The sequence below is a fragment of the Marmota marmota genome, unplaced genomic scaffold, assembly GCF_001458135.2.
Source record: "Marmota marmota marmota unplaced genomic scaffold, marMar, whole genome shotgun sequence".
NCBI lineage: Eukaryota > Metazoa > Chordata > Mammalia > Rodentia > Sciuridae > Marmota > Marmota marmota.
Genome location: NW_026000037.1, coordinates 14345889 through 14417977, shown reverse-complemented (window position 1 = coordinate 14417977; position 72089 = coordinate 14345889). Strand labels below are relative to the sequence as shown.

Sequence of the window (72089 nt, the reverse complement as noted above, 5' to 3'; positions counted from 1 at the left end):
GTCCAAATGCCTGAAATCTTCTTACCTACCAGTAAGGTCGGTTAATCACACTTGCTATCAATATTTGTCTGGGAAATGTCTTGAGATATGTTTAACAGTTAAATTAGTTTTATTTGTGATAACTCTGTTGTTTTTCTGAATGCATATCAGACTTTACTGAGAAGATCAAACTATGTCAATGAATGAAATCAACAAACAAAATGGAGATTATGAACACAAATTTCTTTAAATTTAGGAGTAGGAGAGAAGGCAAATTTCCCTCTCTCTTTCTCTCCCCATTCTTTCTTCTTTCTTTCCTGATTTTCTAAAACTGTATTTTGAAATAACTCCAGACTTATGGACAAATTGCAGGAATAGTATAAAGAATTATTTTATAGGGCTGGGGTTTTAGCTCAGCGGTAGAGCACTTGCCTAGCACGTGTGAGGCACTGGGTTCGATCCTCAGCACCACATAAAAATGAATAAATCAAATAAGGGCATTGTGTCTCTCTACAACTAAAAAAAAATGAAAAAAGAGAATTCTTTTATAACCCCCACCAAAATTGCCCTAATGTTAACCACATTGCTTTCTCTTTGTGTGTATCTATATTTATAATTTTCTTTTCTGACTCAAATATATCAATAAATAGCCTAAGCATTAGGATTTCTCTTATATAACGAAGTACTCATCAAAATCAGTAAATTAAATTAAGGATGCCATTAAGTCTCTAGAGTTTTGCCAATTCTTTTTTCAAGTGTCTTAATAATGTCCTTTATATCAAAAGAAAAAATATCTTTTCTGATCCGGGACCCAGTCCAGGCTTGTGCATTGTGTACGATGTCTTTGTCTCCTTAACCTGTCCATCAGCCGAGTCTTTCTGTCTTTGGCTAAGAGAGTAAAGTCTTGACCTTAAGAGATTTTGTGGAAGTGGAATGGACAAATGTTATTTTATTTTAACAAGCAACCATGAAAGTCAGAGAGGAAGTCCCAGGTTTGAGTTTGGAAAATATTAAAGTTGTTTTTTAAAGCCATAAAACAAGACAAGTATAAAAAAATACAGAAATGAATGAAGTAAAAATGAAAGTCCTTCCTCCAATTGCAGTTTTAATTGAGTGTTAAACATTTTTGTTTATTGTTGCAGATATGCTCATAAAATAAATACATTTAGAATGTGTGCTTTTTAAAAAACAAAAGCGGGACCATACTGTACATTTTGTTCTACAACTTTCTTTTTTTAAAAAAGTTAGTGCTTTGGCACCTTTCCCCACCGGCTCATGCAGGTGGGTAGGAGTGGGGACGCCGTATCTTGATCTCAGTGTCTTCCATCTTGTTTTGCTGCTAGCTTTGATTGACTGATAGCATGGGAAGAGACCTCCTGTGCTAGGAGAGAACGCTCCCTGTTCATAGCTTGTTGTGCAAGTACACAGGAGATTTTGGGGTGCAAAGTTCTTCTCTGGATTATTGACCCTTTCTGCCCTCTCATTCATGGTGCATATAGATCCCTCGGTTAATTTAGGTCCCTTCTTGGAAAGTCTCCCAAGGGTGACTGAAGCCTGAGAAGGCCCGATCAGGGCTATATTGTATAGTTTTGGTGCTGACCCATGGCAAGGGTGAAAACCACATATGAAAAAAATATTCAACACGCTCATTCATTAAAGTCTGTCTCCTCTGTATTGCAACTAGAGTCCACGATGGCACACATACATTGGTTTTGCAAAGTTTCTGTGATCACGTATCTGAGAACCGTCTCCACGGGTGTTAATTTCTAGCTGTTTGGATAGTCTTTTATCTGTATGCCAGATTAGAAGTGCAGCTGTTCCTCTCCAGGCTTAGACACACTTGCTTGATCTTGAAGTGACTTTATAGGGTTTCTTGCAACTGTTTTGCTGAGATCTTTAAGGAAGTCGGTCTTAAAGATTGGTTTAGGCTGGTTTTCCTGTGGTTCTTGTCTGGATTTCCTCTGGACCTTTCTGACCTTTAGCTTTATTCATTCTTTGCTCACCCTGACCTTGTGGTTCCTTTAAACCCAAGGGGGTACGAGGCAGTGATGATCCGAAGTTATTTATGCGTTTGATGGCTGTATTAGCGGGTTTTCGCTTTTCTGCGGCAGCCTTTAGCCCTAAAAGCTCTTTGAAACAGGATCTGTTTTCCTCTAACTGTCTTCTTGTACTTGTTGGGCAAAATCGGAGCTGTGATTGAGTCCTCTACACCCCTTACGACACTGTGGAGTAATAACATTTATCACACTTCTTGTTTAAGCCCTTTAGAGAATGACATTTCACAGTGTAATTTTGCCTCACAGATTTTTCCCTTGTGAGTTTGAATGTTCAGGGTAGAATTCTCTCTTACGGCCTCACCTTTTCCCTATTTTGTGTATCTGTGAAAAGTTCCACAAATAAAGCATAGTAAATGGAATCGGGTCATGCTCCCCAGCACGCTCCACCTCAACATTCCTGATTGTTTCTTCCTTATTTGTCGTGAGCAGCCCCCAATTACCTCACCTCTAGCTGCCCTTTCCACTTTATGATACAAGCAGCTAAGAGGCACCAGCTCTAAAAATTCCCGGATGACCCACATTTTGCTCTTTTTATTATCCTTTAAGAAATGTCTCCATAATTGAAATCTAGAGTAGCAGAGTTTTGTGATCTTGTCACTTACCATTTTATTTATGTTTGGTTTATTTATATTGTGTCTTTAAACCCCAGAGCGGCCAAAGTCTGCCTGCAGGACCTACCCGACAGAAACCAAGAATATCAACATTAATTCAAAGGCGAGAAGCTAAACAGGGGCCTTAGCACCCACACTTATTTGGGTCAGAAGGAGGAGAGCGAGGAGAACTCTGGAACATTTTAGTAGGTAGCAGCAGGAGAGGCGAGACATCTGAGCCCAGATTTATATGGCATGATGCACTTTTTTTTTAATTTATGGGGACATGGGTACCTGCTTTTTCCCCTCTACAGCTATGTATCTGTGAGTTCATCCTGATTTAGTAGCACGTGGCAGACACCCGCTGCTAATTCCCCTTGATTTCATATATTTCTTTTACCTGAACTCATAAAGCTTGAGCACGGATACTTCCTTTTCCATCCATCGGTATTTCATTGCCAGTCCGAGTCGTTTTGATCTACAGCACCAACCCTCCATTCCCCACCTCTTTGTCCTCTTCACAGATTGCATTCCTCGGTATTGACATTTCAGTCATTTGATTTATCCCAACGGGTTCCCTGAAGCCAACCAGATCATCATTCCCTTTCTGGTAGAATCACTTCCAGACCTTCCTGGTTATTTCCCCTGGCTCCTAGTATTTGTGGATCCGTGCCTAAGAGATTTACTGATGATTTGTCTCCTCCTTTAGTTTCCTGTTCACTGAGATTCAAACCACTGGTGGTGAGTTGGGAGGCCCGAGGATATTTGGAATTGTGTGAGATGTGAGCTTTGTTCTGCTTGGTAGGGAGTGCTGGAAAGTTCTACCTCAAGCCTGGGAGCAGAAGGCCCATCTCTGGACTTGCTTCAAACAAAGAATCTGCCCATATGTACTGTAGCGTGCCGCAGCCCGGCTGGCTGGGCAAAATAAGCGGAGGGTGACGAATAACTTGTGTACGTTGATACAGCAGGAGTGGGAGCCCTTTATTGCAGGACAGGAGCAGTATTTATACATTCCACACAGCTTATCTAATTAGCATAAACTAGATACATCAGTCAACCAATCAGGAATCTCTACACCTAATGGCTCGGTTTTGTTACTTCTCAAACCACTCCCTCTGACATTTTGCCAGGCACCATCCAGACTTGTTTACGAACTTTAACATTCCCCTGGCAAAATGCCAGGTGTTATTTTGACTTGTTTACAGACTCTAACAGTAGCGGGCTTTGCAGGCGCCACCTACCAAATTCCCCTGAGAACTTCTAGAAGGCTAGAGATGGATGACCAGTTTTCAAAGTGAATTCTATTAAAAAGGGAACCTATCTATAAGAAAATCATCTGAAATTTTGATGAGAAGAGAATGATTCTTTTCCTGTGCCACTTATTTATTTTTATTGGTACAGTATTTGTGCGACCTGAGCACATAACACATGCATAGGCAGGCTCATACAGACACAGAGCAGACACAGGAGAGCAGAGGGGGAAAAAAATCTCCCCTTCCTGAATTCTCACGATGTTGGCATTGAAATACTGAACGCTTCATTATCGCGAGACCTTCAGTTGTCCTGATTTGCATTAGTGACATCTATTTCTCATGTCAGACAAAAGAGAGCAGAAGCGATTTTTTTCAGTCCTTTTAGCTTTCTTTAAACAGGGCTTGTGACTCCACACGGAGAGAGCTTCTGTGACTTATGTATGATGTAGTGGAAATTGGTTATATTATGAAAGTAGCCTTCTTGCCTTGTCCTTAAATTGAGTGTAACCTAGGATCTTAACCTGTTATTTAAAATCATGCTGGCATGAAAGACACTCATAATTCTCCATTCTGTTGCTCTACTTTGTAAGGCCCCTGGGGCTGGGGTCTCTCTGACTTGTTCTAGCTGGGGGCTTTGAAATTGATCCCGGTTCCCCTCCTGAGGGGGGATAAAAGATCTGACAGCTGAGGAAAGCCTGTCAAGAGGACATCTCCGCCTCCTTCATGGCTGAGGAAACATGGGTGATAAGGACATCCTGGCGCTTGGTTTTACCACAGTGCCCTTATTTGTAGAATGAAAGAGGCCAGTGAGTCTCCCTGTTCTATGATCAAATTTTAAAATGGACTTTGGTTGCAGAGGGAGGGATTTGGGTGGCCAGGAGGAAGAATTTCCTGACTCCGATGGTTGCATAATCACATTCTCAACAGCCCTTTAAAAAATGGTCTCATTTCTTTCAGACACATTAAGGTGGGGGTGAGAACCCTTTGCCTTCCTGGTGCCAGGTCAGTTTCCTGGCGGGGACGACCACGGCAGGGGATACCAGTCTGCATTTTCTGAGATGGATACATGGATTTCTGCCTAATGTTAATGTTTGACTGATTCAAATGCCCCCTGGATCCTGTGAAATGAGTCCAGGCTTATAGGTAGGATGGCCAAGTAAACAATAGCAGAGCAGTGTCCAGAGACATCGAGAGGAAAAAAGCATAGGAAAAGCCTAACAAAGAACATTTGTTTAACATCAGAGAGAATCAAAGTCCAATCAGTTTACTTTTTTTTTTTTTTTTAATCTCCAAATTGTAAAATACAGTAGTATCAAACTCCATCTTTGAATGGGTCACCATGATGTCTCGGTTTGAGGGCACAAAGGAGAAAAATAGTATTGGTATTAGTTTTGAAGATATCAGCAGATGACGTCACCAGGGCTACAGGACCTGTGGGTCCTGAAGGTCTGCAGTGCTCAGCTGGCACCAGGGTTGAGAGTAAAGCACATTTACCTATTAGAACGTCCAGGAAGCAGAGCGCCGTACAGAGACGGTATTTGTCACTGATCTCCCACATTACAATCATTTTTATAGATTCAACTAATCCTTACCAATTGAATTTATGGAGTATAGTAAAGAATTTAATTATCCTATTATAATAGCATGTACTCTCTGAAATTAGGAACACGCTGCGGGCGTTGGCTAACGGGCACCGGCTGATGGCTTTGAGCAGGAATGGAACACGAGATTTAAACTAAAACAGACTCCTAAGCCTTGAGCTATGGCTTCTCTTCAAACGGCTTCTCCCAGATTTTTTCTTTCTTTTTTTTTAAAGCTGAGAGAGAAGTAACTGATTTACCATTTATATAAGGGGCATAATTTATCTGCACTGATTAAAATGATCAAGTACGCAGTGACAGCTCTTTAGATTCCAGGTAAATGCTTCCTTTGTGCTTCTCAGAGGAGAATTTCTGACACTTTGAGGGGAAAGCTGAACGAGTCAGTCTTTAGGGTGTGTTTTTATCCAGGAGGCTGCTTGAGATGGATTAATGGCAAATCACAATAAATTATTTATCAGATAATAAGTGTGATAATTGTTCTTATTTATCATTAGTATAACTTGCCTTGTTCTTCTGTCATGCCGTCCATCAAATCGTCCCCCAAGATTTGCTGGTTAAAACCTACAGCCAAAAGGTCATTCCAACAATTTTTACTCATAATGGCACACTGATTATCTCCTAATTGAAAAATGTAAACGAGGGGCTCTGTAAGCAGCGTGTGTGACCCCTGCATTTCTAACACAATGAGGAGAGTCACTCTGTACCTCATTCATCCTGCCACGGGGAACAGCACAATTTCCAGTAATTTTGATGGTCTCCTAAATTAATTGAAAATAACTTTTTTTTTTTTTTGTTTTTCATCAAGGAGAGGGAAAAAGAACCCCATATGCCTGAATTTGCTAAAAAAGTAGAGATGTAAAATACCATTCACCATCTACTGTCCTGCTGGCAGCTAATCCATTGAAGCTTAATTGTAATTATCCACCAGGTCCGGGCCTGGAGAGGAATACTGATTACCGTACGTGCGTTTCCACGGGCAAGACTGTGTATTGAGCCTGTTGCAAAGTTTCAAGTAAATTTATTTCTAACAGCAGCTGTAATGGATCATTGGTTGTGGGCTATTTCTGGACTTGGTGCAATGGGAGAAAATAATTCCAACTTATGGTGAAGAATTCTTTAAAAGAGAGCTGGTGTGCAAAAGCAGACGGACAGACACGTACGCACCCCACACTGTGCGAAGCACCCATGGTGCCAAGGATCCTGGGTTATTATTATTTTTTTTTCTGGTCTCTTTTTCACCCAGAAGTCCGTCCTCAGCTGGACCACCATGTTTCCCCAACTTCCTTAAAAGGAATAGGAGTGCTTAGGTTTGGATTTGAAATTTCTCCCAAAGGCCCATGTGTCAAAGACTTAGTCCCCAGGGGGGCACTGTTGGAGATGGTGGAAGCTTTAAGAGGCGAGGCCTGATCAGAGGTTGTGAGGTTATTGGGGGTGTGTCCTTGAAGGGGATTGTGAGATCCTGGTCTCCTTCCTCTACTCTTTGCTCCCTGGTTGACCATGAGGTGTGACTTTACTCATGCACGTGCTCCCACCATGATGTACTACCTCGTCACAGACTCAAAGTGACAGGGTCAATCCATCACAGACTTAAACCTGAAAAGCTATGAGCACAAACAAAACCTTTTCCCTTATAAGTTAATTATCTCAGGTGTTTTGTCATAGTGATGAACACATTAGTCACCATAAAAAAAAGAAGCCCACATAGTGTTCTGGGTCTCATCCCTCCCTATTCCTTCATCCCTCCTTTCTTCTTACCTGCTTTACCTGTGTTGGGATCATGGAGTTCACAGCTCAGACAGGACCTTCTCGTCGTGTTCCATTTCCTAACTCTGTGTATTCTGTCATTTGGTTACAGCTTCTTCCCAGCCTGCTGCTCCATGTGGCTGTGAACTACTGAGTGGTACTTAGTCCTTCCGGCTCAGTGCCCTTTCCTGTGAGACCAGGGGATTTCTCATACACCTGGGTTGGGTCACCCTCTTTCCAAAGTTGCTCATCCCTCATCATTGTTTGGCTATGAGGTGTCCCCCTCCAGCTCCTGTGTTAATGCAGGAATATTCAGAGGTGACATAGTTATGACAGCTGTCACCTAATCACTCCACCTGGGTGGTAACTATAGGCCTCTGGGGCGTGGCTGGAGGAGGTGGGTCCCTGGGGATGTGACCTGGAGGGTTCATCTTCCCCTTGGCCCCTTCCGCTCCCTCTCTCTGCTTCCTAGCCACATGGGGTGAGCAGCTTTCCCCATGATGTGCTGCCTCCCTTGGGCCCAGAGCAAAGGAATTGCTGGGCATGGACTGAGCCTGGAGACTGTGAGCCAAAATAAGTGTTTCATCCTCTAACTTGTTCTTGTCACGTTCTTTTGGTTACAGTGACAAAAAGCTGACTACCGCAGCCCCCTTCTGAGCCCCATTGTACAGGGCTACTCGTGCTCGGGGGCACGGCCTCCTAGACCTACCTATTTTCTTCTTGTTCCCTCAATCACCAGCTCCTTTGTTTCCTACCATGTTCACATGTTTCTGCAGGGTTCTCCTTAGACCCTTTGTATTGTTTCCCTTTTTCCCAATTTTGCCTTCATCCTTGGACACTGTTCAATTTCCTCCTTTCTAATGTTCCACATGGCAGAGCTGGATTCACTTCAACTTGGTTAGTGTAAGCGCCTTGATCCTTCTGCTTTACCCCACAGCAGAAATTAGACACTATCAATGTCAATTTATGCAGTAGATATTACTTTCTGATACTCAGTAGTTTGGTTGGTGGGCCTATTTCCCAAAGGTCTTGGGTAATTATCTCCATGTTTTTATCGGTTTCTTTGGATGTTGGCTTGCTCTTGGCAAGAGATAGGAGTATTTGGAAATTTGGTGATTGTAGTAGATTCTCAAAGAGTATCATACAGATGTTTCCTGGAAACTCTTTTGGTCCTGGTATTGATTGAGATTCAGCTCTATTCTTGAATTCATGGAAAGGAGACGCCCCCATAAGCAAATGTTTTAGACTTCCAAATTAGGACACGTGAATGAACTACAAGACAGAATATTTGAAATCCCACAAAATCTAGATATTGTACTAATTATCTCTTGCCATGTAACAAATGAGCATGCATATACTTTAAAACATCAGATATTGATTATCTTGTAATGTTTATTGGGAGTATTTGTGGGTGATACTGGCTCAGGGTCTTTTGTGGAGTTGCAATCACTGGCTGGGGCTGCAGTTGTCTGAGGACTTGACTTGGTGTCCAAGAAGACTCACTGATATGACTATGGGCAGAAGGACTCTGTTGGTCATTACAGGGCTGCTTGAGTGGTCCCACAACATGGCCACTGACCTTCTCCAGGAAAAGCAATCCTGAACATCAAGGTCAAAGCAGTAATGTGTCTCATAACCTAGTCTTGGCAGTCACACATCTTCGTTTCCACAACATCCTACTGGGTACAAGTTAGCTCTACTTATTGTCAAAGGCTGGAGTGGGAGGAGGCAGGGATCACTGGGAACCATCTGGGAAGATGGCTACCATTTTTTTCTGTACATCTGTTCCTTCTTATCTTTCCTACCAGCCTAGAGGGTGGTGGGGAGGATTATGCCTTGCTTAGCTCAACTGGGAGAAATGATAGTCACATTATGTCCTTATAGCATCTGAATCAGGAAATGAAGGACTCCCCAAATTATCAGAATTAAGACAAACTGGAAGTTTAATTAATTCTCTCTTTTGTTCTCTTTTACCAACCTTGGTGTTTCCCTGTGTGTATTTCCCAGAGAACTAGTCTGGCAAAGTCCTCTACTAAAAAAATGCTTTGTAGACAAACTCAGAGATTCACAATTTTTATGAGCCAATTGATGGTTCTGAAAATTCTTGCAGTAGAGATATTTTTTTTCTCTTTGTTTAACATAGCAATTCTCAAACTTACACATCCACAATTTTTAAAAAAAAAAAAAAACATATTCTTTTTAATATTTTTTAGTTGTTGATGGACCTTTTTTTCTTTTTTATTTGTATGTGGTACTAAGAATTGAACCCACTGCCTCACACGTGCTAGGAAAGCATTCTTCCATTGAGCTACCACCCAGCCCACAATTAAAAAAAAAAAACAACAACTTTGTCATACCTAAAATCATTCTCCAAACCCTGTGCTCTTTAAAATATACATTTTGAAACACTGGCCTAGATTGTTATATGTCTTTAACCAATATTATTCTAGAATGGGTTTGAGATGGTCGTGATATTAACAGCAACACCCTGAGCCTCTCTGGAATATGGAGTTGGTGACACTAGACTGAAGCCCTTGAAGGGCAATCTTAAACCACAGTAACTAACTCAGTACCTAAAACTGTTTGTTTTCTGGGGAACCCTCGCTCTACCAGCCCCTTTACTCCTCTGTAAGAGCATGCACTTGGGTGTCTCTCTAGCCCTGTATGAAAACTCTATTGGAAACTGGCCCTCAAAGTCTTTCAAAGAGCATTAACCTTCTTGCCCCAGAAGGAGGAAATTTTCTCCACCTACGTATAAACTCCAAGAAGCATTGCTCTGCTGAGATTAAGCATCTCTTAGCTGGTGTATTTTATGGCTGAATTGTTTGTCTTGGTATGTAAGCCTCTGGGGCATAACCATTTCTCCTTATGAGCCTGGTAGAGCTCTCAGCACACTGTCAGCACTCAACCCAAAATAAATCATCATAATAATAGTCGTAAACATAAATCAAGGGGGCACAATTCAACTTATTTATAGCTTTACAGGAGAGGCACAATAGAAAAAGTGCAGTTATTTTCCATCATATTATCCTATATCATTTCCAAGCAAAATGTCATATTGTCCACTAGTGTGTAACCAGGTAATGAAGGATTCTGGAGTGACCTGCAAATTTTGCAGGGCCAGAGGTGAAAGATGTGAGGCTGGAACTCACATTTCCTATGTTTCCGTAATTAAAAAATCTAAGTTTCTAGGGCTTATTAAGATAATATTTAACATATAATTATCTTGACATTTTAAAAAGGAAAAGTGTTTATGACAAATTATGTAGTAATATTTAATCGCAAAAATCTACTAGCTTGGCTCATTTCCTCTATGGTCTGCTCTCTGATTTCCAAAATAAAAACTTACAGCTAAATGAAGATTTTAACCCAATGCTTCATCAAATGGATAATAGTGGATTAGTTGGTGGGTTATTCCTCCCATAGAGCATTTCTGTATACATAGTGTATTTTACCACTTAGAAATCTGGGATACTCCGAAAAGTTGGGTCTGAAATTTCTTATGATCGAGTATCAAACTATAGTAACCACTTTTCCTATTTAACTTCAGGAATTTGGTGAATACACCCATACCCACAAATATGGGATTATAGGAAAATAACTTCAGATATAGTCACCATCCATGATAAAGCATTGGAATATTTTTTAAAGTTTTTGTTTGGGAGCTAGGGATTGAACCTGGGGCCATATGCATGCTAAGCTTACATTCTACCATGGAGCAACACCCCAATAATCCACTTGAGCATTTTGGTAAACTTGTTTATAGATATTTTTTCTAAGTATATAATTTAGTTACAATTTCAAAAAATATATTTTCTTTTTTTGTAACTGACAGACAAAATTGTATGTATTTATTGTATACAACACGGTGTTTTGAAGTATATTTACCTTGTGGAATGGTCAAATCTACATAATTAACCTTTCCATCAACTCTCATGACTTTGTGGTGACTTAATGTTAACTTAGCACCCACTCTTTTGGCATTTTTCAAGAATACAATGTATAATCATCATTATAGTCACCAGGCTGTACACTAAATGTGTACTTTAAAAAAATACCCAAGTAACATGTGGCTGTACATTCCCTTTAAAAAAAATTAAAATATTTCAGTAAGAGTAGAAGTCCTCATTAACTCCATTTAAATCTTGCAGTCCTGCCACCCTACTTTTTAGTAGTACTTATGAGTTTGGTTTATATTCTCCCGGATGATTGATTTTTGGGGGGCTAATATGCATATGTATGCATTTTATGATATGTATTGTTTTGTGACAAGAAAAGCATTATATTATATTTCATGTATTTTTTAATGCAAATTAGAACAAAATCATCTGATATGCATATGCATTCATCCATTTTATCTGCCATGTAACATTCTTGAATACACCATTTAACAATCTCCCTATTTTATATTACAAATTATATTGCAATGGACATATTTGCATATGATAGAGTTTTTTTTTTAAATTAGTAGGTATTTAGAGGTATAGAAGATCTGGTCCATAGATATGGACATTTTTTTTTTTTGTTTTAAACAGGCAGTAAGAAGTAAATGTTCTGATTTACATGGCCATCCCTGATTAATAGTACCTTCTTTCTGCAAAACATCACCAATGCATGGGATTTTTCAAAAGTTAACTTCTTCATATTTGATGAAAAATACTATTAGTGGTTTAATTTGTATTTCTCTGGTTATCAGTGAGGGTGAGCTTATTTTCAGATTTTTTTAAAATTTGTATTTCCTTTTCAGTGAATTGCCTTTTTGTATCTTTGGCTTATTTTTTTTTTTAATTAGACTGTCTTTTCTTATTGATTTTTGGGGATTTCTTTATAGATTTTTGATACAAACTTTTTTTTTGCATATTTATTTCAAATATCTTTCACAGTCTGGTTCTTGACTTTGAACTTTGTTTGGGTGTCTTTTGTTGAAAAGCATTTTACAGTTTTCTGGTAACCAAACTTACTTATGTTTTCTTTTCTTTTAACTTTAGAAAATCAAATCTAGTTCTTCTACTTCCTCTAGTTTGTAATTAATAAGGTAAGTATAATCCCGGAACTTAACTTGATCAGATGTGAAATCAATGTAGCGTGGAAACTCAATTGGTCAATAACTAGTCCTAATGGACTTAATCAATGGGGAATCACGGAAAATATATTGTACCCTGTTTTAATATATCGAAGGTGCTATTTTCCTTTTAATCAATGGATTTATGCCTAAGCATATTATATTTAGCGGTTGAATTTGCCTCTTTGATTTTCAGCATCGTCTAGTTAGACATCGGTCATTTCTATTGAATGGCTCCCTCATCCTGATACTCAAATGTCCACAGCAGTTGTTAAGTGAGACGTCAGGAAGCTGTGTTCGCCAGGATGTGTTCCAAGCACAAGGGACACAGACTTCAGAACGGAATCAATGTGGCTGTGTCGTGAGTCTTTCCCCTACTTTTCTGCTTGCCATGTCCCTGGCCACTTGTGGGTGTACAGTAGATCTCCTGTGTCCCCCAAATATCCTATTAACTTTGCCTTTTCTGCTTTATTAGTATGTGTTCAGAGAAAGACACCAAGCTGTGAGGAGTTAGAAGTTGACAGTATCTGAAGTAACTGCTGCTGGCAATGGAGATGGCATACAGATCCTCGTGAGAAAGAGGCCCCCAGAGTGCCACTGTGCCACGGGTCAGCCTCGTTTGGGTGGAGAGGAACTCTGATAGTTTTAGGATTATTTTTGGATCTCTTTGGATTGATAGGGTGACATTGAAAAAATATTTTTGGAGGAATTTTTAAATATAATCATATGGCTAATATTATGTAGGGTAGTCTTATTTAATAAAGAGCTTTCATATGCCTTCCATGGTTTTATCCTTTCAAAAAACTTGATGGGCTTTTTTTTTTTTTAAAGTACTAGCTTTCCTGAGATGTAATGTACATAACATTTGACTTACCTATTTGAAGTGTTTAATTCAGTGGTCACCTTGAACTCCCGTAACAAGTACTACAGATTGGGTGTCAAAAGCAGAGGACATTTGTTCCTCACATTTCCAGAGATGGAAAAGTCCAAGTTCAAGGTGCTGGTAGATCCTGTTCTTGGGGAGGGCCCACATCCCATCTTGAAGAAGGCAACCTTCTTGTTCTATCCTTACATGGCAGAAAAAGTGAGCTCTGCTCTCCTCCTTTTCTCAAAGGACAGTGATTTCATCAGAGGGCACCATCCTCATGATCTTGTCTGGAACTCATCATTTCTGCAAATTCTTATCTCCAAATTCCATCATACTAGGGCTTGGGACTCCAAAATACAAATTTTGGTGGGGGGAGCACAAACATTCCATCCATAACAAGTGGATTCTAAGCTATTCATGGAGTTACAAAATCATTACCACAACTGAGTTTTGTCTATTTTCATCATCCTGCCAAAATAACCCCTACTCATTAGCTGTCACTCACCACCTCTCCACAACCCCTCTTAGCCATCAGCTCTGGACACCCTGAATATACATTCTGTTCATACAGATTTTCTGAGCTGTTAATACAATGGAACCATTTAATGTACAGTCTATTGTGATTGGCTTCTTTTACTTAGTTCAATGTTTTCAAGATTCTACTATATTATATAATATATTAGTAATTTTTTTTTTGATGCCGGGGATTGAATTTAGGGGTACTTGACACTGAGTCATATTCCCAGCCCTATTTTGTATTTTATTTAGAGACAACATCTTACTGAGTTGCTTAGCGCCTCTCTTTTGCTGAGGCTGGTTTTGAACTCGTGATCCTCCTGCCTCAGCCTCCCAAGCCGCTGGGATTACAGGCATGTGCCACTGCGTCTAGCTCATACATTAGTGCTTTATTCATGGTGAATAATAAACCATGGTGTAACTATAACACATTTTGTTTCTTTCATTTATCAGGTGATGGAAATGGGTGTTATCTCCACTCTGATAGGTATTACTACCTTTATTTGATAAATGTGAAAATGGTATCAAAGAACCCCAGCCATCTATCAAAAAACTCCCAGCTAGTCAGCTGTAGAATTACAGATGTTAATCCAGTGCACATTTCACACCTCAAGGATGTATCCTTTCATATATTATTTAATCTTTTCCTCATTTCCTCTTAAAATTAAGAACATCCCAAAATCTATGTTCAGAAATATTGCCATTAACTTGATTCTTCTGATGCTAAGTCATTTTCTGCAGTGCCCCACAGGGTAGAGACTCTTAGGCACCATGAGCATAATGAGATTTAGACATATCTAAAAACTCAATACAGAAATTCTCCAACCCCACAGACTTCAGAAACCCATGCACTGTCTTTGTGCTAGCCTGTTTTGATAGTTGATGACGGTGAACAAATTCCTGGCCGATGTGTTAGTTATGATTTGAAAGAATGGAGGAGTAAGACGTCTTGAAATCTCTCCTGGTTCCAAATTTACAGGGACTGCGATTGCTCTGTTCTCCCGTTCAAAGTGTTATATGTGGAAGACTGTCTCAACTGTGAAAACAAGCTTGGTGGTAATGGTGAGTAATAAAGTTTGTGATTCCATAACTTATTTTAAGATTGCTTCAAATCTGGTATCGAACACAGTTATGATGGCATTTTTGGAATTGAATCTGGACAATGTAACAAAAATCTCTACTATGTGGAAGAGAACACCAATTAATTTAAATGACTTTCCTTGGGGCTCACTGATCATCTGCTGTGCCAAGTACATTATTAATGTTCAGATGAATTGGCCAAAACATTCTATATTCAGCAATTCATTACTGGAAACTAATGATTTCCATTATCTGGTTGTACCATATCTTAGTCTGTTTTATGCAGCTATAACAGAATATGTGAGACTGGATAAATGATGAAGGACAGACGTTGGTTTCTCACTGTTCCTGAGACCGGGATATTCAAGGTCAAGTTACTAGCAGGATTGGTGTGTCTGGTGAGAGTCAAGATTTCATTTCCAAGATGGTGCCTAGAATGTTCTATTCGTCACAGGGAAAGGACAAGAGAGAGAGAAAAGGGGGTTGAACTTGTTCTTTTATAAGATCATCAATCCCACCTCTGAGGGCAGAATCCTCATGGCCCGATCACCACTTCTTTTCCCATATTTTTAAATTGATGCATTATAATTACACATAATAGTGAGCTTCATTGTTACTTATTTGTACATGCACATGATATAACAATAAAATCTGGCCCAGCGTCTACCCTTTTTCTGCCTAATCACCTCTTAAATCCCATCTCTTGATATTGTTAAAATGGCAGTTAAATTTCAACATGGGTTTTGGAGGGGTTGGGCACTTAAATCATAGCATAGGGACATTGGGACATTGGAAGGGACATTGGGAAGGACATTGCTTGTTGGCTAAATTTCGAGCATCTTATTTATAGTTGGGGAACTTGAGTCCTAAGAAGTTATTGTCTTATTTAAGGTCACAATGTGAAGCTCTGTCTCCTCAGATTTCACTTGACATGTGACAGTTGTTAAACTGCCCCTAAGATCCTGCAGCGCCTCTGGCAGGACACACTCCTGACCTCCTTCTTCAATGCTCCTATGATTTCCCCAAATTTCCAAGGATCTCATCATGATGTGTTCTGTGAATTTGGCTGGATTTGAGCTTGACAGTGGTGTGCTTCTCCGTGTGTTCCCAGGGGCTGGCACAACTCCACGCACACAATGGATGCTCTATAAATATCTGTTGAATGAATTAAGCTGCGTTCCTTTGATGCGCTAGCCAACATTCTTTCATGCTTTTCTGTCTCATGGGCTGGCTGGAGGTTGTCTTAACTCTATTTTTAGTAACGGGACAGTTTCCTCCCCAGAAACATCTTACAGAAAACTTCAGTGCATCAGAAAGAGAGGCAGGATTCAGGGAGCCAGGAGGTCTAACTCCCTTTGGGGGCTGAGGGAGAAGGGGCACCTCAGAGCAGTGCCAAGACTCCAAGGAACAGAGAACCAGAATTAAGATCCTAAATAGGAATGGGCTGTTGCCTATTCCTCAGTCCGTGTCCTGTTTGAGAAAGGTAATCATCTCTTAGCTAATGTAGGAGGCTGAATCTTGCAGGAAGCTATGTATCCATTCGGTTCTCTCAACAATCATGCAATGAGCACCTGCCTTGTATTAGGCTTGGTTTTAATAACTAAGAGCACAGAACAAAGTGAGCAAAATGGACCAACATATTTTCCTTCATGGAGCTTATATTTTAGTAGGAGAAATAAAAATCACATACTGTGTCTGATGGTAATAAGTGCTATGGAGAAAATTAAAGTGTAACAGAGGTACAGGATGTGCGGGGGCCAAGCACACGTGTTTGTGGAGGTACAGGGTGTTGCAGTTTTGAATGGGATAATCATGGAAGCCCATGTTCGCAATAGCTCTGAAAGAGGTTAGGGAATGAGTCACGAGCTATTTGGGAACAGTAAGTTAAAACTGGGTTTCTCTGTTCAATCTTCTTTACATGAAATTCCTTATGTTATAGGGAGCTGTAGAATAATTCCGATCAAGGAAATTATTTGGTTGAGTTGTCTTAGTTCAGATGTCATAAATAGTGTTATCCCCACCACCAGCCTGGTTCTGAAAAGCCCCGTAACACGCTTCCACGATGGGGAAAGCACTTTTGTTATGGATGAACTGGGAAGAGATGACCTGATATCATGGAACGCAATTTTGTTTGGCCGATTATGTGATCCACATATGTGTTAATCTGAGATGTAAATGAATTGCGTTCCCATCTCTCTCTTTATTCCAGTGCAGAAGGGAAGACTTAAAACCTCCTTTTTTTCTTTTTTTTAAGAGGTCTTTAAAAATTGGCTAGAGTCTCATCTGGGGTAGTTTAGGACAGGTCTTGCCTGAAGGTGGATAAATCTCTTAAGTCTCATTACTGCCCAGTCTCTGCAACAAGACTGAGCCTCTCTGGGTGATCCCAAGTTCTCTTTATTAACCAGGAGAATGTTCTCTGGCACTGTCATCCTTCCAGTTTCCCCTGAATCAGATGCACAGAAAATACTGGGCATGTCATACCTGGGAGGGTGCAGGAGACCTGTTCTCCATCATTTAGACCAAAGTAGCATCGTTAGAGGGATGCCAAAGGAAACGAGCCCTGAGAGGTTGCTGTGAGTCCTCTGACCACATTTGCTGCAGACCCTATTTTCTGAAATGCCTCACTTGCTTCTTTCAAGGGAGGTTGTTATCTGCTTCCCTAAACAACTTGCTCTGTAGCCAAGTCACTTGTGGCGAAGACAAGTTATGGGGCTTTTCAGAACCAGGCTGGTGATGGGAATAACAGAATTGAGACCAAGGGCCTTTAAGTGCTGTTTGCACGTTAGGTTTTCTTTGGAGCCCCGTCCCAGCCCTATGGAGTATAGTGTTTATGTTTTATTTAATGACTGCCTGACACTGAAAAATGGTTGCTATATAGCTTTGTAGTGGGAGGCTGGGGAGAGAGAGTGAGAACAATAGTGCAGAGGGGAGTTTGGAGTGAGGAGATGTGCCCTGTCCTATCATTACCAAGTTCATACTCTTCACTTGTTTTTACCTGTTTAAGTACCATGTCCTGTGGCTCCTCTGAGGATCAGCCCTCACTTCATATGTGGTAAAGGCTTGGCTATTATCGTGGAGTTGTTGGTAAGTGGTCTTGGTAGGGGGGGTGGATGGGGGGGAGACAGGCAGGGAAGCAGAATTTTTTTTTTTAATTTTTTTATTGTTGGTTGTTCAAAACATTACATAGTTCTTGATATATCATATTTCACACTTTGATTCAAGTGGGTTATGAGCTCCCATTTTTACCCCATATACTGATTGCAGAATCACATCAGTTAAACATCCATTGATTTACATATTGCCATACTAGTGTCTGTTGTGTTCTGCTGCCTTTCCTATCCTCTACTATCACCCCTCCCCTCCCCTCCCCTCCCCTCTTCTCTCTCTGCCCCCTCTACTGTCATTCATTTGTCCCCCTTGTATTATTTTTCCCTTTCCCCTCACTTCCTCTTGTATGTACTTTTGTATAACTCTGAGGGTCTCCTTCCATTTCCATGCNAAAAAAAAAAAAAAAAAAGACCTGTGTTTTGTAGATCTTTCTCTTTAGTGCACACACGCCAGACATCATGCAACAGGTGATTCCTTTCGTTTTTAAAGGTGTTCCAGATGAACTTTTGAATAAAGGAAGCTAATAACAAATTATTTGCACAGCAGAGTTTCTTTCTAATTATGAAGATCATTTATAAAATTGGATCTTTGTAGTGTAGACTTCATGAAAACAGCCACGTGGGTAGAATACCGTGGTAGGCCCTGTAGGGCCTAGCTTAGGGGTGTTAGAAGCGCCCAGCTCTAGCTATCAGAGATCAGGGTTTGAATCTTGCATCCAGCATTTGCAAGTTCTCTGACTGTGGATAAATCACTTAACTTGTGTGTTTCCAGGTGATTCATGTGCAGAAATGGAGGTAATGCTTCTTCCTTCAGTAGATTGTTGTGACATAAAGTCTCCAGCACATGAAAGAAGCTCAGCAAATGCTATTTCCTTCCATTCCTTCTCCCTCCTCAGTGCATTAGCTCACCAATTTAGGCTGAACTGAAAGCATCATCTTGGTTTATCAGAGAAAATGGCCAGTTATGAAGAAGAAGCCATCCCTCAAACTGTGTTAGTGTTTTCCCTGGGCTTTGATGGCTCATCCTCAGGTCTGAAGGCACCTGTGATGATTTCCTGGCTTTGTCCCCTGCAGTGGCCTCAAGGACTTCCCCATGTGGGCCCTGCTCATCCCTCGGTGCCGTTAGAAGAGATGCCATTTTTGTAACTCATTACATTTACCAATATGTCTACTTGTCATATTGAATTCTGGGTTTCCTCGGAGTGCCCAATTCAACATTTTATGCTAATTTCCTTCTTATTTTGGAAAAAGCTTCAGGAAACCAAATGATCTTATAGAAGCTGGCAAATAAGAGAAAAGAAAAATTTTCCCAAGGTTTATGAAAAGCTATAGTTATTTCCCATAGTCCATGTAAAAATGCCATATTTTTATGGCTTTGGAGTTGACCACCTCTAAGGAACGCCAACAAACAGCAGAGGCTCATAATAAGACCCAGGAAACTGGCCCAGACATCACAAAACAACATGGAATTTGTCATTCTGACACTCTTTGAGGTTGAGATGGGTCCGTTCGATCTCTCCTTGTGGAGGAGATGTGCCCATCTACTGATCTATCCTGGGACTGTTTCTTACATAAAGAAAGAATGAGTTGCCTGTGGAAAGATGGTTATTCATTTAAAATATTGAAGTTTCTCTGTTCTCTGAAAGTATTCTTGCTCTCTTGTGGAATATCTGAGGGAAGGCAGTGGATTTCAGCATTTGCCAAGTAGTGGCATTATCAATTTCCCTAGGACCACCTTGGCCAATAGCACAAAGCCTGTGGCTGACTATGGAACAGAAGCCTGTGTGAAACATCTGAGAATATACTGTTTTCATAGTTCTTTATCAGGGCAAATGGCAGCACAAGGATTTCATTATTTTTCAGGAGCAACAATGATCTGACAGGTAGCATCTCCACCACACTTGCTTTCAAGGTTTCTAGGGTGGGTTCTTCCTTGGTCTGTGCAATCAGGTTGGTGCATTGCTCAGTATCCTGTGTAGAGAACTGCAGTGGGGGACCAATTCTCCTGCTCCAGTAACAATCTAAGTGCATTTTGTATGAACCACGACGGATTACTGACCCACTGTTCTTGAACTTGTGTCTCCAAATTAATACTGTTCTTCCAAAAAGTTACCTGGGAAGTTTAAATGCTAACTTTAGTGGTATCACCTACACTGGTGTATGATTGTTTAAATCATTTCGGGGACCACCTTCAGAGGCAAAGCGTAATGCCACAGTAGTCTGCTGAGCGGGTTCAGTTCAAAAGTAGTCGGCTGAAATCGGAGACTTTAAGATCTGAGAAGCACAGCATCGCTCTCTTTGAAAATCAACACTGTTTGAATACCTAAGAGGCTTCATTACTTTATGGTCAGAGCTGACAGGATGGAGAGAGAGTAATTATGACAACATCCTAAGCATAGCTCCTGTGGACAGCTTGTGCTAGGAAAGACACCCCAAATTTCCGCTTTTCCTTGATCATAAGCAATCTGTCCTTTTCTAGTCATTGTGACACTCATGGGTACTTGTTTCATTTCCTTCTTTTTTTTTTCTATTAAGGCTTTCTTTTATGATCCCTGATCTGGCAATCTCACTTGTGGTAGGGAAGTGTTTATATTCCCAGTTCCAGGATAATTCTTTGTTGTTCTCTATTTTCTTTCCTAAGCCATGTTTGATTCTCCTCCCCAAGGACACTGCCAGCCACTCATGGCCTTCTCCTGATATTCGCCTAGTTTGTCCCAGCTCTGCTGTGGTGTTGCATTGGAGTCTCATAGTGAGGAAGGGCTCCTCTAACAGGGGTTTTTTTTTTTTTTTTTTAGTAGCCTTTCGCGTGTCACATTGGGTACATACGTGTGTATCTCCTCTTTTCTGGGTTCTTGTCTTTTTACCATATGTTCCGCCAGGCAAGTTTCTACTAATTACCAAGTCTATATAAAACTTCCTCTTAGAGGGAAAATATTTTTATACAGCAGCATTTTAGGAGTTTGGTAGCATGCAGAATTTGGGGGAAAAAAAAAGAAACTCAAAGTCGGGAAGACTGATAAGTGACCCAGTTGACCCGAGTCCCTGGGCACCACACTTACTTTTTTGCTTCAATAAAGTCTGCTTCAAAGCAATCTCAATCCTTCATCAAAGAGATTTCCAGCACACTCCCAATGGGTTAACATAAATCTTACTGTTCTCACTCTTTTTCCCCCTTCCAAGTTGCTTTTCAAAAAAAAAAAAAAATCAGTCCTTGTGTCTCCATTTCTTTAAATCTTTTATCCTCAGGCTGCTACCACTGGCTGTATGGATTACATATCAGCAGTTAAGAATATTCCACAAAGTCCTGGCTTGTTCTCACCCTGCCGTGCTTACAGTCGCCGATCGCGATGAAAGGCATTTGAAAAGCACAGCCAGGCAATCCTGAACCCGCTCAGCACATTCCCTCTCTGCAGCTTATCTCACCGTGGATGTTCTTTTGACCAGCCATCAATCATGTTAGAAAGTTTCCCGTGATTCCTGAGATAGGGACCTCTTTGATGCCAGTTAACAATACAGCACATGCGGCATGGGCTCAGGAAAATACTTTTGAATTTGAGTTCAAGAAACGCTTTGTTCCAGCTCAGATTTTTACACTTTCTTAGGGTCTCATTTCTCTTGGGCAGCTTCAGTGGCTCCCTATCATGTAAGCCAAGTTCAAGAACCCACGGATGCTTAAGTGGCTGCCATAACCAGAAAAGAAAGGGCCTGCAGGGAGACTGAGAGGCACAGAGAGGAACAGAGAAAGAGATGGAGCAGAGAGAGGAGGGAGAGAATAAGCACTCAAGATTCGCACATCGAGTTGAAGACAGGAGCAACTGGGAAGGCACCATGTGTCCAAGGAGCCATAGGGCAGGTAAGACTCAGTGTCGGAGGAGAAGGGCTTCTAGCAACAGGAACTTCCGTGCTCCAAAACATCCGTGTGCTTTACAATTAACAAATGATCCGTTCTGGAAAATGTTCTTGGGAGCTGAAAGTTTAATCATTACTCTATCCCACCAGATGTGATTTTTTTTTTTTTTTAAACTTAGGTAGAGCTTGCTTGAATCGTTTTCCATTTTTATGCTTCGTCCAGGACACCATGGCAGATAGCTGTTTGGCTGATGGGAGTTGGGCTTTGAGCTCAGGGGGTTAATATTTAAACATCTCCAAAGCCAAGGAGTCCTCCTGCAATCAGGCAGACTTCATTTGCAGTTACTTTTAGCAGAAAGGGAAGAGGGAAGCTGTCTGCCAAATTATGGGGCCCTGTACCCTCATATCATCGTGCATTATTGTGAGTGGACAGGCCATTGATCGCTCTGTGCTAGGGGAAAGCTGTTCATTAACCGAACCACATAACAAACAAGTGCCACCCACATTCCTGTATTGAGGACTGGAGATTGGAATTAAAATGTCACCCTTTCTTTTATCATCAGCTGCAATTTGGAGGCACTTCCCTGGAGTCTTGGCCTGTCCCTTCTTTCACGGGTTTAGAATAATTCCATTAAAAGCATTTGCTTACTAAAGTAAAACACCCTATCAAGTGAGTGGCATTTAGCAAACTTGCTCTTCTCTTCTTGATTACTCTGGTCTATTGATCTAGGTCTCTGGAGAAATTCTGGAAACTTCTATGAAGTCTTTTGGAGTGTAAAATATTATCTCCCCCATGATTAACTTGAATCAGAGGCTAATAAGATGAATTTTTTTCCTTGCATTGGTGGTCCTGGTTCTTCCTGCCTGCCCATCAATCTTCCTGCTCTCAGAGAACTTCCACATGAGGAAGTACACATGTCACCAGTGGCTAGGAAGGCCATGGAACCATTCCGATTTGCCAGTCAGAAATACATGCCTTCTCAGGAAAAATAGAAGGCACACAGTTGGTTGCTGGAAATTGGAAATAAAGAATCTTATATGGAAATAGTGGAAGGAGAGACCTCATTCTGTTAGAAACCACAGGATTCTATTTCTGTTTCTGGTGCATTCCCTGAGGTCTGGATTCCAAGTAATCTTCTACTGGGGATAAGGAAAAAAAATTAAATTGCAAGGTGTTTCCTTCTGCTTTAATTTGGAGGCACTGTGGATGGCTTTTGAATTCCTGGAGCACATGTGGGAAGAACACCAGTAAGCTTCTAGGGTCTACTTTCTCCTGCAGGGAAGATAACAGAAGAATGAACGATGGGCTCCTTCTAATTTATAACGATGGCTTCATCTCTCTCAGATATTACTTTAGTTCTTGGATGATCGGTTCTTCCCACCTGAATCCTGATTGCTTTTTAAAGAGGAAAAAGATCAGAGAGCCTGGAGAGTCTGTTTATAGTCATTACACGTTTGAGACTTACGTACCACTTTTGATCCTAGTTTTGAATTACCAGAATAAGAGAAGTTCCAGTTTATTTTTAATTTGTTCTTTTTGTTTTGTTTTGTTTGCTCCATAGCTCGGATCACAAAAAACACCTATAAACAAAGCTGACTGGTTTTGTCTGTTTGTATGTGCTGAAGTGCAGACTTCAGATCTCCTCGCAAAGTTATTTTGAAAGTAACTAATGGCTTGCATTAATAGAAGAAGCCAAATAACAACGCGAGAAATGCTGTGACTGTGTGCCCGTGTTATATAACAAGAAACATATGGTACTAGATGTCTCATGGTGTCGAAGTGAATCCTGTCTTTGTGCTTGCTCTTAAATTAGGCACTTAAAATATTGTGCTGAAGTTTTTAAGTGTTCTGAAGCTCTGACCACGTCCATTCATACTGACATTAAATATATATATATATATACTGGGAATGCTCTCCAAAAGTAACCGTGATATCTTCTACTGCTATATTCAGAAGGGCCATTTGGTCTTTAGCAAAAGGCAAGAACAAAAACCCATGTATTAACCACCCCCACTGATTTTGTCCCAAATATAATATAATTACTCTTCTTTCTGCTTCAGTTTCTTCTTTAACCCATTCTGCTTTCTTTTAATCAAAGAAAGTGGAAAATAGATCAGAATACATAAAGGCAGGACATGGGAGCAAGATATGCATGGGGGCGGATACCATGTCTCTAGCATCTATTCCCCCCCAGCTTGTCTTGTTCAGCCATATACTTAGAGCACAGCTTGACAAGTGTTTCCGTTTGTGGGTGGAATAAGGGAGTGAGAAGATGGGGCTTGTGGGCAAGTCTAGAACAACAGTTCCCAAAGTTTGGTTCTATGTAACACTAGTCTAGATACATGTCTCGCAGAAATGTTCTAAGATTGAGAAATATTACAACTTCTATTTACTTTAGGAGAGCCAAAATGCATATCAGTATGTCACAGACTGAAAAACTTTTCTCTGAAGGGAACATGATAAACTTGGCTAATGCACTGTTCCTCCAATCTATTGGGCCCTAGAACTTTCTTTTCCTTCCCTTGAAAATCGTGCTTCCTGTTAATGTCCCACAGAGCCAGTGCTCTGATTAACACTCTGGATTAAGATGGATTAGACATGATGGAAAAACCTTGTTTTCTTTGGGCATTGAATTGAAGATGTATGTATTGAGCATGTATTGAACATGTACTTCAGCTATCACAGGAAGTCTCATTAATAAGAAAAAGGACAGAAGGAAGTAAAAGGCTGCATTTCCCATTACATCAGGAAAATAAAAATGGTTCAGACAGAAAATTTGATGAAACATTTCGTAGGGAAGAAGAACCAGATACCACTTAAAGATATAAATGTCTATTATGGGAAGTGATGGTTAGGCCTACCCAGAGCGTTTGCTGCTGTAGAGTCACAGGCTTAATACAGTCTTACAGAGAGAGACAGCCTCCTCTGCTGAAATGGAGAACAATCGAGTATGGACAAATCGTAAAGATTGATGATTTTGTGTGTCTTTTATTTTTATTTTATTTTTTATGTTTTTCTAGAGTAAAAGTGGGTTAAAGAAAAACCAAGTTGCTAGGTATTTTCTGTGTCTTTGGGTCTGGTGCAGAACTTCACCTGGCAAGGCTGACGGGGTCTTCTGGGCCAGCGTCCTGGTGAACCGCTCTGTTCTGAGGATCATTAGAGTCTGCGAGGGAGACAAACGGGCCCCATCATTTCTTCACCGTTCACACCTGCAGGAGGAAGGCGACACTGACGGGAGAGGAGCCCCGGCATGGCAGTCACCTTCCCTCTATTTCTGCTCTCCCTTCTTTCTGGGTAATGAATCGGGGTGTCGTTAGCTGCCTGCCTTGTGTTCATCACTGTCAGTGCTGGCAGGGTAACAGATAACGGCAGAGATTCAAAGCCACCCAGGGAATGAAGCCTGACAGGACCTCATTTATCACCCCCCTTTTAGGGGGTCTCTGTGGTGGAGCCAGCACTGACACTGTAATCGAAGCGCACCAGGTCGCACAGGGGCCGGGCGGGAGCGCGCTGCCAAAAAGCAACCGGAGCTGTCAAATCTGCTTTGTAAATGAAGTGTTGTTCTAGAGACAGTGTGTTTATAATTGTCATCCTGTATGCAGTCCCTCCATATCCAAGATCCACTCTCCACGCGGTCCCTCTCCTTTCTTTCAGACAAATGGGATCTGTACCAGCTACAGAAAAGGTATGCCAGAAAATGGATTTCTTTGACCTTGGGCGCTCCTGAACGTGCTGTACATCTGAGGTTTATGCTTTCCCCCTAAAGGTTGGGAGCTTCCTCGACTGGGGCAGCTTGGTTACTAAGCTTAGGTAGGAATGGCTGGCTGGAGGGCTGCCTCGGGTGTCCCTTTCCCTGGGTGATTTCTGGCTCACCTCTATCCACATAGGTCAGTGACTTCCTGGTCCACACCAACAACCAGCTCAGTTCTCCACTCTGGTGTCCAAATCTCCACTTGGATATTCCACAGGTCCCCCGCATTCGTCATATCCCAGACAGGTATATCATTTTTACTTCAAACTTTCTTCCTATCTATAGTCTCAACCTCAAGAAATGCAAAAACCTTCCAAACGGCGGTGGTGCATGCCTGTAATCCCAGCAGCTGTGGAGGCTGAGACAGGAGGATCACAAGTTCAAAGCCAGCCTCCGCAAAAGTGAGGCACTAAGCAACTCAGTGAGACCCTGTATCTAAATAAAATAAAGAGAAATGCAAAAACCTATAGCAAGAAAAGGAGATGAGTTCCAGTGTCCTTGCTAATCTTAAACAATTTCTAAATGCAATCAAAAGTGAATTCAGTTGGAACCAACTTTTAAATATCTCCAGTAATAATCTCTTTGTTTCATATGATTTTTTCTCAGTTCCTTTAAGGCTCTATATCATTATATCTGTCTCTATATCACAGTGTGTGAGATACAATGCTTACCAACTCAATTTAAATCCAGCGTTCATCATTGACTCCCCATTGCCTATTGGACGGAATCCAACCCCTTCCTGTGGAATTCTGGCTTTTCATAATTGGACTCTTGTCTCTTTGACCATTTTAATTTCCTGGACTCTCTGCTTGGACTTTATAATCTAGCAATGCTGAATTGCCAGCATGTCCTAGAACATACCAGTTCCTTTATAATCTCTGTATCTTTCACATGCTTCCTCTTCCAGGAGCATGTAACCCAGGTACTAAACCCTCTTCATTATTTAATCTCCATGAAGGGACTAGCTTTTTGTGAAAACATCATTGACTCCATTTCCATCATTGACTTCCTATTCCCCCAGATCATTTTTTATGGTTGCTGAAATAATTCAAATAGCACTTATTGAATGCCTCCTAGTGTCAGGTACCGTATTAGTTTCTTTACATATTTGTATTTCATCCCCAAATCAGATTAGAGGGTAGATCGGATTAGACCAATTAATCAAATGATGAATCTGAGACTCAGAATGATTAAATAGTTTCCCCAAAGTCATGCAACTTGGAAATGAACTTCAACTCCAAGTATATTCAACTGCATATTGCTGCTCTTTCCTTTGTTTAAAAACATATCTGTTCATGTCTTGAGAATAAGCGCTGGATGTTTTTGATTCCATTTTCTTAGTGCTGAATACAGTGTGGTCCATGGTGGCCCTCCAGCAAATGGTTACCGAGTGGATGAAACTTGTAGCGGGTTCCATCTGTTTTGTATCCACAAAACACATCTACCGACAATCTCTGTGTCCTCGACGATCCTAAGTTAAAGGCGCAGATATTCCTATTTTTACAGTTGTGAAATTGAAAGCCTGAGCAGGTAAATGACTTTGCCCGGCTGGGACATGAGGCAGAGACAGGGCTTTCTCATGCGGTTGCCCAGGGTCTCCTCAAGGCTTCACGCTGGCTGTTAATGAAAGAATTCACTAATGACAGTGACAGAACAGCATCAAGGAAGGACACACAGAGCTGAAGAGCATAAGAACCAAGTTTGTTCCTTTGTGCTCCGAGGCTTTCTGCGGTTTCATTATATTCTCATTCAGCTTTTTCGTTTCTTCTCCCCCCCGCCCCCCAATCCGGCTTTTTCTAACAAAACTCCACCATCTCCACTACCCACTCTGTTCAGGCAGAATGGCTCTCCACATCTCCTCTTATATATCATCTTACTGTCCTTGCTCTCTGATTTTACTCACATCCTTTCTGCTGCTAGGAGTGCCCTCCTCCACTGCTGTGCCCAGCCAAGCCCATACATCTCTCAAGGACAAGCCCAAGTTCCATTTCCTCTGTGAACTGTTCCCCATGGCTCCATCCGCCTGCTCTGACCAGACATAATGTTGTCTGTGCCTTATATTTTTGGTCTTGGTTACATAATTTTATTGCTTGCTCCATACTATCTTGCATCCTGTAATTACTTCGGCATCCAACTTTTTATTCCCGGGAAGATTGCAAACTCCTTGACAGGAGGGACCGTGCTGTATATTTCTTTTATATTCCACACAGTGCACTGCACACAATTCTATGCGGGCACTCAATAAATATTTATTGAATTAAATCGAATATGGCACACAGACTACATTTAGACCTTCACAAAAATTCCTTTTCATAAATTATATGAGAATTGACAAGGGGATTGTTGGAGGGAATCACTTGAATATACTCAGTCTGGGCAAGTACACATGAGACTGCAAGGTCACCATCAGGTCTTGGACAAAAAGAGATGGCTCGACTGGGATTTGGGGCCGGGTGTGGGAAGAGGAAGACTCTGCTAGGTCAGGAGGTGGGAAATAGTGGCTGCAGCGAGAGTAGGGAGCCACCGAAATTCATCAACCAGAGATATGCTTCTGTAGAAAAGGGTCTGCAAAGAGCTGCTTTAAAAGTTATGAACAAGTGAAATCATTGAGTCAGGAGATTTGTTGAATAATATCCTGCCAGGTCAGCAAAATAATGCTGCTTGCAATAATTTATGCACAGGTAGAACGCAGCATTTTAAGAATTTTATTCATAAAAATATTTCTATTTCTTTTTGTGGTCCCCCTCCCCTGATTCTTTCTCTCTGTCTCCCTCTCCCTCTCTCTCTCACGCACATATACATGCATGCACACACACCACACATATGCACATCATTTTCTCTTTTAATTGGATAGTCTTCTCTGAATATTTGGGATACAACTGGATTTTGTGTTTTTTGTTGTCATTACTCCACCCTTGATTGACATGTCGGGGTCTATAGGGGAATCATGGGTGTAGAATTTGACTTATGACAGGCAGGATTGATCTTGAACTGAAATTTATTGCTCAAATGTAGAATGACATTATATCAAGCCATCCACAATGGTTAATGCATCCCCGGGCATAGTTCAATATCTTTATTTTTTTTTTTTATATCTGCGTATCTTTTCTCATTCCTGTGTTGGAGTCGCTGGGTTACTGCTGGGAATTCTTTCCTAAACAGTTGTAAGATGGAAACAGTATTACAGAAGCACAGATTGGGATTAAATGGCAATTTAGGAAATTATCTTGTCCATTTCCTTGCCATAGAGTATGAGATAAATTGTATGACATTTCCATCCATTTGATTGCAACTGAAAACCCTTGAAAATCTCCAGGGTAAAACATGTCACCATCTCACTAGGAAATAGTTTCTGGTGTCCCATGAATGATATATAATGTGAAAAAAAAAACTCTCTTGAGGAAATGTTTTCCCTTTTTCTCTCCTTTTTTCCCTTATTCTTGATTGTAAAGTGATGATTGATTTCCACTTGAAAGCTTTCTATTGCTACTAAGAAAATAGGCTTTCTTTTTTTTTTTTTTTCGGTAGTACTAGAGATTGAACTGAAGCACTCTACTACTGAGCTGCCCTCTCAGCTCAGGAAACAATTTTATGGGAACTGAGAGGCACTGTTGGCTGGCTGATCCACCTCAGATCCATATACCTTCATCTTGCAGTGAGGTGTGACCACAGGGTCCAGTTCTGGTCCATGAATTTAAACAGAGGATGCTGGGGAGGCTTTCAGTATAGCTCCTTGGAAGAGGCTATAGATTTAGCACCTGCCCTTTGGCCTATGGCCCAGTTCTCTTTCACCTTGGGATGTGGAGGTGGGACTGAGAGCAGCAGATATCTGGAAGTCACGAGGTGTGACATTTGCAGAGAGAGGCCTCATTGCCATGGATGGTGGACTCCAAAAGACAGAGGCTGGGTCCTGACAGCTTCCCTGGGGCACTGCCAGGCCTGTACTTCCCACCCTTAGAAAAGGTATGAAACAAGCAAATCCCATAAGTTTTAAGCGACCATTTGTCAGGTTTTTTATTAAGAACAGCTAAGCACAGTCCTATGAACTGATCTACTCATTGTTAGTTTCTGTCATTGAAAATTTCCTTCCAATAGCCCATTGGAAAGAAAAACACACCACAAAGAATTCTTTTCATCACTAGGTCCATTTAGAAACTATATTCAATAATAGATACAATGTATGCCTTCCCTTCCCTGTTAAAATTGTTTTGTTTTCCAGGTGATCTATAGGTGGGTGAGATTTCATGGCTGAAGGTGATGCTGTTGGGAACATTATTCTCCTTGTCCACCTCTTGCCTGTAAAATTACCACGGCTCACCGACAGTCCTAACCCTCAGACAGGCCTGTAGATCTCCCTGATGCCCACAGTGACACGGAGGCATGAACAACACCTGGACAGATTTCTGCATCCTGCTTCTTTGTGACTATTTATTTTCATATTCTAAAATCTGGGTATTTCTTTTTTTTTTTTTTTAACTTTCAGGATTATCAACAATTCTACATCGTATAGCTGGATATCCTATACAAACCGGGATGGGTAAATACTTAGAATATCAGGCTAGAGGTTTTTTCTAGAGGCTACTATTCCATTTTAATCCCTTGAGAAACACACAGGGCTTTCAGACGGCTAAGAAGCAGCCACACAAAAATGACTGGGGGAGTTTGAGATTGTATGACCTGGTTGTTCTCGGCCAGCTCCACAGGAGAGGAAAGGGAGGAGAGAAAAATCCCAGACAACCTGCTCTTTCTCCTTCTGCTTTTATTTTCTAAAGTGGTCATGCTTTTTTTTTTTTTCATATGTAAGTTCTCTGTCTCTCTCTAAGGTAAATGAAAGATTAAATTAGGTCAAATATTATTATAGTTACTATTATTGATATGTTAAATCATCTGTCTACAAAAAGTAAAAACCACCTTCAGTGAAACGATATTTCCAGAGGAAATTTGAAGACCTTCCCCCTCTATTGACTTAAAACACATCCATAGCTTCTCTTGGTTTTGTATATTAATTTTAGCCACTTTTGCTCTAATGCGACTCAATGTCTAACTTGTATGTATATTTGTCCTCCTCATTAGCTGCTTTGAGAGAGTCAAACTCTCACAGTGTTGGAGAATCATCAGCCCTACAGTCCTCTAAAGAAATATAACTGTTCTAAATAGGAGGGGACACTGGCAGAAGGAGACTAGTGTTTGACTCTTCAGAAGAAGTGCCTGGGATTTGGCAATTCCCTGTCCATCCATCTCTTGGCGATTGCAATTATGTTAGGAAGAGTTAGTAGTGTAAGACTGGTGAAATGACTCGTCAGTGGAAGGGTAGTTAATGGCATTCACTTAGGAAACTGAGCCCGCGTTCCCCCTATTAGCAGGGCAGTGCCCACCCCTTAGCTCTTCCTGGTCCCTCTAGCAAACAGCACTGGGAGGGTCAGGTAGAACATGGACCCTCAAGAGGTCCACATCAGTGCTGAAATGAGTGAATATTCTGCCACACATGGCAGAACGGACTTTGCAGATGCAATTATTAACAATCCTGATATAGGAAGATGCTTTGGTTGATCCAGGTGGGTCCAATGTACCACACGGATCTCCAGAAGAGGGAGGCAGGAGTGTTGGAGTGAGAGAGGAATTAGAAGATGCTCTGTTGCTGGTTTTGAAGATGGAGGCAGGCCCATAAGCCCCAGCATATGGGTGACTTTTAGAAGCTGGAAAAAGCAATAACTTTCTCCTGGAATTTATAGAGGAACCAACCTTGCCCACACCTTAATTTTATCCAAGAGAAGCCCATTTCAGACTTCTGACTCCCAGAACCATAAGACAATAACTTTGTGTTGTTTCGGGTCACAAATTGTGCAATAATTTGTTAATAGCAGTGAAGCAGTCATACTTTTTTTTTTTTTATATGTAACTTCACTCTCTCTAAGGTAAATGAAAGCGATAAAGAGAAAAAAGAAAAGAAAGTAAAACACGGAGTGTGCTTGCTTTTCTACTTGAGCTATTTATTCCACCCAACTTCCCTCCATCTCCCTTTTCTCCTACTCCAGCTTGTGCCATGAGAACTATTAGTTTTATTAATCCTCTGGGATTTTAGATAATAAAATGGGAATGGGCACTTAAATTCCTGTTCTTGTGACATTGCTCTCTGGTGCCTAGCAAACACAGTTGTTTTCACACACATGAAGATGGCACTACTGAGGCCATTTAGTCACATCCCTCATCACCTTGAACTTGGATTGTTGTAAACCTTCTCTGTTCTCCATGGTATACTAAAAATACCAACCATCTCTAATGAAATGAAATGGATCTTTCCAATGCACCATCTTATCATGGAAGTTCTTTATCAAGAATCAATACTGCTCTCCATTTCTTTTTTTTTAACCTTTATTTAATTATTTATTTATTTTTATGTGGTGCTGAGGATCGAACCCAGGGTCTTGCATGTGCTACATGAGCACTCTACCACTGAGCCACAATCCCAGCCCTCTCCATTTCTTAATAAGAGGACACTCATCTTCTTCCTCACCTGCAGGACCTGATTGTACTCCAGCTTCCCAGCCTGAGTGGGGACATGCATTCTCTTGGATTGGCTCACTCACCTCCTTGTCTCACAAATCCAACGCCGTGTCCTCCTGAGACCCCTTTCCTTATCTTTAAATCTTCTTTCTTTTCTTTCCCCTCCCCTTCTTTCCATTGTCATTGTTTTTTAAAAGTCTAGCTCAAGTTACCAAGCCTTCTGACTCTTCTGACCTTTTCCTTCCCTGGTCTCTGAATTATTGCTGAAACAATTTATGCAGTTTTATTTGAGAATGGAAGTCTGGATCCTGTATTTGCTTTTGCCTATGGTTTAGGGTAGAGCATGTGGTAATAATGCAAATGGATTTATACTTAGTCAACCTCATTCTCTCCTGACTTCTGAACCCCTTCCTCACTAATGTGTAACCAATGCCACAGATTCTCCAAAGAGCTAGTTGTGGGTGGGAGCTGTGGGTTCAGAAGCTGATAGTGGGCCCAGATAGGAAACCGGGAGGCAATCAGTTCTCTCCAGCTGAGTAAAGTGCTTGGAAAATACTGGAATTTTATCTAGCTATTTGATTGGTCAAATAGTCTTTTTAGAATATTCCCACAGTTTTCTCCATCATTTCACCTTTAAACATAGAAATGCATTATTATTATTATATAAAGTTCCAAGTATTTTCTTAAAATTGTAACCTAGATATCAGAACTGAAATTTTCATCTTGCTGGGGTCATCTCTCTTTTATATTTAAGTAAAATTTGGCATAAGTCCCCATTCCAATAGAAAGGTCAGTGTTTCTTCCATTATTTCTGAGATTCTAGGAAAGTGACTTTTTTTTTTTTGTAATCACTTCTAGCTCTGAGTTCCTACGTTAGCTCTATTTTTGATTTCCAGTCTGCATTTCCACCCTTTGAGAGATGCTATCTCTTATCCTGCACAATGTTATCCTGGGGATATTTGCCTTTATCCAATGTCTTTTCTCCTACCAATTTAGGACATTATGTGCTGCAGAGATTTGGGGGTTGACGGTGGGTTGACCTGGAGGGTCAGAGGTTCTGCACTCCCTGATTTTTTTTTTAAAAGTGCACATTCCTGTTCAACCCTTCAGACAGATCTGCCTTAAAAGTTACTGGTCATCTCTTCTATTTAGACACCAGACTTCCTAATGTGCTCCCTCCTTAACCTTCTAGATTATGATTCCTGTCTGTTTTTGAGGCACAGACCTCCAGGTAGTCTTTTCTCCCAGATGATTCAAGTCAAGCCTTGAAGGCTTTAAGTTTATAATCAAATGTGTCCATTTAGGTGTGTTCTTGAACAAAAATAGTTTCTCCTTGGGGTAAATCCTGCTAGTAATGCAATAATTTCTTCTCCTTTACTATGAGTGGAGAACATAAATCTGAGTTACTAAGGAAGACTATAAGATGTCATCACTGCATCTCTTTGTGTTTGGGGATTGTGGGTGATTATTGTTTTCTTTTTTAAGGACTTTTTAATCTTCAAAAATTTCTAGAATGATTATAATTGTAACAGAAAAAAGTAAATACAACATGTTGATCAAAACAAATACAAGAAGGATGATTATTAAAATTGATCAATATATAGGAACTAGTTATCTATATAATCTATATATTATATATATGTGTGTGTGTGTATTTATTTATTTATTTTGCGGTGCTGGGAATTGAACCCAGGGCCTTGTGTATGTGAGGCAAGTACTCTACCAATTGAGGTATATCCCTAGCCCTAGTTATTTATATTTTGAAATATTAATTTATCTGTTCATTTCAGAATTTAGGTTCCTAAAAGAAGAGGCTCCTTTTTTGGTAAGTGTTTTATAAGTTCCTAAGGCAGAGGGGCTCTCTGATAAATGTGCAGTGATGTCTCTTTGATTCACACCCTCATCTGACATATTGGCACTGCTTCAAGACATTAAAGCTTTTTATGGGGAAACTTGATGGGTACAAGTTATTGCCATTATCAGTATAAGACACAAAATAAAATACTCTTAAGTTGGGTCCATGGGAGCAAGGCCTGTAAAGCAAAAATAACTTTGAAGAGAGGGAACTGAAATGATCAGAGATACTGGAAGTATACACAAATATCAGAGAAAGATATGACGAGACCCAGAAAGATAAAGACTATAAAACACAGGGCTTTTTTTTTTTTTTTTAGTTTTGTCCCATTTTTTTTTTCCTATTTCATCTCTTCTGCTATCACTTTGCTAAATCAACAATTCAGTTTGGACCAGCTGCTCTAGTGATAAAGCTTTAAATAAGGATGTGGAAACCGAGACAAATGATGGAGTCATCTTTTACCATAATATATTTTCACAATGCCTAACAGTTCCCCATTTAATCAAGAGATTGGCAGGACAGGGAACAAGTTGGTAATTTGCAGTTGGGGTGTAATAAAAATGTTATAATTCATGGATGAGACACCAAGACTACATTATGTATTATGAGTTTAACTTGACTTATAACTCTTTCTAGAATTTAAACTGTCATATCCGACCATATGCGTTGACTTTTATAGTGATTTAATGAGTTGTTTGGTGAAAATAAATGTTGACAAAGTTATGAAATTTTCTGACTCTATTTTTTTTTTTTTAGTTGCTGTTTTCCTTTGAAGACTAGAGCTGGCTGTCTTACAATAACCTGAGCGTCTCTCTTCCCCTGTAATCCATGACTTGGATCTTGATGCCTGGATGGAGTTTGCTCATATTTCATGCTTGACCTTGGTGGATAGATCATGATAAAGAGAACCTAACAAAATATACTGATATATCTCTGGTGGCAGCAAGATAATGGTGTGAGCTTCGGAAATAGGGGATCCAAAGCCCTTACGTTCAAAGTGTCAGTCGATTTGCCACTGAGGTGTTTCATCTTGAGGATGTGGTTCAGCTTTAGCCTAGTTTTTGCTGAGGGGCCATGTTGCAGTGACTCATTGAGCTGCTGGAGCTGACGTGTGAATGATTGTCCTGTAAGGAGAAGCTCCATTCCCATGGAAGCTCCTAGGAGACGCTCAGCTACTATGATGGATGACCTTGACACCAAAAGACAGGAAGTAATGCCAAATTGCAATAGTAGGAGTGTAGCAAAGGTTCTTGTCAAATGAGTTGTAGTTTGAGCAGGCACCCATTTTATACTCGTTAAGAAAAGTAAGGAACAACTAATTACCTTATTATGCACTCCCTGATTGGTTCAGCTAACTTTCAGTTATGGCAGAAGGGAATAAACAGGGGAACCCTGTTTGGGGATTTGGCAAGGCCAGAGAGACCTCGGGAAATTTCCCTACATGATAAAAATGATTAGATGCACCACCATTTAGCAAACACAATAAGGAAAGAACCCACAACCTATTCAGAGCTGCCTGACAGTCCTGGCTGTGTGGTCAATGAGCCGTCTTGAGCGTGAGAGTCCCTGGGAATAAAGTGATCTGATGTGTGGGAGGGAATGACCTCCTTTAGGGCACCTGGTAGCCTGAAGAGTGATTTACCACTCGCTTGTCCTCCCAAAGGCCATTTACCTCACAGGGGTGACATATTTTTTATTCATGACTTTCACCCCCAGTTCTGCCGTTATCTGCATCTATAAGGGGCAGTGGAGATTCCAGGGAATTACCTAGCTCCTGTGGACCCTCAAACACTTTTTCTTTAATCGCCAGGTGCTTGAGGCAAATGTTTTTGTCACCTAAGTGATAATTGCCTTAATTTTGAATTTCACTTCGGAAATTTGGACTAGCTTGTGTCATAGGAGGGAAAAGTATTAAAATTGTTAAAGGAAAGCTTTCCTAAGGGCTTCTGAGACTCTTCATAATGCTACGTTAAAAGAAAATTTGTTTGTGCTATGCAGCACCGTGAGTGTCGATGCATTCTGTCCCTGAGCGTTGATTATTGAACCTCAGGTTTTAATAGGCAGATTCATAAATGTGGATTACAATCTGAATGCTAAAAAAATGGAGTATGGTATTTTTTAACATGGGAAGATGATCTCTTCTCACCAACTCCACTGCTAACACCTTGAGAGCTCCAGAATGACCTCATGCTGGGAATGAAACTTCCTCCTGCTGAGGATGAACACCAAGGAAATCAGGACTGAGTATTCTCTGGCTAAGCACAGCCCAGCCAGATTTACATACACATGCCGCCAGGCTTTGGTTTCTCTAAATTGTGACAGCTTCCGTTGGGTTGAGAAATAATCTAACTGCTTCTCCCCAGTTTAACCAAACTGCACAAAATTCCCTTTTCCATTCTTTGCTTATTTCTTTGTGGGTGGGCAAGGGAACCTGGCCAGCCAGGACACAGGTGGCTTCCTGGCTTCGCTCCCGTAACAAAGCCATCATCTCACACCTGGCCTCCCACTTCCACCCTGGGTCTGGCTGCTGCTTCTACTTTCCATACAGTGGCCAGAGTTATCCTGGTCCTGTGTTATTAAAGCACAAGTTAATTTGGTCATTTTCCTAGTAAAATCTCTCTAGTGGCTTCTCATCTCACTGAGACCAAAGTCCCTGGTCCTCACCATGACCAAAATCCTTCTAAGGCTGGCCCCTAGCAAGCACTCTGCCCTCTTGGGGACCCTTTCCACTTCCAACCCCACTGGTTTCCTGGTCACTCCCTGCTCATGTGAAGCTCCGTCCCCCTCAGGACCTTCCTTCTGGCTCTTCCTTCTGCTGGGAATGCTCTTGCCTCATTATCTTATGGCCTAGTTGCTCAGTTCCTCAGAAACTGCCCCAGTGGCCCTTTATCAGATGATAAGCTTTCCATAGCCACTATGTGGGATAAATGGTGAGCATGTCCCCTCAGTACCCTGCCTTTCCCTTATTCCGCTTCCTAGAGATTATCATCATCCGATATTTCCCATATTTATCTCTTGATATGTTCTTTGCCAGGCTCCAACCCCACCTGTTTAGAATAGGAGGGCCGAGACTTTGTTCTATAGATCATTTCTTGTGGCAGATGGAACTTTCTGAGATCACCTCCTACATTATCTAGTTAGAAAGTGACATTGACACGCTTCCATTGAGAGTTGTGGGTGGGACTGTGTTTAGTCCCCGTGAATCTTGGAAGGTCTGTGACCGTTGGTAGAAGTCATACTGTGAGATTTCTGAGGCTAGACCCTAAAAGACCATGTAGCTTCCTCCTGTTTCTCTGGAGACCTCCAGTCCTGGAACCCAGCCACCATGCTGTCAGGAATCCAGGCCACACAAAGAGGCTACTTTGAATCGCCCCTGTTGGGTCCTCATTGACAGCCAGCACCCACTACCAAACATGTGATTGAGCAAGGCTTTGGGAAGACTCTGGGCCCTGTCACCACCACCATCTCATTGCAGCTGGATCAGAGACCCCAAGGCCTCAGTGTTCAAACCCTAGAGGTAAGAGACACAATGATGGCTATTTTTTGAGCCACTGAATTTTGGAATATTTATTTAGAATCAGTAGAACTCAGGACACTGTGATATTCCCTAGAGCCTGGAATAGTGCCTGAATCATGCTCCTTCAATAAATATTTTCTAAATAAACAAATGGCACATTCCTCTGGAGATAAAACACATACACACACACACACACACACAGGTTTCTAGTTGGACACTTAAGTTTTCCTTAACTGAGCATCAACTCTGTTACTTCATTTATGTAGCACATATTTGAAAATTTCAGGTTAGCAGTTCCCCTTAAATGTCTAAACACATATATAAAACAGTAAACCGCTCATTTGATATGAACAAAGGAAGGTAAGATGAAACTGGAACATTCGTGTTACTATTTTTGATCGTTTCACTATCCATGAACGTCTTCATAGAGGATGTTACGAAGTCTAGAAAACGATTCTGATGTAGAACAGGTCGAGGTGCTGGAATTACCTGACCATGGCTCTTTTCTTGTATTTCTTCTCAGTCATTATTGCTCACCAGTAGGGACTGACAGAGAGGAGAGACATGTTCCAGCCTTGCCCACTTTTTCTATACTATCATGACAGTGGGATATCAGACTAAAGCAAAGGAAGGCGCCAGGGTTCAAAGTCACCATAACCCACATGAGAGAGCATTGCTCTACAATGTGCTCTTTTCTCAGTGAGACCTGTCATCCTGGGCCCGCACTGTTTTCCTCCTCACTATCTGTTCCCAATGCCTTGGGGAGTTCCAGGCACAACCCTTAAAACTGTCACCTGTCTCCACCCAACCTGATCCAGTCGCTTGGCTTTAGACATGGAGGAGTCAAGCTTGTGTCTTGGGATGGCTGCAGAGAGGCCTGGGAATGCCATTTCTTCCTTCTTTGGCTTAGAGTCGTGTGGCTCTTGGCAGGACCCTGTGGCATGACAGGCAGCTCTGCGGTCACACACCTGGCGTTCAAGCATGGAAATCAAGCCTCGTTGAGATGTCAGGTAGAAGGCCAGGGCTGGCTGTGGCTCTTTTTCTTTGAAAACATGCAGGGGCCATGTAGGAAGTGGCGGTGTCATTTAAGCTACCATCCTAAAATGTCTCAATCGCCTGTCTGTGTTGGCTGCAGTAGGAAACCCCAGGGAGATGGACCATCTCATGACTAATGCTCTTCAGTGTCCTGCCATTCTCCATACTCCAGCCTTGGGGACAGTGGGGACCCTTCAGACAGGGGCTCTATACATGTTCCATGCCCCTCAGTCTCTTGAATCTTGAGGATTTTCTGTTGTTCCTGGGGCCAACAGCAAGCTTGCAAAACAGCATGAATGAAGAAAGTCACATGGGAAATTTACTGTGACCCGCAGGCAGAGGCAGGGCACCTGGCCTTGGGGGACTGCACAGCGAGGCCCAGAATCTTCATACCTAAATGGAGAGAATATGGCCTGAGCCCCAGAGGAGCTATTCTAGCTGCTTCTAGGAGGAGCAGAGACAAACCTTTCCTGCTCAGGCCTGCATTGTTCTGGCTTGAAATCCTGATTCCTCTTGTTTTAAGGATGCTTTATAATGTAGAAATAAATATCCGAAAACCATTCCCATCCTGCTTCCCAGAAGGAACGACATTTAACTACTCCTGGTTTTGATATCTCTTGGTGGCTACTGACAAATAGGAAGACATTTTCTGTCCTGTGATTTATTAATTGCAGACATTGCCTATTGATTTTGCCCTAAGGTAGGTAAATACTGTAAGGTTAAAGTTTTATTTTAATCAAGTTGTTTTTTGAGACAAAGACAATGACAAGGCTAATGGAAGGTCACTCGTGGCCCATTTCTTCCCACCTTCAATTTCTTTTCTTTCTTCCTTCCTTTTTTTGGTGGTGCTGGGGATTGAACCCAGGGCCTCATGCATGCTAGACAAGTAGTCTATCACTGAGTCATGCCCCCAGCCCTTTTTATATTGAGACAGGATCTTGCTAAGTTTCCCAGGCTGGCCTTGATCTTGTGATCCTCCTGCCTCAGCCTCCTGAGTAGCCTGGCCTCTTCACTCTCAGTTTCTGCTCCACAAAGTCAACAATTTTCAGTTATTTTAGCTGTTGTCCTGGTACTAACCTTTGAATTCCTCAGGAGCAGACTTAGACAATATTTTGATCTTTACCTTTTAGACATTATCTATTGCCTTCTGACTAAAGAAAATGAATTTTAGCTTTCTTAAACTCCACCACCACCCCTTCCTGATACACAAACTTGGATTTCTTTGCACTCATAGTAGAATTATCACAATTTTTGAGTAACTCTGACTTCACTATCTTCTTGACTATGATTATACAAATATTATTCATAATTGAGCTATATATATATATATATATATTTCATTTCTCGAGGAACATTTTTTCTTAGAGCTAATAATTATTCTCTTTTTTCTTTTGCTTAGCTTTCTGTGTAACTATTAACACTTTAGTCAAAACCTGAAGTGTTTCTGAATATAAATAAACATGTATTCACTTAAAGTAAAAGAATGCAATTTCTCTCTACCGTATAATATGAAGATAATACATCAGTTCCACATTCTTGGGAGATACCCTTCCCGAAGTTCTCTGACTTCCTGCTCACATCTACCCTGGATGCTTTCTAAGACTGCTGAATGACTATTGCCCTAGGGCTTCCTTATCATGGGAATTTCTTTTATTTCTCTTTTATGGTGGACACTCTGTGTATTCGTTGTGTATTGGTATGTAACAAATCACTCTAGAAGTTAGCAGCTTTAAAGGGTAAACACTTATTTTCTCACAGTCTCTCTGGAACAGGTCAGCTAATGGTTCTGGTTCAGGTTTCTCATGAGGCTAAAGTTATCTGAAACTGGAGCAGCTGCTTCTGAGCTTGCTCACATGCCTCTTGGCAGGAGGATTCAGTTCCTTTTTTTTTTTTTGGTACTGGGGATGGAATCCAGGGGTGCTTTATTTTGAGACAGGATCTTGCTAATTGCTTAGGGCCTCACTAACGTAGGAGGCTGGCTTTGAACTCTAGATCCTCTTGCCTTAGCCTTCTGGGTTCCTAGGAGTTCACCACGGAGCCCGGTTCAGTTCCTCTTTTTAAAGGGCTATGGCATCATGGCAGTTGGCTTCCCCCAAAGTCAATGATATGCATGACAGGAAGAGAGGGAGAGGGCAACCAAGGGGCTCTTCTAGCCCCGTCTCAGAAGGGTCAGAGTGCTACTTTTGCCGCCTTCTGCTGGTCATTCGGGCCAATTCTTGTCCAGTGCCCGAGAGGACCGTACAGGGATGTGAATACCAGAGGAGGGGCTCATTTGGGGCCATCGTGAAGAATGACTGCCATGCCTTCTGTCTTGGAGTCCATATTTTCCCTTCTTAGCCGGAAGGAAAGGAAGAAGTTCCTTTCCTTCATGGGTGGTTTCTTCTAGTAGCGTTTTGGAAAAGATGGGGAAGTGATTGTTTTTAGATTTTGCATTTGTGCCCATTTCTTTATCCTTTGCCTTAGTGATGGTTGGTTAGAGTTCTAGGTGGATAAGCATTTGCTGTAGTTTGGATTTGAAGTGTCCCCCCAAAGCTCACGGGCTAAAGTTTTAGGTCCCCAGTGCAGCAGCATTCAGAGGTGAGCCTTTTCAGAAGGGACTGGATAATGAGGGTTCTCACCTTATCAGCAGATGAACCCATTGGGTGATTCATAATCTGAAGGCATTAGTGGAAGATTCAGGAGGCAGGGTGAACTTGGAGGAAGCAGATTGCTGGTGGGGTGCCCTGGAAGGGTGTGTCTATCCCCAACCCTTTCCCAAGTGCCAGGAGCTGAGCAGCTTTCCTCTGCTAGACCCCCCGCCATGGTGTTCTGCCCACAGGTCCCCAAACAACAGAGTCAGCTGACCAGACACCGAAACCTCTGGAGCCTTGAGCCAAACTCAATCTTTTCCCCTCAAAGCTGATTTTCTCAGGTATTTGGTCTAAGTCACAGGAAGCTGGCTAGCATATCATTTTTCTTGAGAGTTTTGAAGCCATCACTCCATCATCATGTCATTTCCAGAGTTGGTACTGTCAGGTCTGATGCCTTTCTGGGTCTCCACTGGCATGTGCACCTATTTTTATGTTCCTGAAGCTTTTAGGATCTTTTCTTTCTCTCCTGTGTTCTGCAGTTTCATATTGATGTCCCCCACCTCATATATTTGTGTATTTCCCTGGAAACATATAGACCTTTTTCCATTTGGAACCTCAAGTTCTTGAATTCTGCAAAAGTTTTAACGTTTGTATTTATTTGAAACTTTTCTCAGTTATCTCTTTCTGGGGATGTATTTGGTGCGTGTTTAACCTGTACTGGCTCTTTGCACTTCTAAGCATTATTTTTTTCTATTAGCTATCTACCCATTTTTCTTTGATCTATTTTCTGAAAGCCCTCTTCAGGTTTATCTTTCAAAACCTTTATTGATTTTTAAATTTCTGCTTTTTGTTTTTAATGTCCAAGAAGTCCTTTGTTGTTTGATGAACGTTCCTTTTGGTGTTTTGTGTGTTTTTTTTTTTTTTTTAAGAATTTGTCCTTCCATTCTCTTTCGTTGTTTCGTCCATGTTGTTCTCTAAGGATGTCTGGCTCAGTCATTCTGAGCTGTCTGTAAGCAGGTCAGAGTACAGGGTGACAGATCTCAAGCTACGGGAACTGGGTACAGAGGCAGGACTGTGAAGACTTGGGCTTTGGGTTAGGGTGATTGGTGGGGGCTATTTCATGGAGGGATATGCCAAATCAGTATTCTAGAGCTCTTTTTCTTTAGGTTGTTCAGTTTCCTCAGAGAAAAGTTGCCCAATCTACTGCCTTGGGTGTGTGTGCCAAGGCGTGGGTAACAAACCAGGCCACTGAGACTCTAGGAGTAGGGGAAGGGGGATGAGGATCTTATCACCTCTTATGCGTGACTCCACCCAGTTTTCCTGCTTAAGAAGAATGTCCCTCAGTTCTGATGCCATCCCTGAGTCTACAGATTGTCAGGGTTTAACCTCTCAGCAAACTGCAGCCCAGGGAGAGAGACAAGCATGACTTTGAGCTGAGAGGACCTGGGGACCTGGGGGAGGGGTCTAGCTGCTTTAAGGATGGACTCCTGACCAATGCCTCTGTCTCAGACTTGCCCTCCCCCCAGGCCTCCTCCCAGGGGCTGGCTGTCTCCTTGGGAGAAGCATTTATCCTGCCATTTCTGAACGTACAGGGGCGTTTATTAGGGTAGTGCTTCTCAAAGTGTGGTCCAGGGAACTCTGGGGGTCTGAAAGGTCAAAATATTCTTTTATAATAATGCCCAAATATTATTTACTCTTTTATTTTCCTAGGAGCATATCCAGGAATCTTCTCGAGGCTGCATGACCTTTGGTGTCACAACAGATTGCATGCAGAAGCAGAGGCAAGAATCTTGCTGTCCTTGGTTAAGGAATGTATTAGAGAGATTTGAAAAAACGTACAACAAGGCTACTCCTCTCACCATATGTTTTTGTTTTGGAAAATATAATTCATAAAATGTGTTGTTAATGTTAAAATATACTGGAATTATTAGTACTACTTAAATGAATAGATTGTCAAGATATCAGTTTTATAGCTGATATTGATTGATTTGGTTTAGATCTTAAATGCCCAATCAAGGTCTACTTGCTAAAGGCTGAGTCCTCAGCCTATGCTGCTTTTGGGAGATGACAGACCATAAGGAGGTGTGGTCTAGTAGGAGGAAGTTAGGTCTTCCAGGGGGCATGCCCTGGAAGGGATATGGGACTCTGGCCTCTTCTTTTCTCTCTCTTTGCTTCCTGGCCACCATGAGGTGAGCAGTTTTGCTCCACCACACACTCGCCACCATGATGTTCTGCCTCATCATGGGACCAAAGAGATAAGGCCAACAACCACGAACTGAAACCGTCTTCCAAAATAAACCTTCCTTCCTTTTAAGTTGATTATCTTGGGTATTTTGCAACAGTGATGGAAACACATTCGTAGACCGGTAGCACCAGCATGATCTGAACTCTTTGGTGTCTTCAATAATTTTCAAGAGTCTAGAAGGATCTTGAGACCATCAGGTTGAGAACACTGCATGAAATCAATACTTCTGTGTTCTTTCTTCTGCCTTCTTTTATTTGTTTTTGCAATGTTGGGATCAAACTCAGGGCCTCATGTTGTGCACGCTAGGAGACACTCTACCACTGACCCTCAGCCCTTCTTCTTCCTTCTCGACTACTCTGCAGGTGCGAGGAGCGACTCAGTTAGTTAGGGAAAGCGGGAGAGGAACTGTGGGCAGGCTTAGCCCTTTCCTCTCACCTTTCATTCAGGAGACCCTGAGGTCTCAGACTGAAGACAGGCCTGTCCGTGTTGTCTTCTCATCAGCATTTGGCCAGGGATCAGCTGGGAGCCTACTGGCTCTGTTTTGTGGTAAGTCTTGAGCTGGCCCATTACGGTTTGCAACTATGGCCAAGTAAATCTGTTTAACGTAGGGCTGATAGGCACTTTATCTAATTCAGGCAGAATTGGCCCTGTTTTCTAATAACCAAGGAGACTTTTAACTTTTCAAAAAAGCTTTGTTTTGAAATGATTTTAGACTTATGGAAAAGTTGAAAAAGTCGTTGAGTTACTGTGTATTCTTTGCCCAGCTTTCCCCGATGTCATGCCACTACAGGATCAAGAGAGGAAGCTGGAGATTCAGAACCTGTTAAAACGAACTCGTCTCTGGGCCCCATTTGACTCTCATTAGTTTTCTACTTGTCTTTTTCAAGATCCCACATGGAGGGTGATGCTTTGATTTCCCATTGCCTGGCTCACAGAACTGCATCTTAACTGGTGTGCACTCAGAGGAAAAGGGAGGTGCTCTCAGGATGACTTGGCTCCCATCACCTCCAAGTCCTGAATTTTCCAGCATTCTGTGATGCGAGGGAGTTCGTGCCCCCTCTCTTCATCCCCACACCCCTCACTCTGGTACTTTCTAGACTCCTCTCTTGGAAACTCCATGACCACAGTTCTCCTGTTTTCTGTCTTCCAGAGTTCTGCTGCTTCCCCTCCTCTCTGCTCTCTGACTCCCTGGGATTCGAGAGGCTTCCATTTTCTCTCCTCATGCAGGGGTTAGTTGCTTAGCCTCCCCCCATGCTTTAAGAACTTGGGAGTTAATGTATTTTTTTATTCCTCTAATATTAATAGTGCTCAGATTTCAGGAAAAAGCGGAGATAAATGAATAGATTGAATCTCCTTGTTTAATTAGAAATCTGGCCCCTGATGTATAATCTTCCATTTGTAGATTATTTTTGCTTTTCAATGGAGAATCTTATTTAAATACCCTCAATGAGTATTGTACTTAAACAAAGCTTTCTAGTTACTCTTAAAGCAAATAAAGACTACGGAAAAATTAGGGAAAAATTGGGTTAGCTTCTTCACTAATTTTGCAGGTATATCTATTTATTGTAGTCAAACACCTCTGGGCCCTGATTAGAATGCTTTTTGTTACTTATCTTGCTTTTCTTAGCTTGGAATCAGAAGCCTGTTAAAGTCCAGGGATTTGCTGTGTCCTTTGGGCTTGGCTGGCGTCATGGTACCTCCAGCTACTCACTGCGCAGAGAACCAACAGCCGGCCTCTCCCAGTCTCCTTTCAGTTTCTGAAGGAGGAATTGCTGCAAGGAAGAAATACTGTCTTATCTCTGTTTCCCAGCTCCCAACTTTCTTCTATCATTTTCTCATATTCAGCTGAAAAGAAATAGGGAGTTTACAGCAATATAATACTTTTTTGCACTGAAAGTATTTGATTTTTCCTTGATTACTTTCCCCTGAATTAAAATGGAATTAAAATGGTTCTTGTTTATAGAAGAAGAGCATATCATTCTCTTCCCGTCTCTTATTTAAAACTTTTACCTTGGTACATGTCCTCTCCTTGTCTTCAGCTTGACCTAGTGGTTGGTTATGTGTCCATGGAGATGTGTTGGGTTGTTGGTTGGGGATCCAGAATCTGCATTGCTGATTTCCTCTGGCCAAGGAGGAGAGCGAGGACTGGGAGTGGGCGTGGGAAGTAGAGAAGAGGTCTCTGGGACATCACGGACACCACTGCTTCATTTCTTAAAAATAAAGACCAGAAGCACATGTGACAGGTTATGAATATTGGTTCATCTTGGGAGTGGGAATGGGTGTTTATAATATCATTTGTACTCCTTATTTATTTATTTATTTTAAAGGCAAATTTATTTATTTATTCTTTAAAATGTTTATTTAGTTGTAGATGAACACACAGTATCTTCATTTATTTTTATGTGGTGCTGAGGATTGAACCCAGTGCCTCACACGTGGGAGGCAAACACTTTACCACTGAGCTACAGCCTCAGCCCCCTGTACTCTTTATTTTAAAAACAATTTTTCAAATTTAGAAGTATATGTAGATGGTAGATATTGTGTGATTTTAATAGAGAGAATGCTGATGACTTGGTCTTCTGTCACCTATGAAGGAATAATTTTCCATAATGAAATGATTCTCTGCAATTCTAACCGAACTTTCAGGTGTGTAAACCACACACTTCCCGAGCCATGCCCACCTTGGTATGGGTTAGAATAACAATGGTATGAGAAGTATTCCACAATATCTGCTTTCAATTTCCTTGAACAAAGTTCAGCCCTCTCAGGTTTGGCAAACTAGCCTGATGATCTTTAAGATAATGTCTGTGCCATAGGAACTTCAACATCTCCTCTCCCGGTGGTGACATTAATGACTTTGATTATTGCAGATGCCAAATTTTGCTACATCACTAGCACCTACCCGAGGCACACAGCTGCCAATGTCCATGTTCAAGTCACTGATTGCCGTGTGCTTGGTGCTAAGGGCATTGAAGCCATGCGTGGTGACGAGGTGCTCAATGCAGTGGAGACCACCACCTGGCCACTACTGGCACCAGGTTGCTGATGCTTCACAGTCTAAAGGTCCCAGGGAGGATCAGAAGAGGAAGCATTGTGGCTCCTATTGGCGCAGCCTGCTGTAGGTGTGGGCTGGAGGGGCGTCTGAGTGACAGCTACACGCCACCCTCTCATGGCCTTCTCCTTTCAGGCTGAGGCCATTGATGCTTTCTAGGATGACTTCTTTCCTGGGAAGAGCCTTCATCATTGTGGTAACATGTTCTGGGTGAGCCTGTCCTTTTCAATGTCCAGATACACTAAATTTGAGGTGAGCACAATTTAGATTCCAGCTGGGGCCCTGTTACAAGTTGTAAAGCATTTACATTTTTTAAAACATGATTAAAAAAGGATACTTTTTCTAATATGGGTCATTTACATTCCTGACTTTAGAAATTTGTTATTATTATTATTATTATTATTATTATTATTATTATTTGTAATTTTAGTGTAGGCAACTGTGAAAACAAGGTACCCTGAGTCTCTGGGAATTATCTAGAAAATAAAAGCATAATGATGACTTTAGATATATGTAAATCATCTCTTAAATACAAATGTTGCAGAAGTCCAGAAGCAGGAAGCCAAAATGTCAAATTAGCTGTATTAGCATGACCAAAGCTATTATGAGTTACTTTGAATTCATGTCCTAAGAACCTAACTTGTCAATCAGAAGAGGAAGTAGATAGTCAGTGATGGCAGTTAGCAAAGTCACAAAGTTCTGAAATCATGAATGCACTGTGACCCGGGGAAGTTCTCCTGGCCTGCACACGTCCCTTGTCTGGGGACAGGAAGAGTCTTTTGTGGCTACATACCACCAGGCCCCAAAGCTGAGTGCTGTTGATCTGATCCATGACCACTAAATAAACGGGTTACAACTGAGCTCCCCGTAAACATCCAATCCCCTTGCGAATCACATTTTTTTTATTTTAAAGATGTATATTTTTCTTTTATAAATAAGATGAGTTAATGTGATTCTATCCTCAGAGGAACGAGTCACTCTTGGGTTGTAAAGCAAATCAAATTGAGGAAAGGATTCTAGACCATAGTGAGCGTCCTTGGCAGCCACACAGCACCCTGCCTGGCTACACAGAGCACCCGCAGAAGTGATGGAGAACATTTAGAACACAGGAAAAAGCCATAATCCCCGTGTCATAGTATCTGTGCTGCTGCCAAGGTTGGTGTGACCATTTTCTACGTGTGCACCTGTGGTTCAGTCCGTTTAGGCTGCAAAACAGAGAACCACAGGCTGGGTAGTTTATGAAGAACAGACTTTTATTTCCTCGGAGTCCTGGGAACTGAGAAGTTCAAAATCAAGGTACCTCCAGTGGGGGCTGCTGTCTGCTCCGTCCTCACGTGGTGGAGCGTGGAAGAGGGGAGAGCTCTGTGCCCTCCTGTGGTGGAAGGGCAGGGTGGGGCCAACTCCCCCCTCAGCCCTTCTGTAAGGGTCCTGCCCTCATGACTCAGTCACTAAAGGACTTCTTCTCATGGCACTTCTCAATGCCATCGCATTGTCATCAAGTGTGCACATGTGAACTTTGGAAATCATAGTAGTCATTCAAACCGTAGCCCTATGTGTGAGTGTGAAGAGTGTGTATACGTATACACACGTTAGATTTGCATACACATATTGCTTTGTGGTGTGAGTACAATTTAGTTTTTGATATTTAAATTTAACTTCGTCTGTAGACTCATTTAATGATTATTTATTGCGTTGCTATTCAATAGTGCTGTTTTAGATGCTGTTCTTGGCAGAGGAAAAAGTCTTTCTCTGTCAAAGAGTGTGTCTTCTAAAGAGAGGGACAGAAAATAAACAAAGGAAGGACCAAATCCGTGGCACATCCGGTGGCAGTCAATGACAGGAAGAGCACATAAGGCAGAGGAAGGGTTAGAGATCAGAGGAGGCGGATATTGAATAAAGGACTGACTCAACCCAAGAGAACGCGGGATCAATGAGAAGGGGGAGAACTAGTTGGAATAAGATTTGGGATTTACTGATGTACAAAAATCATTTTACGTTCATACTTAGAAGTTGGTCAGATACATTATGGCTATTAACTTTTCACTACATCCAGCATTTTAGAATATTAGCTATTTATTAGATACTTAGACCATTATTGTCTTAAAATACCCTGGTGTGTCTATTTGGATGCACAGTCATTGGGTCAGAAAGGGCGCATGTGCATGTGTTCCTGGACTGTAGGCCTTTCAAGAACCTCAGTCTCCCTGTGCATTACATCCGAGCAAAACAGTCCTCTTCAGGGCCCTCCAAGGCTAGGAAAGTTCACATTCATCCTACGATTTTCCTACCTCCCCGCATTATAGTCCAGGTTCATGTCTTAGAAAAGGTTTTCACAACCAGCTGATAACCATCTGGATCACCTTTTCCACGAGGTGATTGATGACTGTCCCAGTTCAGTTAATCCAATTTCCACTCACTCAGCACTTACCAGGCTCTCGCTTGGCGGTGGGTGGTGGGGAATTGAGGCCAGAGATGGAAGACAAAACAGGTCTCCTGACAGAGCTCCAGAGGAGAGACGGGGAGTGAGAAGTTGGGGGGACGGGTGCAGCACTGAGGCAAGGTTGGGTGTGGAGAGCCAGCAGGGAGGGCGGGCAGCAGGCAGCACTGGGGGTCCTCACGGTCAAGGGGGTCAGCCTGTCAGCGGTGCTTACCACAGTTTTAGGAGCAATCCCTGACTTCTTGTATTGATGAAAACAATTTCACTTCTGGTTATATAGCCCAAAGAATTGAAAGCAGGGACTCAGAAGACATATTTGCACCCCTGTGTTCTCAGGAGCATTGTTCACAATAGCCAAAACGTGAGGACGACTCAAACACCCAGCATGAACTGTTCTATAAGTACATGTACATGAACTGTTCTGTACGTACAATGGATGTCATCCAACCTTAAAAAGGAATGAAAATTTAATACTACGCTTGCGAATATTTTGCTCAGTAAAACCACCCAGACACAAAAAGACAAACATTGTATGATTCTACTTATCTGAGTTACTTAGAATAGTTAAATTTCTAGAAGCAGAATATGCAATAGTGGTTACTAGGGGCTGGAGCGGGGAGAGGTGTAGAGTTTACACTGGGCATGGTGAAGAGGTTCTGGACATGAACTGTGGTGACAGCTGCGTAACAAAGTGAATATACCTAATGCCACTGAACCGTACACTTAAAAATAGTTAAAATGCTATTTTTATCCATGTACACTTTACCACAACTGAAAAAAGATAAGCTGAGATGACTTCCTCATGCATATAGGTGATGTCCTGGTGTGTAATTCAGATTTCCTGGAGTTTGGATTATTATTCTAGAACCTAGAACCAGGCTCAGCTGATGGTATTTTATAGCCTTTAATTATTTTGTGAAAACAATGATGTGATTTTTATAGTTCCCCCAGGTACATAGAAAGTACTGATTTTGTTGTCCATACCCCAAAATCTATCACTGACAAAGAAAGAAGAATACTTTTAATAAATCATAGCACCAAGCACCAATGAAATCACAAGAGGCGAAATCACAAGACATGAAAGCATAGGAGGTGAAATCACAGGAGGCCATACAGCACCCTCCAGCTCTCTTCTTGAGACATAGCCCTGAGCTGACATGCAAACTGTGTGTCCACTCAGCAGCTGCTATGCTGGAGACAATGTGGTGAAGATGAAGAGAAGGGACCTAATTGCAGAACTATGAGCAGGAACAAGTTTGGTTTGTTGCTTTAAGCCCTCATGTTGTAGGGTGATTTGTTTTGTGACCATAGACAAGTGCAATGGTTGATTCAAAGGGAGCTGAAAAACTGTGGCAAACCACTGGGCACAATGGTGCATACCTATAATCCCAGAGACTTGGGAGGCTGAGGCAGGAGGATCGCAAGTTTGAGGCTAGTCTCAGCAGCTTAGCGAGACCCTGTCTTTAAAAAAAAAAAAAAAAAAAAAGGCTGGGGTGTAGCTTAGTGGTGGAGAGTACTTGCTCAGCATGCAGGCGGCCCTGGGCTCCATCCCCTGTACAGCAAATATCAATAAAAACGCCACCAACAAAAAAAGCAAGTAAGCAAACAACAACAGCAACAAAACAACCAGAAAACCTGCAGCAAACTGTCATTTACCACGTCCTCATGCCACCACGTGGGGCTCCACGGCTCCTTCTTCAAGGGCTCTCAATCCAGGCCAGAGGCAGAAGCTGCAGCCCCCTCACTTAACCGTCAGGCGGGGCTCGTACAGTGCCTTGAACATCGCTGAATTTCCCGTTTGTTTTTGCCATCACGCTGCCCTTAGGCGCCTCTTACCGTGTGCGCTGCTCATAAATTATCTTCAATGCAGACACATTTTCAGAGTTTCTTCTTGAAGGTCATTTCGCTTTCCCAGAGAATATGCTAAACAAAGTTTGAACAGTTTCCTAGCAGAGGCTTACATTTATCTAATGGCAAACTATAGGATGCCCTAGACTATTTTTTTCTTTCATCAAGGATTTCAGGTAACAGAGGCATAATTCCACTCTATCATTAGAAGCTGGAAGAATGTTTGGGAGGACTGATTCTTTCCTTTCCCGTAAATTAACGCCATGGTTAGGTTCCTGTAACTTGGTAAGCTTTTCTTATATGGGACTCAGCTGAGGGTAAGGAGACTGATTGATGGAAAGATTTCTTGGGACCTACTTCTCCCTGTTCCTCTTTATTGCCGTTCCAGAACTTCTGCGGATGGCAAAATTGTTTAGAAAAAGGAAGCCAGGCCTTTTAAGAGCTGGCAGAGGAGCAGAACACAGCAGGTCATTCTCCTAGCTCAGGGAGTGTGTGCAGAGTGGGGCCTGAATCATGCTCAGGCCACTCATTAGCTGAATGATCTCAGGCAAACTGTTCACCCTCTCCGTGCCTCAGTTTCTCCTACACAAAATAGGGATAAGAGGAGTTACTACTTCATAGGGAAGTGAGGGTTAAGTGATTTTAAAGTCCCTAGGACATGGAGCATGAGATAGAAGCCACATAAGCCTTAGCTGCTGCTACTATTGCTATATGTATTATTAATGGACACCCAGTTAAGTTTGTTGAACGAATAAATGAGTGACTGTGGCCACTCTGCTGTGCCCTAGATTTCCCTTTAGTATAAGTTTCTATGATTTTTCAGCTTCTTGGCTCCACTTATCTTGGTTTTTGAGGACCCCATTTAGAGCTACCGGACTCTTGTAGCATTGAGCTGAATTTTTATCCATATGCATATTTCCATGGCTCACCCGCTGGCCTTCCGGAGCCCTGGGGTTTAGATCTTCCTGTCCCTTTTGACCTTGGTTCTTTAAATAAAACGAGTCCATCCACGAGAGGAGTCAGAGCTCACTGTGCACCTTTTCCTGCTCCTGGTTCAGACTCCCCTCTGGCTGGCAGGCTGTTCCTGGTTGTCTCCCTGCCTGGATCTCTCATCATTTGCCTTCATCAGTGGGTCATTAATATGCATTTCTTCAGTTTGCAGGATTTTATCTGCTCTGCTCACACTTCAACTTGGGTCTTTTCAGCTCATTTCCACCTGCAAGACGTAGATGCTATATCTGCCCGTCCCTTCCCTGGTGACCCGTACCAGACAGATTCACTGCCAAGAGCTCTTAGATGCAGACCTGGGGGCCACCCTCCCAACTCCCAAGGCCTGTCCAGTCTGACTGGCCCGCGCCGACCCCCCCCCCCCCCACTCCATCTTGACGAGCTTTATCTGGAGCCTCCATCAGCTTAGAGACACAATTTAGCAAGACACATCTGTTTTGTGTTTCTGTCTTAGCTTCTTAATATTTTATTGTGTTTATCTATTTTTCTTCTTATATTAAAAGTATTTTTATGGAAGAACTGGATGTTTTGTGCTATATATGTGACAGAGTTTGGGCATGTCTGTCCCGGTCTGTGACTAAGTTCTTGACCTATATCTTGCTTTTGAGGATTCAGGGTCTGTTGCTAGAAATGCCAGGAGCGGGTCACGTGACCTCTGGGGTTGTCTCCGTCTTGTCTTGCCTGGCTCTGTATCAGTCCGCTCAACAGTTGCTTGAGAGCTCTTTTGCTCCTGGGTTTTGGCTGCGTAATGACACTGCATTGGTCTAGGTAACGAAATACTTTGATTCAGGTTTCAATCCCTTGGATGATTTATTTTAGGTCTTTGGGTCCAGTTTTCTGATTTGTAAGAGTAGGGCAATAATACCTTTGAGAATTCTCTGAGGATTTAATGCAATAATTCTGATCATATACACAGCTGGTCCATAGGACTTTGTATAAATTAGAAACAGGTGCTCCTGCTTCCAGGCATACACAGCCCTGTGCCGGCATGTGCCTGTGAGCAAAGGGCAGGCTGATCTCCCCGCCCCCCTCTTGGCTGGAGGAATGACCTGACACAGGCCACGCTTAGTGCAAATGTATGCAGAGATCCTGAGATTTTCCTTCCCATTTAAAAAATTGTGTTAAAAGACATATGACATAAAATCACTATCTTAACCATTTTAAGTGTATAGTTCTTTGGTCTTAATTATGTTCATAATATTATGCAACCATCACCACCATCCATCTCCATAACTCTTTTAATCTTTTTTAAAACTGAAATTCTGGGCTAGGGCCAGGGCTCAGTGGTAGCACACTTGCCTGGCATGTGTGAGGCATTGGGTTTGGTTCTCAGCACCACATATGAATACATAAAATAAATAAATAAATAAAGGTCTATCAACAACTAAAAAAAAAATTTAAAATCCCCAAACAAACAAACAAACAAAAAACTTAAAATTCTACCTCAAAACAGTAACTCCCATTTCTCCATCCTACCAACCCATCGTCCTATTTTCTGTCTGGATACCCCATAACTTCTGAAGTTCAGTTTGCAATGATAAAATATTATATGCATACATATGAGTAATTATTATTACTAGTTATAAGATCTATCTATCATCTATCTACATCTATCATCTCTATCTATCACCTGTCATTTATTGTCTCTCTGTGTTTAGTCATTCTCTCTCTTTCCATGGAGGATTTGAGGTGGCCTTGATTACAAAATCACAGCTAATGTTTTTCCCAACTCTCTTCTTTTGGCCTAGATTACTTTATTTAGTCTTCATAATGTTCCTGAGAGAAGGTTATCCCATCTCTCATCTACAGATGAGTGACTGGGTCTCAGACACTTAGTCATAAATGGTGGAGCTAGGATTGGAACCCAGATTTTCTGAATTAAATCTGTGTTCTTCTACCAAGATGATGCCATCTAATCAGCCTACCACTGTGATTAAATACTGTATGAGAACTGCTTTTCTTATTTTCTGGATTGTATTTCAAAATTGGAGCTGCTTTTCAGCAACTGAAAGGAAACAGAAATCAACATGTATCCTTCTAAGCACAACGGGGGCATGCAGAGTTGGTCTTCTCTGTGTTGGTGTACTGACTGTCACTGTAAGAAAATTTAATTTAATTTATATGTGAGAGAAACAGCTCATTCAACGGAAGGGATGTGGATTTCATAGAAATGAGCTATGTTCAGAGGGACTCAGGTGGCCAGGCGAAAGGGAGATGAGGACAGCATTAATACCTGCAGCTTAGGTAATCACTCACCATCGTTTCTTGTGGCTGCTGTCTATTGTCACATAAATAGATCATGTCCCATCAAGTACAGGGGGGATTTCCCTAAGCAGCACGATTGCTAAACACAATTTTAGGTAAATCTCCCATATCCGTTTCATATCACCCTTTGTTACAGGATTTCAAAATGCTCGTGGAACACTAAGGAAATGAAATGATATCTAACTCTCATTTAAAAAGCAGGGGTTCTGCATTGATGGTTATGAGAAATATGAAGGGAGAGAGATTTCGAAATGTTATGTGATGCCACTTGGAACCACAACGCTGGGCTTTGGAAATCACCCGCCAACCTCTGAGCAGTTCCTTGAGAAGATGCTGTTCCTCGGTTGCTTTTTCTGTAATTAATGTAGTTCCAATAACATTTTTATTGTTCAGAGTCAACATTGCATTTTTTCTTCCAGGGCTACCAGATTTGGGAAACCTCATGAAGTAAACTGGAGCTATGTTCAAAGGGACTCAGGTGGCCAGGGGAAAGGGAATACAGGCCTTCAGGATTTTTTTTCCAGAGGTATAAAGTCTTGGAAGCTGTTTCTTCCCTGAAAAGTGCCAAAGTCATGGGACCCTCAGAACAAAAGGACCCTGCGGCTGTGGGGACAGATGTAGAGCTATAAGAAAGGAATCGATCCTTCCTCGTATCCTTTGTCAGGAATCAGGACAAACACACACAACCTAGTCTAAATTTGTCAGCCGTGTCTTGGGAGACATAATTTGATTGATGGTGACACTGAACCTAGCTTACAGAGAGCAAGAGAGCCCATATGGTGCTTGGTGTTTTGGCAAGAAATGTGATTTATGTAGGAACTTAGGGTTTTAAATTCAACCATGGAATGATTTTAAGGATATAAAGGAGCTTTAGGTGAGTCCAACACAGTGTAGTCTAATATTTTTGTTTTCAATGAAGAAATTGCCCCAGGGTCCCTATAATGTGTTACTGCGGATTCTAAGAACTTCTGTGGTATCATGTCCTTCACTCACCACACATTCTGCTACTTCCTTTGTTTTTCAAGTTGGGGACAAACATTTTCCTTTAAGAAAATAGTAGATTAAATTTACTTAGGACTTTGAAAATGATATCAGCACTATCATTTCTTATTGTTTCATCTAATCTTCTTGAGAACCTGTGGCCCAAGTTATATTACTGTTGTTACCACCTCTTACAGATGAGGAACCAGGGCTTAAGAGGAGATCCAAACTGCACACCCCATCAGGGCCAGAACCTGGAGGATCTCATCTCAGAGAGGTACCCTGAGCCACCACCGGAAACCAGCGCCCTCCACTGTGGTCTCTGTGTAGGAAGTTCCTGTTGAACATGGTTGGTCCAGCTGATGGAGCCGGGGGGAGACAACAAACTCGGCACTGTCCAGCCCAGCACTGTCTTCCTCTCTCTTTCCCACACTCCTTTTTCTGCCATGATGGCCTTTCCAACCTGGGGCAGCCCACATGTGGGTGAAGTGTTTACCCAGGGCTTCAGCTGGATGTATCCTTCTTGTTTTATTTTTACCTTTGATTGTAAAGGTCCTTAGGGCACAGACTTTTTACTGTTTGTTTAGTGCAATCTTATTTATCGTATAAGGTCATGTATACTTTTGACGTACACATAAATACTGAAATAACCAACCATATGACTCGTGTAGTCTTGTGTGTGTGTGTGTGTGTGTGTGTGTGTGTGTGTTGTGTCTGTGTGAGCACATGGATGCTTTACTGGGTATGGAACCCAGAGCCTCATGCATGCTAGTCACGCACTCTACACCCTGCAAATTCTTTATGAAGAGCACGTAGTTTGTTTGATTGTCTTTGTAAGAGATGTTATAAGTGGGGCCCCTCAGCTTTTTTTAGACTTGCGCACATTCTTTTTATTGAGGGCAGAGGAAATATATTTTCACTCTGATTTTTATTGGAGCTAGGTAGCATGGAGAATATTTGTTGCATTAAGAGCATTTTCTTATTTAGTTGAGTGGTCTGCTGCCTTTGGCTCTGTATTTAAGAAAATGCACTGTTTTGGGGTGAAGAACATAACCGAGGAGGTACTTTGTACCTGAAAGCACTTCTACAAAGTGCTAGAGCTTGATTTATGGTGAGAATATTGGTTGGGGGATGATATATGCGGTGCAGATTCAATTTTGATCTCAGCAATCCAAACTGCACAATTTCTTTGCATCCAGGGTCACTCCGTAAGTATTATTTGTATATGCCGGTAGCTGGGAGACTGGTTTGCTTCTAAGTGCCATTCAGGCATGTCCAGCATAGCTAATGAACCAGGAGCTGGATGAATCGAAGGACATTTTCTCAGGGGCTGTGTAGCTCCCAGGATATAACACTTGTGACATCCCCTGCTGTTGTGCAGGCATGTCTAGGCATCTCTGCTGCCCTGGTGAAGATGCCCAAGGAAGTCTATCAGCACACTGAGGAGGATTCTGGGAGGGCAGCCATTGAAGTAATGGGGAGCCAGGGGAAGAGATTGACTTGGGAGCAGTAAACTGATACTTGTGTGATCACGTGGGTACTGTCCACAGCCCAGTTGTGCTATAACAATGGGATAGGTTGCTGAGAGACCAAAGAAAATACCCAAGGACAGTGTGCAAGACCTAAGATTTATTGAAAAGTGCTTACAAGGAAGGTCCAGTGGTGACAGGCTGGACAGACAGCAGCTTGGTCCCTCACAGCACTTTGCTAAGAAATGCAGCATCCTATCCTTCATGATCTGAGCCCTGCATGCTGTTTGGGGCTTGCATTGTCTCCGTGGCATAGATTTTTGCCCTCATAGCTGTGAGAAAAAGGCAGATTTGTTTAACCACACTACCAAAGAGAGGACACAAATCATGCTGCATAGGGGTCCCCAAGGAACTGTCCATGAAGGGAGTGTCCATTTCTCTTCCCTCCTCACTGTAGACCACTGACCACTCTGGCTCTGGTAGGCGGCATGACTCTACCATCCTGGAGAATTCAGTTCATTGACTCTCACATCTGTTTTCCCTCTTAGAAAGAGAGCTTTAGGAGAGCAGGGGCCGTTTCTGTTTTGTTCCTTAGAGTCTCACCAGGACTTGGCACGTGCACACCTCACTGAGGAACTCACTCACTATGTTGTTGGAGGAATAATAATTGGCTGGAAGAATTAAATAATGCTCCAGGCTGCACTGGGGGTGCCTAGCAGAGCTGGGGGGAATTGCGATGATGCATGTATGCAAGTTGAAGGACTGAGCTGCCCGGGGCAGTTGCCTGATGGTTAACTGGCCTTGCCAAATGAGAGAGGAGAAAGTAAACTGGTACTTGTGTGAGCACGTGGGAACTGTCCATAGCTCAGTTGTGCCACGACAATGGGATAGGTTGCTGAGAGACAAAGAAAGTACCCAAAGACAGTGTGCAAGGCCTAAGGTTTGCTGAAAAAAATGCTTCCAGGGAAGGTCCCGTGGTGACAGGCTGGACAGACAGCAGTTTGGTCCCTCACAGTGCTTTGCTAAGAAATGCAGCATCCTATCCTTCATGATGTTATTTCACAAAAAAGCATCTCCAGCCCTTGTGCAGTGGTGACCGGCTAGATGACTGGCACACCCTCCCCACAGTGCCCTCAATTCTGCACCAGTTACCATGGCGAGGTTTTATAGGTTAGGATACTAGTTTGCAGAAGCAGTGACCTCATTACCTTAGCCCACTGTGTCCCACCGTATGACCAGCTTCTCAAGGAACTTGGCACACATGCAAGAAAGCCGCTTTCAACTGATAGCCTGACTTGCCCAAACCCCCAGCAGATGTGACAGAAAGCCAGTGTTCTTTGAGATGATATTTACCTGGACATTTCAGCCCAAAGTCACTCTCATTGTCCCCTTGACTTGACTTGGGGTTAGAGGAGGCATTTCAGGGACGTATTATCCTCCTTTTCTCCAAGGAGGATAATAAGTATATAAGTATTCCACATTTGTATTTGGTCTTTTTTAGCTTCTGTTATGTGACTTCAAGTATGTGGCAGCCTCTGAAGTTGAAAGAAGAGGGCTTCCCATGGACATGTTGAAACCAGGGCTGTGTCACAGGTCCCCACCACTGAAGTCACCTAGGCACTTGCCGTTTGCTTCTCCTCCATGTCCCAAATTTCAAGTAGATCTTTCGATTGTCAGTTCATCTTCTAGCTTAGGCATCAGAAGACAGCGTCCGTCCTTTGGCCAGCTGTTCTTATGTCTCCAGGTGTTGCTCGGATGCTGCCTGCTAAGTCCTGCCTCGTCTTGCTGGTTTTCTTTTTCCTCTGGTTTCTCTTATCCACAGATTGGGTGTTGTTTTGGTAGCTTTTCTGCTGCTGTGACTAAAAGACCTGACCAGAACAATTATAGAGGAGGAAAAGCTTATTTGGGGACTCAAGGTTTCAGAAGTCTCAGTTCATAGACAGCTGGCTCCTTTCTTGGGGTTTGAGGTGACATCAGGATAGAAGAATGTGGTGGAGGGAAGTGGCTCACATGATGATCAGAAAGCAGAGAGAGACCCCACTTACCAGATATGAAATATATACCCCAAAGGCCATGCCCCAAATGACACGACTCCTCAAGCAACCCCCTACCCACCTTCAGTTGCCACTCAATTAATGGTGTCGGGGATTAATTCACTGATTGGGTTAAGGCTCTCTGAACTCAATCATTTCACCTCTGAATGGTCTTGCATTTTTTCACACATGAGCTTTTGGGGGGCACCTCATATCCAAACCATAACACATGTCTTGGGGCTCCTTAAAACTTCACAGCCAAGTACGATTTTAACACTTGCAATGAGAATGATTCACAGCTACAGATTATTCCCAAGACACAGGATAATGAAACTGGGCATGGACACAAGGAGGAGCATATTCGTAATGAGGCCATTGCATCTCGTATTCATCAGAAACTTGAAAAGCTCAGAGGGATCAAAAGTTCTGTGTGATGTTTTTTTTTTTTTTTCTGAGAGAAGATAACTGATTTGGCATTTGAGGACAAACTCTTGGGGCTTGGTAGACAGTTGAAAACCAGAAGTACACATGATAACACTCATGGATGTTGCTAGGACAATGAGGCCAAGGTTAGCTTCGAACAAGCCCTCAGCGTCTTGCTGTTTTCCCAGATCCCCTCCTGCTCTGCCGTGTTCTGGGTCTTCACACATCACGTCCCCTTTTCCGTTTCCTACTCATCCTCTTAGGCTTTGCTCCTAGGTGGTGCCCCCCAGGTTGCCAGGCAGGGTTAGGTGTCCCCCACTCCCTATGCTTCTTTAGCACCCCTCAGTGTGCATCTGTATGGTAATATCTACCAAGACGTAAGACATGCGTTGGCAAATTATTCTGCAAAGGGCCAGATAGTAAACATTTTGGGTTTTGCTGGCCATATGGTCTCTGCTGCAACTATTCAACTTGGCTGTTATGGGCCGTAAGCGGTCATAGACAATATGTAAATGACTGTGTGTGGCTATGCGCCAATAAAATTTAATTATGGATGCTGGAATTTGGGTTTCATATACACTTTTCATGAGCCACAAAAGATTCTTTTTTATTTATTTTTTCTCAAAAATTTGAAAACCTAAAAACCATTCTTAGCTTATAGGCAATATGAAGATAGACATGGGTCTGACCTGTGGGCTTCATTTGCCCAACCTTGACATAAAGCACTCCCTTGACTGCATGTCTGTCTCTTCCATTTGAATGGAAGCAAGTAGAAACCAGGGAGTGGAATCCCCGGGACAGAGCACAGTTCCTCTGTCTAGAAAGAGCTCAACAAATACTTGTTACATCAACGCTTACACAGGAGTCTGAAGCAATAATACTCCCAGTATTTGTTGAGTACTTATTATAATGTCAGACATTGTGATGTTCATATGCATTTTATATGCATTTTCTCACTTCATTTTGTTATCTAGGGACATTAAAAGCAACAATTATCATTCTACACGGCTAAACACAGCCTAGGTAGTATCTCATATAATCTTCTCAATTCTGTGGTGGGTAGGTCCTGCCAATATTTTTCCAGTTAGGGAAATTACCCTTGCAGAGATTATTTATCCTGGGTTACTCAGCTGGGGATTGCATTTGGGGTCAGAAAGATATCTAGGTCATTAGTCTTGAGGGTCCTGCCTTGTAACTTTCCTACTGTGGAATCTCAGAGCCTGGATGCCTTCTTTGTGAACGGGAGAATGAGGCATATACACTGGGATTATGCTGATGTTGAAACTGGCAGTGCAGAATTCTTTTTCTCCTTCCAGCCATTTGGTTATGTTTGGAACTAGGACAACTTTTTTTCTAACTATGTGTGCTATGTCTGGAATGTTGCTTAACTTTCCTGAGTCTTAAGTCTTCCACTAGAGAACAACGAGTTTGAATTACCTGCTGTCAAAGGTCTCTTCTGGTGATAAGTTTCTGTAATTTTGTTCTCTGATGCCTTCTGCTTATTTATTGCTATTGCTTGTCTCTGTTCTTCCCCCAACCCCTGGCTGTAGAAACTTTAGGTCTTACAGGGTTGCTTGAACTTGGAGGGGAAGAAAGAGAAGGAATCATACAAAGGAAATGTCCATCTACCCACACATGCATTTTTAAGTCTAAAAAAGTCTGTTAGGTATATTTGCTTTGTGGATTTCTTTTTTTGTTATTGTTGTTGAAAGTTAGTTTTTCCAAGAAAAACAAGTCGCACTATTGTCTATGACATAATGACAGTAGTGATAGCATCTTGTATTTCCATAGCACTATTTAAACGTAACTTTGAAGGCATTATCTAAGTCATCCTCCCTTCCAGTATTCCTTTGAGACAGGTAAGAGCTTTTTTTTTTTTTTTAATTAGAAGATCCTTTTATATAGTACACAATGAGCTTTTCTTTGTTGTAAACCAAAGGCAGCAAGTGGCCCAGAGAGATCTCAACAGCAGGCCATAGGGTGAGTGGTGCCTTATCAGACTGATGGTCACAATTCTGGGGAAAAAAAAAAGAAAAGAAAAGGCAACCAGGGCTTTTAGAAATTTAAAAATATATTTTCCACTTAATATAAATATTGGCTTTGATATTTAAAGATCCAACATCCTTGTTTGGCTGCATGATATATTAGCCAGTTGTGTTAGATGGGGTGAAATGGACCATAAATATTTGTAGAAGGAGCAAATGGGTGACTGAGGCATCTTCAGAACAGTGGGAAGAATATGTACAGGGAATTTCCCTGCAATGAAGCTATTGTACCAGGCCCATGTTAACTGTATGAGAACGATTGCCTGCTTCTGTTAGACTTATCTATGTTTAAGCAGTATCTCTCTGTTTCTCTGAAGATATTAAAGAGTTCCCAGAGTGATAGAGTCGTATAAATAAAAAAAATATTTTTTCCAGAATTCTCCATAAATACACATTTCAGATAATCTTTTCTGAATACAACCTTTAGGTTTTATAAAATGCAGTATCTTCAAGATATTTTTTGCAGTAGAGGGATTTTTTTCCCATAAGGAATTATTTAATTGGAAGAAAACTGTGTGTACATAGAAGTAGCACACATGGAGTTTAAAAACTTCAGCAGCTAGGATATGGGTTCCACTTTGGTGCAGTAAGTGTTTGTATATTCCCCTATATAACTTTACTTTTAAAAAATTTTATTTGTTCTTTTTAGTTAGCATGTCAGTAGAGTATATTTTGAAATCTCATGCGTATGTGGAATATAACTTCCCCTCTTGTGGTTGTGCATGATGTGGGGTTACACTGGTGGTGTATTTTTGGTTTTAGGTTTGTTAGGCAGTTACTATCACAGTTATATTCTGACAGTCGGGACAGGTCAGTGGTAACTGGACAAAAGAAGCAGAGTCTGTTTGAGGGGCCTCCCCACCTCTCTTTGGTACCCACACTCCCAGATCTCTCCTACTACGTCCAAGAGTTACAAACCCACACGTGATGTTCCTCTGATGCCAACTGCCATCTTACTGTGTTCTTCAGATTCACGTGTTGGAAACTTAACCCTCCATGCAACAGTGATGGGAGATGTTTAGGTCAGGAGGCCTCTACGAAAAGGGCTTGTAGGAGCAGATTTGTTCTCTCCTGCCCTCCCACATTCTGCCATATCAGGATACAGCAAGAAGGCCTGTACCTTGATGCTGACACCTTGATCTTGGACTTCCCAGCCTCCAGAACTGTGAGAAATAAATTTCTATTCTTTATAAATTACCCAGTCTTGGGTATTTTGTTACAGCATCAGAAAATGGACAAAGATGCCTACCCTCCCCCAGTGTTCCCAGACTTCAGAACATCCCAACTTCTCTCTATCCATTCTCTCGTTGCCTCTGTCCTTTTTCTTCATTAGAACATGAAGATTTTTGAAAATAGAAATTAAACTGATGAGCCAGTTCACATTTTGGCATTCATCAGTATTAGCCTTTTGGATTTGTGAATAAGGGAAATTTAAAAAATTTTGGATCGTCATCTTTTTCTATTCATCTTCTATCACCACGATTTTGTGAAATAAAAGATAGCTTAATACCTGAAAATTAGGATCGTTGTCATCTTACAATAAAAGATAGTTAAGTCCAAAAGAGGACAGGTGACAAATTGATACTGACATGTATTTTTAAAAAGATTGAATTCAATAAAATTATAATACTCTGCTTTAGTTTATAATTTTACATGTAAATTCATCAACTGAGTGATCTTCTTCAAGAGGTCAAGATTCTAACATGATCTGGAAATTAAAAAAATATTTTTAAAGCGTTGTCATTGTCAAATTGCACAGAGGAATTTGACAAAAATACATACTGTATTTTTTAACTTGTCTACTCAGTTCTAAATGTTCTAAGGGAGCTGAGAAGCTCAGGAACTAATTCTCAAGTTGCCCACTGCTTTTCCACAACTTCTTAACCTGAGAAATTTGCTGAGAAGGGACCATGGAGCAAGTACCGTGCAGCATCTGAGGACACAGAAGTGTGGGTGCCACCCCAGGGCCCCACTCACCTGGTCTGGAGGGAGGCTTCTGCTTGGTGGGAGTTTCTGTGGGTGCTGGTCACGGACTATCCAGCCTTCTAGAACTATTTGTGCCAAAGACATCTCTAACCTTCCAAGGGTAATTTGCATTTGAAGAGCTTATTAACCAAGTAAATGTTCAGTGTCTTAGTTTTAGTGTGCTCAAGGATCTTTTGGGAATCTGGTGAGAGCTCTAAACTCTTTCTCCAAGAAAATGACATAAGCTTAGGCAAAAATTGTACATTTTGGTGTCAAATTTCAAGAGATTTATGGATTACAAAACTCTACTCTTGCAAATGGAAAAAGTGAAGCTTTTCAGAATTATGGGATAATTATTAGGGACAGGGACCCATCCTTGTAATTTTTGTTCTGTTTGGTTTTGGGTGTTGGTGATTGAACCCAGAGCTTGTGCATGCTCAACACATGTCTTACTATTGAGCTCCACCAACAGCACCTCCTGCAACTTTAAATCCTATTCACGGTGGGTAAAAGTAGCCCTGTTTCCAGTGACTCGGGATCTTAGGTCTTTTAAATGTGCACTTCACTTCTGTGCAACTAGATACAGATAGGATGTGTGTAATTATAATCAGATCCAACCAGAAAGACATATCCCTTGTTCTAGTAAGTTAAAGAATTGCTGAATTGTAGCAAAATAGTCCCAGTTTATGCTTTTCAAAGGAAAGAATAGAAGGAATTCTTGCCTTTTGATTTTTGAAACCCTCTTGGAGTTCAACGGCTCAAACCAAGGCCTCCTACCTAGGTGGTCACCAAGAGCTCATGCTCCAATGTAATGCATGGAGCTGTTGTCTCCATCGGTGGCCCTCTTCTGTCTTGTAACTGTGATGTTGAGAAAAATGTAAGCTTGGTTAATAGTTTCATATACCCTTGACCTCAAATTCCTCTGTGTGCGACAAACATATGCTTATTAAGTCTTAAAGTTTTGTCTCTCATATTGCTATTGGTGAGAAGAATTACTAACAATTAAAGAGAGATTGCATTGCTTGATATGCTGCATACATTAGTCATAATGCAGACTTATGATTCTCCTCCCTTTGCTGTGCTAATGCAGACCATCTGTAAAGGAGAAGAGTTATCTATAGGCTTTTCTTTTTTATACTCATCTGTTCAATACTATCAGGCATTTCCGTCAGACAGACGCATACATTCCTGCCCTGCAATGGTCCAGATCACATATTTTTCTTTGAATTTTTCTATTGTAAGAAATAATTGAATATTTTAAGTATATGAAATCGTATACTTTTATTGTAAGAATAGTCGAATATTTCTATTGCAAGCCTATGAAAAGACATAACACAATACTTTCACACTCCCCCCACCCCAGTCACTTATTGGAGAATCCTATATTTTGGGATCATCTTAAAAGCACCTCCACTGCAATGATACTCCCTCAGATAATAAGCCTGTGTGCAATTTTTGAGTTGGTTTCATCCTTATCCTACCGGCTGTCCCCCCTCCCTGGTTTCAGGAGGTTTGGACACCCTACTCCATCCTCCTCTCCTGTGCAAACACGAGAAAGTTAGGATCCGGATGCAAATAATGATTGCCTTTCTCATAAATAGAGATTGAATTCTATTTTGGCTTTGCTAAACATCTTTTAAGGAATATAAGCATAAAAGATTTTCTTCTGAGTCAGGATTTTAAGGTAGCGCCCCCTCATCAGGCCTGAATGAGGGAATGCCAAATCTGAATGACTTCCGCTTCCTAAAGGTGGCAACATCCCTGTCTCATCTAGAGACAGTGGCACTCTTTAGGCCTAGTTGTAACTTGTTGAAAGTACTCATGCGCTGAGAACGTGGAATAATTACGTTCAAGCTGCCAGCTTGATCCTTCAGCAAGCTAGAACTGGGACACCATGGCCAAACCACTGAGTTGACGCTGTGCCCCTGCACTTGGGTTCCTGTTGGGAACTGGGAGTGGGAGCCTTATTGAAAGGAGGTTGAGCCCTTCATAGGCAGAGAGGACAACATTGGAGTGACTGTATTCTCCTGTCAGAGACTGGCTAGAAGGAGCCCTGTCCTGCTTCCCTTCCCTGAACGTAGACAGACCATATTTCCTAGACTTGTATGAAGTTAGTTTGGGGCCATTTGAATGGTTTCTGGTCAATGAGATACAATGGGAAGTGACGGATACCATTTTCAGCTGTGGACATGGAATCCTTTTGGTAACAGTCTACATACCTTCTCCTTCTGGGGTTCTCTGGAGGAGAGAGTCCCATGAAAATGAGAGTCGTAAGGAGACCTACTCTATGCCTCGGCAAGAGTGGGACACAAATATTTAATCAAATGAAGACTCCGCGGTTGGGTTTGTTGGATGTAGCAGCTAGTGCTCCTTCATAAGATCACACTGTCACCATCCCTGTGTGATAATATTATTAGTTTATGAGTAGGCTCTGTAGAACAGTTCTGTAACATCCACCCCTCTTGCAGAAAAGCGGAAAGACTTAAACAATGAGTATCTAAATATCTTCCATCTAGATTAAACAGTGTTAATATTTTGCCACATTTTTTTGTATCTTTATTATTTGTCTATTTATTTTCTTCTGAACTTTGAGAAAATAAGTCACAGACATCAAGATCCTTAAAGTCTTGAGGCAGACTTTATAGTTGAGGTGATTTTTTTCCTCTCAAAATCAATTCTTTTCATTCAAATGCTTTATTTTGAAAATGTGCTTCTGAACATAAATTTCATATGTTTTCTATTATTACATAATCTTAAAGTTTATAGAATGGATCATACAACTAAAGATATGTGAAGAAAATGTCACATTTCTTTTATACTTTTATAAATAAACACTGAATGCTGACTCTATGAAGCATAGCATTTGTTAGAGGCAGCTTTGATGCAGTTCTCAATAATCTGAACTTCTGGTATTCATGTCCTTGTGTAATAGCCTTGCTAGTGGGCGGGACCTGTGACTCACTTCTAATAAGTAAAATATGGCAAAAATGAACCATAGAAAAGACAGTGACCTGAAAGGACTCTATCTTGCTGACACTCTGGCCTCCTCCCTTACTCGCTCTGATGAACCCAGCTGCCATATTGTATTGAATCCAGCTTCCCCATGGAGAGACTCGGGCAGCAGAGAACTGAGCAAAATAATATGCCATGTGGAATTAAGTCTTGTCAACAACCACTGGAGCAAGACTGGAAGTAGGTCCACCCCCAGTTAGGCCTTCAGACCCTAGCCCCTGCCAATACCTTGGTTGCAGTCTGTGACAGATCCAGAGTTGGATGACCCACATCTAGCTAAGCTAGGCCTGGGTTCCTTACTCAAAGAAACTATGAAATAGTAGATGAGTGCTTTGGGTCACTAAGTTGGGGTAATTTGTAGCTATTTATAACCAATACAGTGCTCTATTAGGTGATAAGAATGTCACTATGGATGAAGAATGATTCTTGACTTCAACAAGCACTTGCTCTGTAGTGGTTGCTGAGGTAGCTCTATACACATAGTTTTTGGAGCTGAGGAAGATAGTGTTGTTCAGGAAAATCATATTGAATAACTGGTGTCGGTTCTGGTTAGGATTTGAATACACTACAAGTGGGAGGAGGACATTTCAGTTGAGAACAGAATACAGAGGTATGGAAAAGTTCAGCATGTTTGGGGAGCATCAAGGGGTCTACCGAGGCTGGACTGGTGAATAGGAGGGCCGGTGGGACATGAGGCTGAACGTTGGTTTAGATGATAAGATTCATTCCTTAACCAGTGAGAAACTGCAGACCCTGGGTTGAGAAATCGTCTGTTGAAACTGGTATCAACCAAGAGAGCAGAGTTCCAGTTTGGGGCAAGAAAAGAAAAATTCCTTTGAAATTTTATCATCTACATGGTCTGTACCTAGATAATCCCAAACTGACTAATTAAACAGTCAGAACATTATTTGGTTTGATATTGAAGTGGTTTAGTTTGATTTTTTTCAGTGGGTTATTTTTTGGGGGTGGGATGCATGTAGCCAAAACCTGTTTCTTGGTTCCTTACCTCTTTTTGATGGCTTCAGGAGTTTTTTGCCAGGGCCTTCAATCCTATTCGGGTACAATGTTGGGGATATCTTTTGTCCACTGAGTCTCCAAGTTTGTTTGGCCTGCTATTAGTATGTTCTCAATTTTGGAGGGGGTGGCATGGATTGGGCTGTGTATTTATATTTCAGGCTCATCTATGAAAAGAGTCAAAGTGCTAGAATTGCCACCCCAAGCGGGACTGATGAAGTCCTGGGCTCCGGCTTGGGTTGGTTCAGTCACCAGAGTTCAGGGATGTTGATCCGATGATGAGTCTGGCTTATTAGAATTGCTTTTTGCACTTTTTTCTCCGTTGGGGGCATTTATTCAAGAATCACTGCTATGGCAGCCTGAGTGAAAGGGGTCACCTTGGTGTGTATGAAACAGCAGCACACATCTATCAATCATGGATCTGGGCATGTTTAAGCCTGCTGCTTGAGAAGGGACAGTCTTATTCCCTTGGTTGAGATTTATCTGATGCCTGTTATCAATTGCACTTAAATCTCACTCCCCCACCTGGAGTTCCTGCTGATATCTAAGTCCTCTTTTTGCACACTTCAAGTATGGTGGTTGCAGTTCCAGGAAGAAGAAAGGTTGAGTGGAGGTCATGTCTATAAAAATATCAGGGAAAGCTGGGATGGGTCTAAGAATCACTGTAAATTTTTAACAGCTCCTCTCTGTCCTGCTGTCTTGCAAAAATCACATTTCTCAAAACTAACTTAAAATCCAAATAAAAAAAATAGAAAACAAAACCATCTCTTTTATTTGAAGTCACATTCTACATAACACCCTGACTATGTGTTTGATTGCATCAGTCTTACACACTGATAAAAAGAACCACAGAATGACTTTTTTTTTTTTTAAGTCATCTTTCCTCCATCATTGCCACTTATAACAAAGAGCCTCCAACAGATAGGGCACAGGAGTATTAAAAGGTGGGGCTTTTCCCTCCCTGGCTGCCTGATGATCCGCGGCCATCATGAATGGCTCAGTAACTACACAGACCAGGAAGTTCATGACAAACCAGTCCCTTCAGAGGATATAAATAAATGGCTATCGATATTCTTCACCCTGGGAAGGCAGCAGTACCCTATGAGAGAAATTCAGGAAAAACTAGCCCAAATGTGCAAGAGTCTACTGAATGTCATCTTTGTAATTTGATTCAGAGCCTATTTCAGGGTGGCAAGGTGATGGGCACTGGTATGATTTACCATTCCCTGGATCCTGCAAAGGAAAATGAACTCAAACATAGATTTGTAAGACTTGGCCTGTGTGAGAAGAAGACCACCACGAGAGGACAGTGAAGAGAAGGCCCGAACAGAACGCAGAAAGTCAGGGGCACCGCAGCGGGTACTGCCAAGCCCAGCGCTGGAGCCGGTCAAGAAGCAGGGTCAAGATTCTTTAGTGACTTTACCTGTAGAGATGTTGTGACCTTTTCACAGGAGAATTAATAAACTGTAAACTGTAAAAACCTGAGAGACAGAGAGAAGGAGCGAGGGAGAGGAACAGAGGGAGGGAGATAGAGATAGAGATAGAGAAAAATATCTATCTATATCTATATCTATATCTAGAGAGAGAGAGAGAGAGAGAGAGAGAGAGAGAGAGAGAGAGAGAAGTATTAAAAGGGGTCAAAAATTCCAAGCAAACTTTTTCTCCTCTTTCACTGGGTTCCTCTTTATTTGCAGCCTGTGCTCCGTAGGTTACCTGGGACATATTTCATTTAAGAAAGCTGGGAAGTCTGACGGTTTGGCTGCTCTTTTCATTTCCCAGGATTCTGGAGCCAAATGCATCATGTCCCATCTCAATATTTTCTACGTTCACCTTGTGGGTGAACATTTCTCCACAGGCCACCGGACGGCAGCGATGTGGTGTCTCTTCCCCTTCAGAGCAGATGGACTGGCTTTTTGTTAAGAATGACTATGAGCTGCCTTCAATCAGGGCGTCCTTTGATAATGATCAACCACACGAACTCCTGGGAGCTTGAATTGTCACTCTTCCTACGTGTGCGTTGGTCCCTGCTCTCCTTAGCAGCCTGTGTGTTACATTTTCTGCCTTCTGAGTTTTTGAGGAGAAACATTTTGCCAAATATGATATCACTGTGTCATGGGCATTTTCCTCCCTGCTACTTCTGATAGACAGCTATTTCCTTTCTGTTCATTGCCTCACCTCACATTTCAGTTTTCTTATTTTTAGGTAGAGCAGAATTCTACTTGTTGGTACCAATTTCTCAATTGGTCAGGAATGGCTGGGTTCTATTGCAGTAAAAAGCAACCATAAAAATCTCAGTGGCTTAAGTGACAAAAGGGTTATTTCTTACTCCTTTTACATATTCACTGTGCGATGAGCATTCTGCCAGGTCATCCTCACTCAGAAGTCCAGGCCAATGAAGTTCCATATGTACTCCATATATGCTTTTTATTTCCTTAGTTCAAGAACAAGGGTACAAGACAGTTGCCCAGGCTGGTGTCTCAGTTACCGATTGCTGTGTAACAAACATGTTTAAAATAGAGTGCTGATGCAAACAGCCGTTTATTTGTTCATAAATTTTTTGGTAACTTGGGTTGGATTTGGCTTGGCTGTTCTGCTGTTCTGGCCATTGCTGTAGCTGCGGTCAGTTGGAGGGTTGGTGGGGACTGGCTGGGCTTGCTGACCTCACTCACACACTGGCTGGGCTCACCTGAGATTTCTGGGATGGTGGGTTGTTCTCAATATCTGGTCACTTGTCTTTGAGGAGTCAGGCCTGGCCTTGTGTACATGGCCAGGCAAGAGTGAGTGGCAAAGGGCTTCTTGAGGACGAAGCAAATCACAGGGCTACTGAAATCAAAAGGAGGCGAAACCGACCCCATCTGTGGATGGGAGAGGCTGAAGAGAATTTATGGCCATTTTTAACCCACCATGGCAGGAAAATGGGATTGTGGTAAATCACTTAGTTGCTCTTAAATCTTTGGATGTGACAATTGTCATTTCTACTTGCATTTCCTAAACCCAGGTCAGTCGGTGGGCTCCTTACCTCCTGCTAAGAAATCAGAGAAGTTGAAAGTATTTGGAAGATGGAAATAATAATGCTAATTCAAATTGCCCAATCTTTGAGTATAAAATCTCTGTTGTCCAGAATCAATGGCTTTCCTGAGATGGTTTTCAATATGTTGCTTATGGAGTAGTAGTAACCAGATTCAAGAGTGAAATTTTATTTAGGATGTTTGCCAGAACTTCCTTGCTGCTGTTTTGTACATGACCCAAGTCTTCCCTCAGGTTTAATTAATGTGTACATCTGCATGGATTGTAGTCATGGCTGCATATTTGTCATTAATTGTGTTTTGAGTGCAGAATTAGTATGTCAGACTTTGGACATTATTCTTAAGGTTTTCTCTTGTTTATCACATAGTGATGAGATATCAACACATCTTTTTATTTCCTTAGTTCAAGAACAAGGATACAATCAATCAAGAACATGAAGAGAGAGCCTTCAGAATGAGAAAAAATATTTGCCACCTGCACCTCAGGGCATTAATTTCCAGGATACACAAAGAAGTAAAAAACTTAACATCAAAAACAAAACAAAACAAAACAAAAAACCACAAACAAACAAAAAACAAAACAAAAAACAGCCCAATCAATAAATGGGGAAAGGAACTGAACAGACACTTCTCAAAAAAGAAATATAAATGCTCAACAAATATATGAAAAAAATGTTCAATACCTCTAGCAACTAGAGAAATGCAAATTAAAACTACATTGAGATTTTATGAATGGCAATTATCAAAAATACAAGCAACAATAAATGTTGATGAGGATGTGGGGGCAAATGCGCACTCATACATTGCTGGTGGGACTGCAAATTGGTGGAACCACTAGGGAAAGCAGTATGGAAATTCCTCAGAAAACTAGGAATGGATCCAGTTATCCCACTCCTTGATGTGTGCCCAAAGGACTTAAAATCAGCATACTAAAGTGATGCAGCCATATCAATGTTTATAGCAGTTCCATTCACAATAGCTAACTATGGAATCAATGTAGGTGCTCTTCAACAGATGAATGGATAAAGAAAATATTGGTATATTTTTCACTCATAAAAAAAGAATGACTTTATGACATTTGCCAGTAAATGGCTAGATCTGGAGTCTATCAGGATAAGTGGAAAACCAATCTCAAAAAACCAAAGGTCAAATGTTCTCTCTGAAATGCAGATGCTAACGCATAACAAGGGGGGGAGGAATAGAAGTTCACTGGATTAGAAAAAGAGGTATGACGGGAAGGGAGGTGGGATAGGAAAAGGAAAGGCAATGAAATGAATTGGACCTAACTTTCCTATGAACATATGAAGACACCACAGTGAATCTCACCATTGTGTACATCCACAACACACTCATTTAAAAAATAAAAAATAACTACGGGTGAACAGCAGAAAGATCAAAGGAGGGAAGGGAGCAGGGGTGGGGAGAGGGAAGGGGAAGGAGAGATTTTGGGGTCAGAATTAGAGTAAGATATATTCCATGCTCGTTTAATTATGTCAAAATAGATTCTACTATCATGTAAAACGACAAAGAACCAGCAAAAAAAAAAAAAGATTAAGGATACAATTAATATGTACATGAAGATGATTAAACAGAAGAAGTCATACGCACAATTGGAATCTCAGTCACAAATTTAAGTTTAATGCACTAGTCATATTTTGATAGGGACTTTGAAAAGACGGCAACAATGTGCAATCCCCATTTTTCGTTTGGGTCAGAGATGATTCCTGTTTATGGAATCAAAGGCTGGACAGATGGACAGAGTAGGTCCAGTTCCTAATTGTTTTCTTGATGAGGCTAAATAAGCCCTGTCAGGTAGTTCTATATAACTCGGTATATATACAATTTTGAAAAAATTTCACAAGTACAACTTCAGGTGCAGTGAGTGAGTCCTACAGTCTTCTGAGAAGTCCTCTGACAGGGGACCCAGGGAAATCTGAATGCCCCTGCAGTCATGAGTAAAAGCAAGGTCTTGGGGAGCAGTGCACGTGGCCAGGACCTCACGTTGCTGTTTCTTGGCAGGGTGTCCCGAGTGCCTGCACCCAGGAGGGCTGCTTCTCCACATCTCCCTTGCAGTGAGTGTGGCTAGGACACTGCATTCTGGCTAGTGGAATGAGCACAGGCAGTAGTGTGTGCCTCGGCCATGCCTGGGCCAGAAATGTACCCTCCCTGTGTGATCTTCTCTCCCTTCTCCCCTCAGCTGGCGGCACTTGGAAGAGGATCCAGGAGGCAGAGGAGCCTGGGTCCTTGAATGACATTGCACAGTTACAGTCCACCCACCTGCCCAGCCCCTGCTGCATCTTCCTTTGGCTGATCCAGGAAGCCTGACTT

The 72089-nt window shown here is 41.7% G+C and overlaps 2 long non-coding RNA genes and 1 pseudogene across 2 annotated transcripts; all 3 read left to right on the top strand.

The window, feature by feature from the left end:
• Window positions 1–33663: 33663 nt before the first annotated feature.
• Window positions 33664–45569, top strand: LOC125619348. Its single transcript, XR_007350848.1, has 3 exons — window positions 33664–33786; window positions 34573–37333; window positions 42649–45569. It is a non-coding gene; the product is annotated as an uncharacterized LOC125619348 (long non-coding RNA).
• A 7309-nt stretch (window positions 45570–52878) lies between these two features.
• On the top strand, window positions 52879–55429 carry LOC125619347. Its single transcript, XR_007350847.1, has 2 exons — window positions 52879–54319; window positions 54972–55429. It is a non-coding gene; the product is annotated as an uncharacterized LOC125619347 (long non-coding RNA).
• Window positions 55430–67478: 12049 nt separating this feature from the next.
• On the top strand, window positions 67479–68195 carry LOC107136588 (annotated as a pseudogene).
• The last annotated feature ends 3894 nt before the right edge of the window (window positions 68196–72089 follow it).